General features: G+C 41.4%; 1 protein-coding gene across 1 annotated transcript; it reads left to right on the forward strand.

The window, feature by feature from the left end:
- The first annotated feature begins 28,749 nt into the window (after positions 1-28,749).
- On the forward strand, positions 28,750-46,953 carry LOC148025613 (uncharacterized). The gene is made up of 3 exons (XM_087692824.1): positions 28,750-29,289; positions 45,555-45,684; positions 46,542-46,953. Exons 1-3 carry the CDS (start codon positions 28,843-28,845, stop codon positions 46,760-46,762), a joined length of 798 nt encoding a protein of 265 aa, XP_087548950.1. The 5' UTR covers positions 28,750-28,842; the 3' UTR covers positions 46,763-46,953.
- The last annotated feature ends 13,995 nt before the right edge of the window (positions 46,954-60,948 follow it).

Raw genomic sequence — 60,948 nt, forward strand, 5'->3', positions numbered from 1 at the left:
CTCTTCTTCCCTTTCACATAGAGGAGTTGTTCATCTCCTCTTGGGGTGCTTGTTTCTCCCTTGCTCTTGATATTCTTTTCCTCTTCTAGGAGAAAGTCTTTGATATCCACAAGCTTCGGCTTTGGCATGTTGATTAATGTGGTAGACACATTATCAAACTCAGGTGGAAGACTCTTGAGAAGCACTCCAATGCAAATGTCTTCATCCATCTTCAGGTTGATTCCTACAAGTTGTGTCAACAAGCTTTCCATATAATTCAAATGAGTTTCAAGTGAGGTACTACTTTTCATGCCAAGCCTAAAAAATTCAATCAGTAAGCCATATTTGGAGGATTTTGAGTGAGCTCCAAACAGGGTTTCTAATCAATCCCATGTTGCTTGAGAGGCTTCACAATCATCAACATGATGAATGTAGCTGTCATCAAGTTCAAGCTTGATAATAGCTTAAGCCTTATCATCATTTTTATCCCTTATGACTGAAAGTGTAGTTTCCCTTGGTTTCTTCTCTTGACCACTTGCGATTGACCACAAGCCTTTCTTCATCAAGATCAATTTGATCCTAGTTTGTCATGTCTAGAATCCGACACTATTGAATCAAACTGTTGGTCACAAGTCCTTCCCCATGTTGAGGTTGCAAGATCAATAGCAAATTAGCTCCAAACATTTCAGATTTCAGCAGCAGAAGAGTTGAGCACAAGTGCCAAGAAGCACTAGGTGATTAGTATCAACAGATACTAGGTGACTAGTATGCCCTTTGAACTTGAAATCTTCAAAGAGATTTGAGGTCTTCAAGATCTTGCAGGTCCGATTCTTCCCCTCCTTGATTTGATGTTGGAGTAGCACAAAAACTCGGATTTGATTAGAGGCAAAGGTGCTTGTGTCAGATGACACAATGACAAGAGTCACTAGATTAGTGTCAAGAGACACTATGCTTGTCTATGCTTCAATCTTGCCAAAAAAATCACCAAGATCTCCCCTCCTAATGATTTGTTGTGAGAATGTATGCCAAATCCAATGATATTTGAGTAGTAACACTATGGCTTGAGTGGTAGGAGAGAAAATGAAGAAGAGATAAAGCTTTTGAAAGATTGTCTATGGTGGATTTTAGGGTTTCAGAGACAAGCGTATGATTTTTTGTTTGTAACAACGTGTAGATGTGATCATTCCGCACAATATTTGTGATGCCAGGAGGCATATTCCACGGTGGATTCCGTGAGGTTTTACGGTGGATTCCGTAAACTTAGATGACCGGGGCTCATACGCAAAGAGGATTCTTTGTGCGAGAAGTTGATGGGGACGCCTGTCCTTTTCGGGCGTTTCATTAATTTAGTGTGTACATGGGTGATTCCATAGCGGGTGATTCCGCAAAATGCATATTAAATTAATAAACGTTTATGAGTTTAGAGTGCGCACTCGTAATAAATTAAGGTTAGGATTTATTTCTAACCAGTTGATTTATTTATGTAGCTGAAGACTGCTAGGTATTCACTTTTGTCGGTTTAATTGTGTTATTTTACTAACGATTGTGAATGCTTCAGTTGATGTGTAGAGATAGCAGCAGTGGCGGAGGAAAGCATTGGAGTCTAGCGGGTTTCCGATCTTTGGACTATATTTTGATAGGCGCCACGCCTATATTTTGATTATGTCTATAGAGACATCGATTATTTATTATTATTTTGTATGCGCTTATGCGCTTGGATATGTTATTTTTATTTGGACATTGAGATTGGGCGTGCCAGACTCTTTGGGCACCGTCCATTAGCTTTATTTTCCTATTTTTGGTAGAAAGCAAACTCAAAAGCTAAAAGCTTGTCATATTTTTGTAATTGGGCTATTTTTGAGCAAAAAGATTGGAAATATATATTAAATACATGCTTTGTGAAGCGCTCACACAAGGCATGGGGGAGATTCAACCCAATTTGTCTCTTGTCTCATGTCGTGCTTGTTTTTACATTGGTTTTTGTGCTAAAAAGTAGAGTGCTTTGTTCTTGGGGACCTTTGGGAATTCACTACGTGAGCTACCTGCGTCCGATCTGCGCACCAGTGGTATCAGAGCGGAGCAGAGATCAAGGGCTTCCAATCGCTACCAATCTCGGGCGAAGGCGGAGCTCCAGGAACAAACGGCCTCTACAGTCAATCTCGTCGCGAACCGTCGATACAGGCAGACTTCTGGCGATCAAGAACCCCTGTTTCCACTCTCAGATCGCGAAGGACCACTCTCTGTCGGCGGAGGACCACTCCCTCATCTTCATGAACAAGTCGTGATAAACCAATAAGAGCCATATCTACTTCTTCATTAAAAAAGCTTAGTTTTAAGCTTAAGAAGCTTATTAGCTTCAAAACGTCGAATCGAGGCAAGAGGAGGAGCATCCCGAAAATCGCGCGGAATCAAAAACGGCCCCCCCCCCCACGATCAGAAAAAAACGGCGCCTTCTTAAGCTTATTAGCTTAAGCTTAATTTATTAAGCTTAAGTCATCAAGCTACTCTGCAAGTTCTACTGGGCAGACAAGTCTGCAAACTCTCGGTCACGCACTCCAGAAGTCAAGTTCAGCAAGTCACTTGGAATCAAGTCCTGCAAATCGGCTAAGTCCAGCAAGTCAACAACCCTGCAAGTCTGCTAAGTCTGCAACTCTGCAAGTCAGACTAAATCAGAACTGATTAACGCTCGAAACTCCTAGAAGACTTGTTCGTTTGCAAAAACTCAGAACTGGAAAGTTGTTCGCAGCAAGCTATTTTACCTATCTGCAAGTTCGTTGAAGTACTTTCAGCAAACGGAGACAGAAATATTTCAGAATTTCTGAAAATTGAAGAAGAAAATACCCAAAAATACATAGCCTTGTAACCCCAAATTTGAGCTACGCTCATCCCGCTAACTGATTTTGAGTGAGAAAGGTTTGTTGAGTTTTACAGGATGACTACCCCACATATGGATGATCCTATGGCTGAAGACGACCTACCCGAGCCTACCATGGAGCAAAAGCTGGATCTTATCATGTTACAATTGGACGAAGAGCGAAGAGCTAGGCAAGCCTTGCAAGCGCAATTGACAAAGCTACAAGGAGCGTCCACTGATAAAGAAGAACCTCAAGCTGAAGATTTGATACGCCGTACCATCGACGCCACTCTTGAAGCACAAACCATTCGCAAAGAATCCTCTTTGCGTATGAGCCCCGGTCATCTAAGTTTACGGAATCCACCGTAAAACCTCACGGAATCCACCGTGGAATATGCCTCCTGGCATCATATAAATCCTAACCTTAATTTATTACGAGTGCGCACTCTAAACTCATAAACGTTTATTAATTTAATATGCATTTTGCGGAATCACCCGCTATGGAATCACCCATGTACACACTAAATTAATGAAACGCCCGAAAAGGACAGGCGTCCCCATCAACTTCTCGCACAAAGAATCCTCTTTGCGTATGAGCCCCGGTCATCTAAGTTTACGGAATCCACCGTAAAACCTCACGGAATCCACCGTGGAACCACCGTAAAACCTCACGGAATCCACCGTGGAATATGCCTCCTGGCATCATGCGCAAATCGGACGCAGGTAGCTCACGTAGTGAATTCCCAAAGGTCCCCAAGAACAAAGCACTCTACTTTTTAGCACAAAAACCAATGTAAAAACAAGCACGACATGAGACAAGAGACAAATTGGGTTCAATCTCCCCCATGCCTTGTGTGAGCGCTTCACAAAGCATGTATTTAATGTATATTTCTAATCTTTATGCTCAAAAATAGCCCAATTACAAAAATATGACAAGCTTTTAGCTTTTGAGTTTGCTTTCTACCAAAAATAGGAAAATAAAGCTAATGGACGGTGCCCATAGTGTCTGGCACGCCCGATCTCAATGTCCAAATAAAAATAACATATCCAGGCGCATAAGCGCATACAAAATAATAATAAATAATCGATGTCTCTATAGACATAATCAAAATATAGGCATGGCGCCTATCAAAATATAGTCCAAAGATCGGAAACCCGCTAGACTCCAATGCTTTCCTCCGCCACTGCTGCTATCTCTACACATCAACTGAAGCATTCACAATCGTTAGTAAAATAACACAATTAAACCGACAAAAGTGAATACCTAGCAGTCTTCAGCTACATAAATAAATCAACTGGTTAGAAATAAATCCTAACCTTAATTTATTACGAGTGCGCACTCTAAACTCATAAACGTTTATTAATTTAATATGCATTTTGCGGAATCACCCGCTATGGAATCACCCATGTACACACTAAATTAATGAAACGCCCGAAAAGGACAGGCGTCCCCATCAACTTCTCGCATAAAGAATCCTCTTTGCGTATGAGCCCCGGTCATCTAAGTTTACGGATTCCACCGTAAAACCTTACGGAATCCACCGTGGAATATGCCTCCTGGCATTACGGAATCCACCGTAAAACCTCACGGAATCCACCATGGAATATGCCTCCTGGCATCATACCCCCGGGGTGATGCCAGGAGGCATATTCCACGGTGGATTCCGTGAGGTTTTACGGTGGATTCCGTAAACTTAGATGACCGGGGCTCATACGCAAAGAGGATTCTTTGTGCGAGAAGTTGATGGGGACGCCTGTCCTTTTCGGGCGTTTCATTAATTTAGTGTGTACATGGGTGATTCCATAGCGGGTGATTCCGCAAAATGCATATTAAATTAATAAACGTTTATGAGTTTAGAGTGCGCACTCGTAATAAATTAAGGTTAGGATTTATTTCTAACCAGTTGATTTATTTATGTAGCCGAAGACTGCTAGGTATTCACTTTTGTCGGTTTAATTGTGTTATTTTACTAACGATTGTGAATGCTTCAGTTGATGTGTAGAGATAGCAGCAGTGGCGGAGGAAAGCATTGGAGTCTAGCGGGTTTCCGATCTTTGGACTATATTTTGATAGGCGCCACGCCTATATTTTGATTATGTCTATAGAGACATCGATTATTTATTATTATTTTGTATGCGCTTATGCGCCTGGATATGTTATTTTTATTTGGACATTGAGATTGGGCGTGCCAGACTCTTTGGGCACCGTCCATTAGCTTTATTTTCCTATTTTTGGTAGAAAGCAAACTCAAAAGCTAAAAGCTTGTCATATTTTTGTAATTGGGCTATTTTTGAGCAAAAAGATTGGAAATATATATTAAATACATGCTTTGTGAAGCGTTCACACAAGGCATGGGGGAGATTCAACCCAATTTGTCTCTTGTCTCATGTCGTGCTTGTTTTTACATTGGTTTTTGTGCTAAAAAGTAGAGTGCTTTGTTCTTGGGGACCTTTGGGAATTCACTACGTGAGCTACCTGCGTCCGATCTGCGCACCAATTTGATGGGGAGAAGGCTCATGTGGTAAGCTTCAAAAGCCCTATCTTCATAGGGTAAGTCGTAGACTATGAGAGCTGCATTAAGCGTAGGATCAATAACAACATAGGTTTTGACAGCAACATCAAATTTTTGAAATGGTGGAGCTAGGGTTCGCCAATGTCGGGCTGTGATGCGATAGAGAGTTGCGTGAGGAGTAGACACAAGTTTCCACATGAACATGGGAAAGTGGAGGGAGCCAGAAATTCAAATTAGAATGACCTAGTCAGTGGCCTAATGACTAATTAGCTTGAAACCGGCTCTGATACCATGTTAAAATATTGAGGATGCGTGCTAAGGTGGATCACGGATGAGCAAATAGACAATCATAATGAGGCATAAGTAATGACAAAGAAGAACAATTGATATTATCCAAGCATAATGCAAGTACAACTGAATGATAATGATTGATGAAATGAGTGTGGGGATGAGTTCCTTTTATAGGCTTACAGTAGGTGGTATTGGTAGGTGGAAAAAGGTGGAAAGTGACCATGGTATTCACCAACTATGATTTTAATAAACCATGCATACATGGCCTAGTCTAAGGCTTTATTTTGCAATGTGTTTCTTTGCCTTGTTGTTCCTTACAAAGAGGCTATAATGGATGTGATTGCACATTTCTCAACATACATAATTGATAATAGCATGGACAGAGATAGGTGTCAACCCAAAATAAAAGTTTGATCAGCCCACTAGGCATCAATTGCATACATATAGCATGAAGAGAGCATGTACATATCACACTGAGTCCCATTATCTCATTGTCACAAGCTCAAGCTCAATTGCATAAGCTAGATACTTTGTAGTACATCCAAGTGTCAAATGTGGCTCAATACATAAAACCAAATAGCTCCCTTTGAAACAAAAGTCAAATACCAAATGAGCAATGCAAGCTCAATGTATTAAGTACATGACATTCGAGCATCCGAGGACATAAAGCATAAGCCAGAAGCATTAAGCCCAATATATTATTCAAGCTTGTAATGGCAATGATGAAAGCAATTAAAGAATAAAACCAAGTTGCCAAAGCATCCAATGTGGCTCAAAATGGAGCCTCAAATGTCATCATGGACATATCCAACCCCATATATTAGTACCAAGTCTATACATTCACATATGTTGTACTCGAGAAGCATGTAAGCCTTCAATGCATAAGGCTTTTCAAGTGAAATACTTGCTACCCAATGTATATACTATTAGGGGTAAAGGTGACTATGCCTAGCTGCACGTGTATTTCTACACTAATAGTACCCACACATGCACACTACTGTAGGTAACGGGTGCCCATCATTGTCACTTCATTCTTTATTCTTTTAGTGACATTTGGATAAATGAAAGGCTAGACACACATTGTGATTGTTGGAGTTCTCACATCTTGAGTCTCTCTCTTGCTCCATCTGCCATAGCTCACACCTCTCTTGTTGGAGCAAGAGAGACTCTATCTTTTTCTCTCTTGCTCCATCCACCATAGCTTACACCTCTTTTGCTTCCGCTTATTTGTGCTTCAACTTGGACTTCTCCCTTCAACTGGTATCAAAGGCTTCCTCTTCTATGAGCTTGAGCTCAATCCAACATTCCTTTGGCTCTCATTCAAGTTATGTACAACAGGGTTTCACTATTGGCAGCCATAGCTTCACCTCTCAAGGTTCATATTGAGCTCTCATTGCTCTAGGACTTCTCAAGACCTATTGGGGCTAGCTAAGGGCATTCTTGATAGCCTACATTGAGCTTGTTTTGGGAAGTATTCAGCTCAATATTCATGGCTGGTAATACAAAAATGTTTTTTCAATTGTGGCCATTTTCAAGGTCTTGTGCTTGCTCAACCAATCCATGACATTGGACAAAGGCTTTGGCATTGTTTGCCACTCCTCCCGGCAATGACCATTAACATTGAGTGTTGGTTTTGAGTCATTGAGCTTGAGCTATTAACTATGCAAATAGGGCAGGATGCTATCAGAAAATAGGGGCAACCATGACTTCAATCTTTGGAGCTCATATATGCTTCCTGGGATGCCTGTATACTTATGTTTTCTTATCAGATACTTGGGGGATCATATGTTATTGGTTTGAGATGCTATTGGATTGATTTGAGCACTCTTTTAGCTCAGTTTTCTCATAGATATCATTGATGTCATAATAGGGTTGAATGGTATTTGTCTAGGGAATGTCATGCAATTGGCTTATGTGATGCTCTCGAGATGCTCATTTGATGTTGGGCACTTGGGGAATGTTTGGCCAATCTATTGTAATGCTTTTGGACTTATTTGAGCCCATATTTGGCTCAGTTTTACTATCATTTTTATAGTTGTAATAAGCAAGGTTGAATGCTATTTTATCAATGAAAGCATATGCATATTGCTTTGTCGATGCTTCCCAGCTACTTGGGATGATCATTGATGTCTATCATGCAGCTGATGCCACATGCTTGGCCATGCTCCCGGAATGCATTTGGGCTTTGATTGAGCTCACTTTTGCTCAATCTTCACTATCATTTTACTATTATACATACAATGGACGCTAAGCTTTTAACAAGTCTATGTCTAATGCTCTTTCATGCTATTTGAGTAGTCTATTGGATGTATTGGTGCATGACATTGAAGCTGTGTGCTTGGTTATGCTATTGAATGCATTTGAGCTTTGATTTGAGCTTAGGACATTTGATATTGGTTGTCAATTACTTCATTGGATGCTTTAGAGGTCTAAGAACTTACGGGCTTGAAACTTTTATTGGGTCTTATGGTCTGGGCTATGTACTTGATGTATCTTGGATGCCACTCACATGAGGATTTGAGCTTTGTTTGCTCATCCAGCATTTGATTTTTATTCTAGTGGGAGGTGCTTGCTTGACACTTTGGATGTTACATTGAGCTTTTGATTTCATTTGCAGTTGAGCTTGAGCTACTTCAACTTTTGCTCATGTGGTACAGGTTGTTTTGTATCAATAATTACCCCTATTTGGCATTGATTTCTTATTGCTGTACCTCATTTTCAGCATGTTTTAATTGTAGATTGTTGTATTATATATGCACTTATTTATTTGTAGTATCTTTCACCACTTGACTATAAGTGTTTTGAGTCATGTGATCATCATTTGTATGGCATGTAGACATATAGTACGCATAAGAAGTTTGGCCTGTGCATGGGTGAGCCTTTGGCTCTTGTTCATTATTCTGATGTTAATGGACCTATGCCATGTTAGTCATTAGGAGGCGCGAAGTGCTTTGTCACATTCATTGATGATAAATCACATAAGATCTAGACATATCCCATAAATTTAAACTCTGATGTTTTGGCTACTTTTCAGTGTTGGCTTGCATTGGTTGAGAATCAGTTTGGGTATAGGTTGAAATGCCTATGATCAAAAAATGGGGGTGAGTATGTCTCTAAATCCTTTGAGCAAATTTTTAATGAGAGGGGTATTAAGCGTCAATTGATTGCCCTTGTACACCCCACCCTAGAATAGTATGGCTGAGCACATGAACATGACAATATAGGAAAGGGTCCATAGTATACTTAGAAGATAGGCTTACCATAGCAATTTTGGGCTAAGGCAGTGACTACTGTCGTACACTTGATCAATTGATTCCCTTGCAATACTATTAACTTTTAGACTATAAAGGAGGTGTGGCCTAGAAAACCTCCCTCGTATCCTCATTTGCATGTCTTTGATTGTAAAGCTTTCTACAATGTACCCAAGGACAAGTGCACGAAGTTGGATCCTAAGTCCGTGAAATACATCTTTCTTGGTTATGGGGATGCATGTGAGATGGGCTATTGGATATGGGATCCATAGGCTCGAAAAGTCATTCGTAGCCATAATACAGTTTTCCATGAGGAAAAGATGCAACTTGAGTGGATAGTCGAGATACGTAGGAATATATTCCAAGAGGAGCCTCTTGCTCCCCTACAGCCGACTAGACAACTTGGAGCAATAGCTAATGCTACAATTCCCATGACCATGATGCTAGATAGAATGTGCAAGCTCCTCAGCCTCTGCCTTGTGATGCTCTATTAGAGCACATGGCCTCTTGAGTGGTTTGAGCCCTCTTCATTGATTATGTGATGGTGACAGATGCAAGTGAGCCTCTCACTTATGATGAGGCCATGTGCCATAGTGATAGTCGCTCTTGGGAGAGGTCATACAGTTAGAGTTTGACTCTTGACAAAAGAATTGTATGTGGGAGTTGGTTCCTTTGCCTAGTGGAAAGCATGCATTGCCATGCAAGTGGATATACAAGTCGAATAAGAGCATCCTTGGACACCCCAAGTCTACCTATAAGGCCAGAGTGGTTGCTAAGCATTTTAAATAGGAGCATAGTGTTGACTTCAAGGAAGCCTTTTCTCCTGTAGTCAAGATGACTACCCTATGCCCGGTACTAGCATTAGTTGCTCAGTTAGACTTGAACCTTTATGAGATGGATGTTAAGACAACTTTTCTTATATGGGGACTTTGCATGCAGAGAATTATATGCAATAGCCTAAGGGCTTTGAGGAAAAAGGTAGTAGTGTGTAGATTGAGAAAGGACCTTTATAGCCTTAAGCAGGCACCTAGGGAATGGTACCACAAGTTTGATGTTTTTATGCATTCATAAGGCTATACACACAGTGATATAGATTTGTATTTATACATGAAGAAGGCTTGTGATGGTAGCCTTTTGATTTTTGCACTCTATATGGATGACATGTTGATTGTTGGGAGAGCTCTTGATGAGCTGGATGCTCTAAAAAGTTAGCTCAAGAAGAGCTTTGAGATGAAATACATGGGATATGCCTCACATATTCTTGGGATGCACATTTTACACGTGATCAATCTTAGGGACTCCCTTACTTGTCACAGAAGGAGTATATCCAAAAGGTCCTTGAGCGGTTTTATATGCAAGATGTTAAGCATATTGGCTATTATTTGCCTTCTCATGTGAAGAAGTATATCCATAAGGTATTTGAGTAATTTCATATTAAGCATATTGGCTATCCTTTGCCTTCTCATGTGAAGGTGAGCCAAGCCGATTGTGTACAATCTGTTGTCTACAGTCTGATGAGTAGAAGGCCAAGATGGCCAAGTCCCTTTATACATTTGTAGTGGGCACTTTGATGTATGCCATGATAGCTACTTGTCTTGACATATCTTTTATAGTGAAAGTTGTGGCATGTTATATGGCTACACCTGGTAGGTGGCATTAGGATGCTGTCAAGGGTATCATGAGGTACGTGAACGACACAATAGATATGTGCATATGTTATGGTGGCTAGAATACAGGAGTCGTGGGGTACATTCACTCTGATTATTCAAGACATGCAGACAATAGGAAATCCACCTATGTCTGTGTATTTACCTTTGCTAGGGGTGATGTTTCTTAGATGTCCAGGGTACAGAAATGCACGGCCCTCTTCACTGTATAGAGGCCGAGTATATTGCAATCACTAAGGCTTGCAAGGAAGCTCTCTAGTTAGGCCATCTAGTGGGAGACCTTGGTATGACTGGTGTGGTCCCTAAACTACATTCATATTTTATGAGTGTTATCCAATTAGCCAAGAATCCGGTCTTCCATGAAGATGAAGCACATTGAGGTGCAGTACCACTTTCATTAGAGAGGTCATTGAGGACAAGTCTGTTGACCTTGTCAAGATCTTAACTAGCCAAAATCCTGCAGATTTTCTTACAGAAAGTCTCTCAATAGAGTGTTTTATTCTCCTTAGCAAGTTGATGGGTGTTAGATGAGACGACCTCTATTCCTCCTCATGTTGTACTCTATGTATACATTGTACTTTGTCATTTTTAAATTATTTCCTCATCACTTGAGGCACGTTCGCCTTTAAGTGGAAGGTTGTTGGGGATAAAGGCACGTGTGCTGCCTAGCTGCCCGTATATTACTACACTAATAGTACTTGCACTTGCACACTGCAGGTGGCGATGGGCATCCATCACTGTCACTTCATTCTTTATTGTTTCAGTGATATTTGAATAAAGGGAAGGCCGATCACACATTGTGACTATTGGAGTTTCCACATCTTGACTCTCTCTCTCTCTCTCTCTCTCTCTCTCTCTCTCTCTCTCTCTCTCTCTCTCTCTCTCTCTCTCTCTCTCTCTCTCTCTCTCTCTCTCTCTCTCTCTCTCTCTCTCTCTCTCTCTCTCTCAATCCATCCGATATAGCTCACACCTCTCTTGCTTCTGCTTGCTCGTGCTTGCACTTGGGCTTCTCCCTTCATATACAACAAAGAACCCTACTTCAAACTGAGCAAAGAAAGCTCAAACCTATCCAAAAACATCTGAAGACATGTACCAAGCATCCTCACATCAATGCATATGTGTATAAGCATCAGTGAAGCTCAAACAATGAGGTAATGGCTATCCTTGTTTATATTGTAGCAAACTATCATATGAAAGAAGAGAAGGATCGAAGCTTGCTTGGAAGAGCTATGGTGGGAGAGAGAGAGAGAGAGAGAGAGAGAGAGAGAGAGAGAGAGAGAGAGAGCAAATGGGAACTCCAATAGTCACAATGTGTGGTCGGGTCTTCCTTTATTCAAACTGACACTAAAAGAATAAAGAATAAAGTGGTGAAGGGCATGTGCCACCTAGAGTGTGCAGTGGTGGGTACTGCTAGTGTAGTAATACACAGGCGGCTAAGTAGAGGTGTCTGTATCCCCAATAACCTCTCACTTAAAGGTGAATCTGCCCCAGTGAGGAGTGAAAAGAAAAAGAAAAGACAATACAATGTACACATGTACAATAGGATGACGAAAATGGTCATCTCACCCAATGCCCATCAATCTCCTTAGGAAGGCAAAGCGCTCAATAGTGAGGCTTTTCGTGAGCAGACCAGCAAGATTTTCGTCAGTGGAGATCTTGACAAAGTCAACAGACTTGTCCTCCATGACCCCACATATGAAGTGATACCTCATCTCAGTGTGTTTTGTCTTCGCATGGAAGATCGAATTCTTAGCTAGCTGAATAGCACTCGTAAAATCCGAATGTAGCATAGGTATAGAATCAATCCCAAGGTCATGAACCAAACAACCCCAACCATATGGCCTCCTTGCAAGCCTAAGTGGCTGCAACATACTTGGCTTTAGTGGTAGAGAGAGCCGTACACTTTTGAACCCTGGACATCTGTATAACCCACAACTCATGTATCCTGGCTGCCATAGCAAATACACATGTCTGCTGTGCCTTTTAGGTATCTCATGATACCCTTCACTCCATCCCAATGTTTCTTGCCAAGTGTAGCCATATAGCATGCCACAACACCAACTGCAAAGACAATATCTGGTCAAGTGGCTATCACGGCATACATCAAACTGCCCACGACTAAAGCATAAGGGATCTTGGCCATCTCAGTCCTCTACTCATCTGTTTGTGCACAATCGACTTGTGAGACCTTCACATAAGAAGGTAATGGACAACTGATAGGCTTCACGTCCTGCATGTGGAAACACTCAAGGACTTTATGAATATACTTCCTTTGTGAGAGATAGAGTAATCCCTGATGCCTATCACGCTTAATGCACATACCAAGAATGTGAGAGACCTGTGCCATATTCTTCATCTCAAAGCTCTTATTCAGCTGAGATTTAAGAGCATCTAGCTCATCCTGAGATTTCCCTACTATCAGCATATCATCCACATAAAGTATCAAAATAAACAATGAGCCATCCAGGCTTTTTTCATGTAAAGACATGGATCCATAGCACTCCTGTTGTAGCCCTGTGACTACATAAAGCATCAAACTTATGATACCACTCCCTAGGTGTCTACTTCAAGCCATAAAGACTTTTCTTTAACTTGCACACTAGGTGCTCCCTACCATGTTATGCAAAGCCCTTGGGTTGCTCCATGTAAATCTCATCATGCAAATTTCCATGCAAGAATGCAGTCTTGACATCCATCTGGTACATGTCCAAGTCAAGTTGTGCGACTAAGGCCAATGCGCCTAAGGTCAAAACCAAGCAGTCATCTTGACCACAGGAGAAAAGACTTCATCAAAGTCAACTCCATGCTCCTGCTTAAAACTCTTACCAACAAGTCTTGCCTTATAAGCCGGCTGGGGCTGCCCAGGGATACTTTTCAGCTTGTACACCCATTTGCATGGCAAAGGCTTCTTGCTGTTAGGCAATGCAACCAAATCCCAAGTCATATTCTTATGTAGGGAGTTCCTCTCAAACTATATAGCCCTCTCCCAGGAGTGACTGTCACCCCTGCGCATAGTCTCATCATAGGTGAGAGGCTGTCATCCATCTGTAACCAAGACATAATGCATTGAGAGCTCAAATCTATTAGGTGGACATCTAGCTCTAGTAGACCGTCTCACTACAGGCTCTACTGCATGTCTAGCATCCTATCCAACTAGCTATGGAGGAGCACGTGGCTCCTCCTAAAATATAACCTACGTATCTCTACCACCTTCTCAGGCTGCCTATGCGTCTTGTCTTCATGGAAGACTACATCATGGTTGCGGATGTCTTTTCGCGCTTGTGGATCCCAGAGGTGGTAACCATCTCGCGTGCATCTCCATAGCCAAGAAAAATGCATTTAACACTCTTAGGATCCAACTTAGTCCGCTTGTCCTTGGGCACGCACATGGCAAAATGTCTCACATCCAAAGACATGTAGATGTGCATAAGATGGCGGAGGTTTCCCAATCCATACCTCCTTTGCAACCTAGAAATCCAAACTACTAGAAGGTGATCTATTGATGACATGCACAGTTGTACTGACTGCCTCAGCCCAAAAGCTCTGTGGTAGGCCTGTATGGCTAAGCATACTGCGTACACGCTCTTGGATGGTTCTATTCATGTGCTCAGCCAAACCATTTTGAGGTGGGGTATAGGGGGCAGTCAACTCATGCTTAATACCCCTCTCATCACATAGCTGCTCAAAGGCAAGTGACACATATTCTCCCCCATTGTTAGTCCTAAGGCATTTGAGTCTATGCCCAATCTGGTTCTCAACCAATGCAAGCCATCTCTGAAACATAGCCAAGACATTTCACTTAAGCTTAATGGGGTAAGCCCAGACTTTAAGCAAAAAATTGTCGATGAACATCACAAAATACTTTGCACCACCCATAGACTGACAAGGCATGGGCCCACAGACATTTGAATGCACCAATGCAAGGGGCTTACTCATGCGTATCCTACTAGACTTCTTATGCGTATTCCTAGTCCGTCTGCCATAAAAGCAATACTCACATGAATTAAAACATGCATAGTCAAGGGGTGGTAAGTATTGTAAAAACCAGAAAGCATATTCATTCCCTTCAAGAACATATGGCCCAAATGGGCATGTCAAAGAGATACATGTGGGATGGAACTGACTGACAAAACATGGTCAGCAGAGAACCCATCAACTACAAGAGGATAGAGGCTGCCAGCCTTAGCACCTCTAGCAAAAGCACAAGTCTGCCACACGAGTGATCTTTCAGGTAGAATCCCCAAATGAAACATGAAATCTAGCATCATCAAGCTGCCCTGTAGGCACAAGATTGCATGTAAGTGCAGGTACATGATGTACATCCTATAACAAAAAAGTACTGCCAGTAGAGAACTGCAGCCATACATCCCCAATGCCAACAATAGCAAGTGACCTGTCATTACCTAAGCAAACTGAACTAGAGACAGTGCGGTAGGAGTGAAACCATTCACGGCATGGTGTAACATGAAATGAAGCACCAAAATCCAAAAGCCAACACTTTACATACATAGAGTGAACCTCGGTCAACAGTGTAGCATCACAAGAACTAGTTGCAAGTATGTACTCCCCATTGGAGTAATCACTTTGCATGACATTTATCTCCTCGATTTTCACATTGGGTTTCACAGGCATAATGTTATGATTAGAGGACTTTTCCCATACTTTGTCTTTCCCCTTCTCTTTGCGCTTCTCATTGCACAACTCATGACACTGTGGGTGTATATGACCCTTCTTACCACAATGATGACATGTCACATTAGCATTTCTCCCACAAGATTTGCTACGTGACTTACCACGCGACTTAGACTTAGACTTCTGCGAGTTTCTACCACAACCATTCCCACGGTCATTCTTTCCATTACTATCTCTACCTCTAACAGTCAAAGCATACGACACACGAGAGGCATCCAAGTTCTTACAGTTGATCCCTTCTTGCTGCAAAACAGCACTCTCTACATCAGGCAAGTTCAAAATAGTAGTAGGAGTACATAAGGTAGTGCGGAATACATCCCATGACTCACTCAAAGTCCCAAGCAGAAACAATGGAGTAACCTCATCATTAAAGGTAATGCCTTGCAAAGTCAAGTTCTTGAGAATAGCATGGAACTGGCTCAAATGAGCAAACATTGTCATATTCTCCTTCATGCATAGGTCCATAAGTTGCTTCAGCCAATACATCTAACTTGTTGGACGTTTCTTGTCATAGAGGTTCTTAATTTTATCCCAAAGCTGCCAAGCACTCTGTGCTTCCTCAACCACATTGTAATGCACCTGTTCAGAGAGAGATAATATGAGGGTGGACTTGCATAAATCATCAAGCTCATCCCATTTGTCATCAGTCATAGTTTTAGGCTACTCGCCATGCATTCTTAGTGGCTTTATATGAGATTTCTACACCAATACCTGCCAAACTTGGCTCTTCTAGTAGGCATAATTCGTACCATCAAGCTTAATGATATTGAAGATAGCACTATCAGTAGAAGAAGATGTCATACTGCAGTCCAAAACGGTGCAGACATTTCAAAATTGCTTGTTGTTTTCTACTATAAACAATCAAAATACCACCAAAACCAAGGCAAAAATGACACAAACTGATAGCTAATCATGTTGCCCACCAAGTACCATCAAAAGTACATAAAATTAGGATGATTCATCGTGAAAATTCCATGTCAATCCATGCATAACTGCTTGCTGTAATAAATTACAGCGAGGTATAATGAGAGCAAATTGTAGGAAAAATGAATGCACCAAGTCAACCAGTGATTGTCAAAGCATAACCAACATCAAGTGAGCATAAATCAGCATGTGACAATTATACATACATTGAGGAAACACCCAAGCATGTCAAATGAATCCATTAGTAAGCCGACACACCCCCTATGTAATATGGCAAAGTGTACACAACACTGGCAAGACCTAACACAGAGAGGTGTATGCTCTCAGGGAGTGCAAAGCCCAAATCAGCCCAAGTACATCTGTGAGGACCACGACATATCAATCATGCAACATCCAAGTGAATATCCCAGTCTCAAGTATCCGAATGCTCAAGTAGTATAAACCGCCTACTCAATGTCTATCAAGCATATCAAGACACTCCCACTAGCACAAAAGCCGTAAATATCAAGCAAACAAGCTCAACAAGGGCATATGATAGCACCAATGCCAAAAGATCCAAGATCAAGCATCAATAAGACCTCATGAGCATATAGGCCATGTAGCATCTATACATATAATCCATAAACCTTAAGTACATCCAAACTATAACTATGGCAAGCTGAGAAATATCCAAAGTAAGCTCCAAGCAATCAAATGTCGAGCCAAAGCAAGGCTCGGTAGCATCCAACTCCAAACAATGTAACGGACATGTAGTAGTGGCATAGGCTGAGCATGTTAAGATCGGTTTGACATAAGTAAAGTACACACCATAAGTACATCAAAGATGAAGATCCAAATGCTATGCAATGCGAGCTCAAGCTCAACCAATGATTCGAGAGAAAATCCAAGCTCTATGTTGATCCCCGAGAGTCACTACATCAATGTATGCATCCAAGACATGGCCCGAATGCAATAGGCATATCCAAACATAAGTAAAATAGATATAGCCCTGAATATTCCAATAGCAAATAGACGTCCAAAATTGAGCAAACAGTGGCTCAATCCAAGCTCAAAACCATAGGCATACTTTCCCATATGTATAGGTACCAACCAGGCATCAAATGACTATGTAGCATGAGCATAAAGTGTAATGATAGAGGGCTGCCTTGATTTGGGCTGCATGTGGACTATGTAAAGTAGTCAATGACTAAGTAAATTCAGTCCCAAAAGCATCTCACATCATGGGTATACATTCCCCTAGCATTCGGGGCGCATTTGGGACTAATCAAGCAACCAATGTTAATGCCAACCAAGCATAAACATAAAGTGTTGAAGTAACACTATTTGTGGCTACCTGTGGATTGTGGAAAATAGTCTTGGATTGAGGTATATTAGTCCACAATTCAATGCCAATGATAACCACCAATGTCAAGCATCAAGGGGGTGTTCCCAAGTGCCAAATGATGCGTTTTCAAGCTGCTAATGAGTGCCAAGGGAGGGCTGAAGTAAAAAATGAAATTTTTGCAGGTCTTCAAGCTAGCCCAAATTGATCTGGGGCTTGGGGAAGGGCTGGGCAAGGTCAAGGCAAGGTTGCAGGAGTGGTCAAGGACCCCCAGGAGCTCCCTCTTGAAGGGCAAAGTCATCAATAGAGAGTAGGCATCACAAGAAGCAAGAGGACATGGCTACCCTGCTTTAAAAAACATGTGGACTTAAGTAAAATAACAAAAAAGAGCTCCAATACCTCTAAAGAAATGCCCTGAAGGTTCCCAAATGGGTGGGTAGATGCTTGGGAAGCCCGCAGGGAGTGACAGGAGCTCAGGAGAGTCGGCTATCGTTGTTGGGAAGGAGACCTGATGAGTGTAGGTAATCAATAGGAAGCTGAAGGAGTCTCAAACTAAGTCGGAATGCTCGAGTAACCATGCTTTGACACCAGTTGAAAGGAGAGAAGGATTGAAGCTTGCTTGGAAGAGCTATGGTGGGAGAGCAAGAGCAAGAAAGAGAGAGAGACCAAATGGGAACTCCAATAGTCACAATGTATGACCGGCCTTCCTTTATTCAAATTGTTACTAAAAGAATAAAGAATAAAGTGACGGTGATGAGAGCTCTCCACCTGGAGTGTGCAATGGTAGGTACTGTCAGTGTAGTAATACATAGGCAGCTAGGCACATGCACCTTTATCCCTAACATCATAAACTATAAGACAATGGTTGATCTTGGGAGCCTCCAATAATGCCTAAACTCTAGCCCTGAGTGCCAAGTATAATGCCAAGTGAATGTCCAAAAGTGCTTGGGAGCTCGAGATGATGGTCATGCTAATTAAGAATAGGGACATGAAAACATACACAAATCACACAGATTTGTTGGTCATTTCTGCTAGTCTTACTGTTCCTTACTAAGGCCTAGGCAATGGCAAATAAGGTGTCTTTAATCCTTGCAACAAGTCTTAATGGGTTGAAACAACTGGGAAAGCAACACGAGCAACATTTTGTACCTTGGGAAGAAGAATACTGAATTGCCATGGAACCTTCAAGTTGAAGCTTTGTCTTAGGATGAAGCAAACTAAGGGGAAGGGCTCCTCAATCTTGGTTGTGATACCAGTTGAAGGGAGTGAGTTTGGAGTAGAAGCAAGAGCTATGGTGGAAGGAGCAAGAGCAAGAGCAAGAGAGGGAGACACACACACAAGATGTGGGAACTCCAACATTCACAATGTGTGACCAGCCTTCCCTTTTTCAAATGTCACTAAAAGAATAAAGAATGAAGTGATAGTGATGGGCACCAGCCACCTACAGTGTACAAAGTGTGCGAGTATTGTTAGTGTAACTAATATACACAAGTGGCTAGGCACATGTGCCTTTACACCCAACAGGACTTTGTGCTCATTAACATGGACTAGGATAAAGCATATGATAGGGTAAGTTGGCCCTTCATCCTAGGGGTACTAGTGGTCATGAAAATTGAACCCATGTTTATCAACATGATTGTATCCTTATTTAGTAATACCTCAACTGTAATTAATATTAATGGCTCCTTGTCATAGCCATTTGAGATCAAGAGGTCGATAAGGCAGGTTTGCCCCCTCGCCCCCCCTCCTCTTTGCCTTAATCATTGATCCACTCATATGCAATATAGATCTTTGTACATAGAGAGGCTCTATCAATGACCTCCCCTTGGTTAGCATGCAATGGTTCAGTTTTTTACAAACAATAACACCTCCGTTGTGGGAGCCAAGCATCAATCGACTTGCTCTAGGTTTATGAGGAGTTCTCAGCACTATTTGCCTCCAAGATAAAGCCATAATAAAATAGAGCTTCTATTTCTATCTTTGCAATGGGATGAATTAATTAGGCTTCAAGGTTATTAAAGTAGGCAAATTGACGATCATCTATAACATCATAACCAGGAGGCATATTTCACGGTGGATTCCGTGCCACGGTGGATTCCGTAAACTTTGATGACCGAGGCTCATACACAAAGAGGATTCTTTGTGTGAGAAGTTGATGGGGACGCCTGTCCTTTTCGGGCATTTCATTAATTTAGTGTGTACATGGGTGATTCCATAGCGGGTGATTCCGCAAAATACATATTAAATTAATAAACGTTTATGAGTTTAGAGTACGCACTCGTAATAAATTAAGGTTAGGATTTATTTCTAACCAGTTGATTTATTTATATAGCTAAAGACTGCTAGGTATTCACTTTTGTCAGTTTAATTGTATTATTTTACTAACGATTGTGAATGCTTCAGTTGATGTGTAGAGATAGCAGCAGTGGCGGAGGAAAGCATTGGAGTTTAGCGAGTATTTGACCTATGGATTATATTTTGATAGGCGCCACACCTATATTTTGTTATGTCTATTGAGGCATCGATTATTTATCATTATTTTGTATGCTCCGCGTGCTAGACTCTTTGGGCACCGTCCATTAGCTTTATCTCCTATTTTTGTAAAAGCAAACTCAAAAGCTAAAAGCTTGTCATATTTTTGTAAATTGGGCTATTATTGAGCATGAAGATGGAAATATACATAAAATACATGCTTTGTGAAGCGCTCACAGAAGGCATGGGGAGAGATTGAACCCAATTGGTCTCTTGCTCTTATTGTTCATGCTTTTTACATTGTAATTTGTGCAAAAAGGTAGAGTTCATTGTTCTTGGGGACCTTCCGAGATTCACTACGTGAGCATACAGCGACCGATCTGCGCACCAGTGGTATCAGAGCGGAGCTAAGATCAAGAGCTTCCAATCGCTACCCATCTCATGCGAAGGCGGAGCTCCTGGAATGATCGGGCTCTACAGTCAATCTCGTCGCGAACCGTCGATACAGGCAGACTTCTGGCGATCAAGAACCCCTGTTTCTGTCATCAGATCGCGAAGGACCAGGCAATACAGGCGGAGGACCACTCCTTTATCTCCATCAACAAGTCATGAGGAAACAGTGAGAAACTCCATACCTTGTTTAATCTTCAAGCTTATAAGCTTTAAAAGAAGCTTAATAGCTTCAAAATAAAAATAAAAATCGTCAACGAGGTATCAGAGGGGCTGCCGAATTTTTCACTGCTTGGAAAAAACGCCCCCCCCCCCCCCACGAAATCCGTCGATTAAGCTTCTTAAGCTTAATCCATTAAGCTAAATCAATCAAGCAACACAAGTCATCTCCTGCAAGTCAACAACTCCAGGTCCCGCACCTCAGAGATCAAGTTCTGCAAATCATCTGTGATCACATAAGGCTGCAACTCTGCAAGTCAGACTAGTCAATTGGAGTCAAAACTGACTTGTGGTCAAAACTCCTAGAAGGGCTGTTCCTGCGCAGAAACTCCGAACTGCAAAGTTGTTCGTTGGAAGGTATTCTACCCATACCCAGGTTTGCTGAAGCATTTTCAGCATACGAAGAAGGAAAAATCGTAGATTTTTTGAAGATTGAGAAAGAAATACCCAAAAACACATAAGCCTTGTAACCCCGAATTTGAACTACGCTTATCCCGCTAACCTGATTTTGAGTGAGAAAGGTCTTTTGAGTTTTACAGGATGATGGAACCACATATGGATGATCGCTGAAGACGACCTACCTGAGCCTACGATGGAGCGAAAGCTGGACTTAATCATGATGCAATTGGAAGAAGAACGAAGGGCTAGGCAAGCATTGCAAGCACAACTGGCTAAATTACAAAGAGTGTCTACCGACAAAGAAGAACCTCAAGCTGAAGATTTGATTCGACATACCATCAACGCCACTCTTGAAGCTCAAACCATTCGCAAGGAATCAAAGATAAGTAAACGAAGTTTCAATTTTCGCACTTTCAATGGCATACGAGAAGGAAAGACTGTTCTAGCATTCATTAGTCAGTTTGATGACTATTTCCATGGGGAAACTTATCCAGAAAAAGATAAAATCAAGTGTGTTACTAATCATTTGGTAGACAGAGCATCACTTTGGTGGACTGTAGTACGCAAGAGCATAGAATGTCATGCTACTTGGGAAGATTTCAAGAAGAAGTTCATGCAGAATTTCCTTCCACCGCAATTTCATGAGAAGGCTATCAAGCAATGGGATCTACTCCAGCAATGGGATCATGAGCCTATTCCTCAGTATACAGAGCGTTTTTGGAATGCACTCCTCCAGCTACGCATGCTTGAAGACGTACCAGAGGCGACACATAAGCGGAAGGATATGTCTGGACTTCTTGGACATTACTACGCTGAAGTGAACATGTTCAAGCCTGCTACCCTTGAAGACGCCATTTCACTAGCTCACGACACTGAAGATAAGCTACACGGTAGAGACAAACGACCACAACAATTCCAAGCCAATGGTAATTATGGATCTAAACAATTCAATTCCAATTTTAGAAGATTTAATCCAAGTCATTTCTCTTCATCATCTTTCCGTAAGAATTGGGCTAAACCACCTACATTACTATCCAATGTCAATCCAAATCCTAAGCCTATTCCACAGCCAAATCCAAATGTACCTAGACTTCCCGCCATTGCAAATAATGTAACCAAAGCCAAGCCAATAGTATGCTATAAATGCCACCAGCCTGGACATCTCGCAGCAAATTGTCATTCAAAGAAGCCACCAGCTCATATTAGCTATCTTGGAGCCATGGACGAAGACGAACATGAGGATATGCCTGATTTCACTGAAGATGAGGACGACACCACTACTACTTCCGATACTTTACCAGGTATGCCTACTCCACATTCATTATTGACTATGAAATGTTTGGTGCATGGAAAGGAAAAGACTATTTTGCATGATGACGGTAGTACTCATGATTTTATTTCAGCAAAATTGGTAAAGGAATTGAAATTACAGACTGTACCTACGCATTATCGCATAAAAGCTGCATTTTTAGGCACTGGGTATAATGGTACACAAGAAGTGCAAGATTTAGAGATTCAAATTGGTTCATACATTGAAAGAAGAAATTTCTTAGTTGTTCCATTACAGTCGAGTGACATTATTCTAGGTATGCCTTGGCGACACCAGCATAACCCAGATATAAATTATTCCACACACACAATGAATATTAATTTTCAAGGAAAATCTATTATATTATATGGTATGCATGCATCTAATGTTTTTCCACTGCTTTCGCATATTCAAGCTAAACGTGCATTACGCAAGAGTAGTAAATCCTATCTCATTTGGGTGAATGAATTGCAAGTAAAGGAAAATCATATGCATCCTAGGCATAAGAAATTTCTTGCATATTTTAAGGATTGTTTTGCAGAAGACCTACCACCAGGTTTACCTCCTTCATGTCCAGAAGACCATAAGATAGATTTGATCCCTAGCACACAACCACCTTGCAAAGCACCATATAGGCACAACCAGATAGAGCAAAAAGAAATCCAGAGTCAAGTTGAGGAATTACTAAATAGAGGTTTGATTCAACCTAGCAGTTCTCCATTCGGTGTACCTGTATTGTTAGTCAAGAAAAAGAATAATACCTATTGTATGTGCATTGACTACCGAGCTTTAAATAAGATCACTGTAAAGAATAGGTATCCTATTCCTAGAGTTGATGACCTTATGGACAAACTGCAAGGATCTTCTATATTTAGTAAAATTGACCTTAAGTCTGGTTATCATCAGGTGAGGCTAGATAAGTCTGACATATTCAAGACTGCATTCAGAACACAATTTGGTCATTACGAATTTTTAGTCATGCCATTTGGATTGACTAATGCACCTGCTACCTTTAGTAGAATGATGAACCGTATCTTTTTGAAATATCAGTATTGTGTAATTGTTTTCTTTGATGATATTTTGGTGTTTAGTCAAAATGAGAAAGAACATTATGAGCATTTGTCATTAGTTTTTCAATTATTGAAAGAAAATCAACTGTATGCAAATCCTGAAAAGAGTGATTTCTTTAACACAGAAATTGAGTATTTAGGTCATATTGTATCATCTGAAGGAATTAAAGTTGATCCTAAGAAAATTGATACAATATTGAATTGGCTTGTCCCTAAAAACGTGCATGAGTTACGCTCATTCCTTGGTCTTGCTAGTTTCTATATGAAGTTTGTACGTAATTTTTCATTACTTGCTTTACCATTAACCAAACTTCTGAAGAAAGGAATTGTCAATGGACCGAAAATCAAAAGAAATCCTTTGACTTACTGAAACATGCATTAACCAATGCCCCTGTTCTACAGTTGCCTGACTTTAATAGACCATTCTTTCTAGTAGTGACTGATGCTAGTGGATCAGGAATATGAGCCGTACTTATGCAAGACAATCATCCTATAGCATATTCTAGTTGTAAGCTGAAACCCTCTGAGCTGAAATATTCCACATATGACAAAGAACTATTAGCAATTGTACAAGCATTAAGACAGTGGAAACACTACTTAATGGGTTCAGAATTTATGATAAAGATCGATCAGCAAAGTATTAGACATTTACTTAGCCAACCTCAAATCTCTGACCGTCATATCAAATGGGCTTCCTTCATTCAAAGTTTTCATCCTATCATTCAGTACCAACCTGGAAAAGAAAACGTAGTGGCTGATGCATTGAGTAGAAGACCTGCCATTCATAATATTTCTATCATATCTTTTGATTCTTTGATTGCTATGAAAGATACATATCACCAGGATATTACTTTTCATTCTGATTGGAATAAATTAGTTCAAAATAATTTCATTCCTGTTGATTCATTGTCCTATAATGATGGATTTATGTTTTATGAAAAGAGATTGTGTGTTACAATTCCATTCCGATCTTTTGTTTTGAATGAAATTCATTGTCCCCCATATCAAGGTCATAGAGGTATCATATCTACATTACGTATGTTAACTGAAGATTTTTATTGGCCGCATATGGATGCAGATGTATCTAACTTTGTTTCTGAATGTTTGATTTGTCAAAGAGTTAAGAGACATCATGGTAAACAACATGGATTATTTATGCCTTTGTCTATTCCATCTAAACCTTGGGAACAAATTTCTACGGATTTCATTACTGGTTTACCAAATACTAAATCTAACCATGATATGATTTGGACAGTTGTAGATAGATTTAGTAAACAAGCATATTTCATTCCATGTAAGAAAACTTTAACAACATCACAAGCAGCACAATTGTTTTTGAAAACTGTTTTTACTAACCATGGATTGCCAAAAGTTATCATTTCAGATCGTGATTCTAGATTTTGTAACAATTTTTGGATTACACTGTTTGCTAATCTAGGCACAAAGATTGATTTCTCATCTGCATTTCATCCAGAAACTAATGGACAAACAAAAGCCACAAACAACACCATTCTAGATCTTTTACGTGCATATACTATCTCTAAACCTCAGACATGGGACACTCATTTGCATTTATTACAGTTTGCATATAATAATACACCGCACACATCTACAAAGAAAGCACCGTTTGAAGTCATTTATGGATATAGATTATCTACACCTGTTGGATCTTTGTCTAATAGATTTCAGAGTGCTGATGATATTGCTAGTATGCATAACAGTATTTTTGATGAGGTTAAATATATGATTGCTAAAGCCTAGCAATCATATACCAAACAAGCCAATAAGAAAAGACAAGCTATGAATTTCAAAGTTGATGATTATGTTTGGCTGAGAATAGAAAAACATAGACTGCAAAGTGTAGATAGACATCCAGTTGTCAAATTAGCTCCCAGATTTTATGGACCATTTAGAATCATTCATAAAATTAATGATAATGCATTCAAGTTAGAATTACCATCTCATTGGAAAATTCACAATACATTTCACATTAGTTTATTGAGATCATTTAGAGGCCAATTACCTGTCCACCCTGTTTATGAAAACCCACCTTTATTAGAGGAAGAGACTGAAATACTTGAACCAGAAGCTATCATAGACACTGACTTTATGACCACTAGAACTGGCCGAAGGTATTCTAGATATCTAGTTAAATTTAAGAACCATCCTGTTGAGGAAGCACAAAGGATGCACGCTAGAGACTTAAATGCTTTCTCCACTCTCTTAGCTCCACATTGAGCTAATAGCAATTGAGGTCAATTGCTATCCCACCCTGGGGGTATGATGCCAAGAGGCATATTTCATGGTGGATTTCGTGCCATGGTGGATTCCGTAAAGTTTGATGACCGGGGCTCATACACAAAGAGGATTCTTTGTGCAAGAAGTTGATGGGGACGCCTGTCCTTTTCGGGCGTTTCATTAATTTAGTGTGTACATGGGTGATTCCATAGCGGGTGATTCTGCAAAATACATATTAAATTAATAAACGTTTATGAGTTTAGAGTGCGCACTCGTAATAAATTAAGGTTAGGATTTATTTCTAACTAGTTGATTTATTTATGTAGCTGAAGACTGCTAGGTATTCACTTTTGTCAGTTTAATTGTATTATTTTACCAACAATTGTGAATGCTTCAGTTGATGTGTAGAGATAGCAGCAGTGGCGAAGGAAAGCATTGGAGTTTAGCGAGTATTTGACCTATGGATTATATTTTGATAGGCGCCACGCCTATATTTTGTTATGTCTATTGAGGCATCGATTATTTATCATTATTTTGTATGCGCCTATGTGCACGGATATGTTATTTCTATTTGGACATTGTGTTGGGCGTGCCAGACTCTTTGGGCACCATCCATTAGCTTTATATCCTATTTTTGTAAAAGCAAACTCAAAAGCTAAAAGCTTGTCATATTTTTGTAAATTGGGCTATTATTGAGCATGAAGATGGAAATATACATAAAATACATGCTTTGTGAAGCGCTCACAGAAGGCATGGGGGGGGATTGAACCCAATTGGTCTCTTGCTCTTGTCGTTCGTGCTTTTTACATTGTAATTTGTGCAAAAAGGTAGAGTTCATTGTTCTTGGGGACCTTCCGGGATTCACTACGTAAGCATATAGCGACCGATCTGCGCACCAGCTTCCTACTCCCCTTCAGCCAAATGGCCTAGGCCAAGATCAAGAAGATCATTAGGGACTTTTTGTGGTCGCACTTGGGCAAGAGGATACAACTACCCATAGGATAGGAAACTATCATTGAAGACAAAAAGAACATTGGAGTAGGGATCAAGAGGGTGTGGGGTGCTATCCCTTTCTATAGGCTCAACATCATGAGATGGCGGCTGGTGATGAAGACATTGCTCTTGCGTGATTGGCGAAGAAAGTGAATCTCACTCCCCTCTATGTGCTTTGTGGAAGAGTAAAAGAAACTGAGAAACATCTCTTTTGGGAATGTCTCCATGTTTCCTTGTCTAGAAAGTGGTCAAGAGATGGCTGAAAATTGCTAATCTGTTTGACAACTTTAGCATGGTGTTACTTTCTTTGCTGACCACTCCACCTTGGATGACGTCAATTGGAAACTTGTTTGCCTTGTATCTATAGTGACCTTGAGGTTGCTATGGAATAGGAGGAATAAACTCATTTTAGAATCTAGAGTTGCAAGCGAGATGCCCTCACAGACCACCTGAAAGTAGAATGTCTAATTGTACTTAAGCCCCTTAGATCCAAGCACTAGATCATTAAGCTATTTTGTAAAAAGCTAGGCAATATGGCTTAAGGCCTGGCACATCTTATGATGATGTAATCTGTTACTTTTATGATATCAATATAAACTACATTATAAAAAAAAGTTGATGGTAGAAACTTTGCTAGGCATGGGCATTAGCCTCCTTTAGTTCTTAGTTAGGGTAGCATTATGTTAGGACATGTAAAGCAATGTAGACTTTTGATATTCAAACAACTTGATTGCTCATTTCTACTCTCTCTATAATGGAATTGGATGCCATCTTAGCAAAAATGTTGTCCCAAGGAGAATGCATGCCTCAATTTAATTCGTGCTACATTCATTTCTAATCTCAACTTCTATACCATTGGAAAGAGCATTTGATAAGAGGAAGAAACTTGCTCACTTGTGCATATCCATTTCTCATGATCTCCATTGATGAGGATTTGGCTATGCTTTAGTACCTTAGCTAGTAGTAATAATGAATGCTATATTAGCTAAGACTATGCATGTGTGCATTTGGGTGCACACATAAGTGTAATATGGACGTGCTATCGAGGTTTGGGTTATTGCATTAGACTATGACCAAATAACAAGATTATGTTACCATTGGCAACAAAAAATTGCATCCAACTTTACAACTTGTAAACATAAATTTTTATGTGTGAAGTGTATCATTGGTTCTTTTTAATGAGCAAAAGGAAGAGATCGTTGCTCACAAAAATGCAAAGTGAGCAATAGGAGGCTTGCAATAACATCATTCACACAAGATGTGATCAATGGGTGTGATTGAGGCCGACTAAGTAGATATCATAGATTTGGATTCAATACTGATCTAGTTTTTCCTACAAAACAAAAAAAACCATGAATAAATAGTTCAATTGCAAATCTGGGGACAATCTCGTTAAAAACAGGGCCGTACGCATAAAGAAAAACACAGGTTGCTCAATATGAAAAAGAAGTTCTTGAGCCTTTTTCTTTCAATGAAACAAAGTGAGATCAGGAAAAAGGAAGGATAGAAAATTGAGTAAATAGAATGGCAGGGTGAGGGCTATGCACCCATGTTTATAGCAATCTCTATACCAACTCTTGGCAGCCAACAACCGATAATCTTTGTTTTTTTAGGTGCTGAATAACAAATCTTGACTTTGGAGTCAAAGCTCCTTTTTTCAAGACATTTCCAAACCAACAAGATAGGTGCATGATCGATGTAGCCAGCCTAGTTGATTTTCCATCTTGTGCCTTGCTAGCTAGGCCAGCCTGTTGCCATTTCCTACACTTTTTATCATCCTTGAAAGCATGCAACTGGAGGCAAACCTATTGTTCCACAATAATACTGCAGAGCTTGACTTGCCAATGCACAGAACAGAAAGAAAAAGGGCATCGAATTTTTCTAATGATCCTATTGGGTCATCCTAACCATTCCCCTCACCAATTTGGTCGTTGGAAACCGGGTCTAGAGGGGAGAGATTTAGATCCAGCGGTGTTTCAATGCCAGATCGTCATCCCCAACAAAAATTAACCAATTCTTCTGTCTTGTGCATACTATCTTGACATGATCTGTCATAAATATAGCCTACTAGACCTTCCCTTAATACTTCATTCAAATGTTCTTAGGCAAGCCCTTGTGATTACAAAGAATTAAGGCTCCAAGTTTTTGGGCTTTTGAAATAATGAGGAAGCGGCAGCGTAACTAATGCTGTGGGACGACGATGTGGGGGTCTCGAGTCGTCAGACTCTCTGCGGCTGCTGCTCACAGAAGAGGGACGTGCTTGCTGTTGCGAGGCACCAGTGAGAGCAGCAGCAGAAGCTTCTCCGAGGCCGCCGCTCTTGTGGAGGTCCAAGAGCCCCTGCCGGACCTGCCGGTCCCTGACCCCAAGCTCACAGAGATCATCAGAGCAGTCCCCAGAGAGAGAGATGGAAGGCTCAACTCAAAGAAGGAGAGGAAGGCAGGCAGAGTTCCGGGTGTTGTCTACAGCCAGGAGGAAGGACACCTGGGTGGCGACAAGGAGCTCATCTCGGTTGAGACCAAGCAAATCTCCAGATTGTTGAAGAGAATAGGATACAGCTTCTTCCTGTCTCGGACCTTTGAATTGGAGATCCGGCCATCCATGGACTCAGAGGATATCATCTCTAGAGAAAGGGTCATTCCTCGTTGGGTATGGTCCCTATCTTTGTCTTGGCATAACGGAACTTTTATCGATCATCCACTTATTGGCCATTGCACACGTTTTATTGATTGCCTAATAGGGTAAACAAGCTGTTTTATTTCCATTCGAGAGATGCTCGTCGAATGCAGCACTATGTCATTGTTCACAAAGGCAATTGCAGTCAATGTGTGGACGTGTGACCCCTCCATTTCTACACGAGTTGCTTCATCGCATGTTAGGGATTGTGCCAGTCTTTTTCAAGATGCAGTCTATGTGGTTCACTGGTTGCTGATACATCAAGAAGATTCCTCTTGTGCATAGCATGCTGTGATGCATGAATCTGAACCACTGCAGTTGTTTGCTTGGAGAATTTGGTTGATCTGTGCCTCCCCACATGTTTGCTTCTGATGTACTCTTTCTTAGAATAGTCAGTTCCAAATCTGCCAGACCCACTATACACACTGCAATATCCACACATATTTTGCCCTATTCACCTATATCAAGAGTGTTTTTTTCTCACCCAGAGAGTAATCAATTTCTGTCACTCCTTTAGCTGCTGCTGTCTCTCCTACCTTCATAACCAGTTTTTCATTATCCTTTGAGAACCTTATCAGTGAAGAAACAGAATAAGAAAATTGAGAAAAACCTATTTCTGGTTCTTTCATTGCCCCCTGTTTTATTTCCCAGAATTTTGGCATCCCCTACTTTGTGCTTATTATATTCTATTAATTTTGTGCATTGATTTGAATGTTGACAAAACTTAACATACTTCCTGCAAGCTATTGTAGTGTGAATCTGGTATGATATTCTATATCGAGTTTTGTGCATGAAGGGGAAAAATACATAGTGGAAAGCATTTATTAAGATCTTACAATTTAAATTTGATGAATACTCTGTATATAGGAGTACCCATTGCATATAATTGAAGAGTAATTCAAGCCCATCCGTGTTATGTACATGTGTGGTGTGTGTACTATGTAGATATGCGCGTGCGCACGCGCGCGTGTGTAGAGATACATAATACACATACACATACATAGGATATAGATGAAAACTAATGGTAAGCATATGAGAGTCACTTAATAATCTTAATTTTTAAGACAATGGACATGACTGGTTCAAAAACACAAGATGCACGATTCACATTTCAAATTGTCGTGCAGGTTGCAACTTGCAACATTGTAAAACCACCCAAAATGACTTAAAGCTTACAATATTTAAACCAAGAGGACCCATGCCACATAAAACGTGAATCATGGAAGTAACATGTGAGAATCATGACTCACATATCAAGTTCAAGATAATGTCATGCATGAGAAAAAGACAATCCAAACTAATATAGTTTGCCACACAAGGGGCCAGGGCTAGTCATGGCAAAAAAGATGAGCATGCAATGGTATTATTTATGCCAATGGTGATACTTAGGTTTTCCTTTGGCTAATCCTATCTACATTAGACAATGAGCCAAAAGTGTAAAAAGTTGTTGGATTACTTAAAACTTACGAAGTGTTGCCTCCATCTCTAGATTGTTGTTAAGAGATTTAGTCACCTCCAAGATGGACACATTCATGGTCTAGCTAGTTTACAGCAATTTATGCAGCATTGCGTTGTGTAGGAGTATTCGGGGTAGTAATTTTGGGCAGTTGCCAGCAGTTTGGGTAATGATCTGAGCAGGTTGGACAGTTTTATTCCGATGTATATCAGATGCCAGGGTTATCTTTAGGGGAAAAGAAATACTTTGTCACCTTTGTCGATGATGCTATACAGAAGGTATGGATTTACCCTATTCGTAGTAAGGACGAAGTGCTTGACAAGCTTAAAAAATTCTTGGCATTGGTTGAAAATCAGATTGATAAGACACTTAAGTGTCTTCGCTCTGAATATGGTGGGGAATATGTGTCTAAGGCCTTTCAGGCATTTTGTGATAGCAAAGGGATAAAGAGGGAGCTCACTGCCCCTCATAATCTACTCCAAAATGGAGTTGCAGAGCATATGAATCGGACTATACATGATTAAATCCATACTATGCTATCTCATGCTGCATTACCCCTGGCTTTTGGACAGAAGTTGTTATGACATCTGTTCACTTGATTAATTGGTCACCAAAGAGGTCTTTTGGGGGGGGGGGGGGGGGAGGAGGAAATCCCTCAGGAAGCGTGGTTGGGCAAGCCACCTTCATATGCTCACCTGAAAGTGTTTGGCTACGAGGCTTTTGTGCACATTCGTAAAGAAGAACACAACAAACTTGAGGCAAAGTCTTGTAAATGCATTTTCCTAGGATATAATGACGAGGGTGAAATGGGGTATAGATTATGGGATCTGAAGAAAAGGAAAATAGTATGCAGCAACAATGTTATCTTCCGGTAAGATCACATGCATAAACAACTCGAAAAGACTGAGGATGTCCGTAGGGTTGTATTCCGGGAAGAAATACCTTTTGGACAGTAAAATGTGTCCTCTGTACAGCAGCAAATACATGTTGTAAATGAATCTGCAAATGCAAAAAATAATGCGGGAAATGATCGGCGAGCCATTGCCCATAATGATGAGCCACTGGATGTGCAAGAATAACCATGACAGCAAGTTGTTAATGCTGATTTGCAGGCTGAAATGCTAGGATAGCGAGCTGAAAATGAAAATTTACAAGCTCAATAGCCAGCAAACAATGATCATTGGGTTAGTAGATCGTCTAGGGCTACTAGACAACCTGATAGATTCGTTTGTGATGCAAACAATGTGGTTGATTGTGTCATGTTGACAGATTGTGGTAAACCATCTTGCTTCAAGGAAGCAATGGACATACAATACAACAAGAAATGGTATAAAGCCATGTTGTAAGAGATGGAATCTCTTGAGAAAAACGGCACTTGGGACTTGGTGTAGTTGTCTAAAGGGCAGAAAACATTTTCATGCAAATAGGTTTACAAGATGAAGGTTACTTTTGGTTCCTCACCAAAGTACAAAGCAAGATTGATTGTGAAGGGGTACAAGCAAGAACATGGAGTTGACTTTGATGAGATCTTCTCTCCTGTATTCAAGATGACTACATTGAGAACCATTTTGGGCTTGGTTACAGCTAAAGATATGGAGCTCATACAGATGGATGTAAAGACTGCATTCTTACATGGTGATGTGCATGAAGACATATATATGTAGTAGCCTGAAGGGTTTGTGGTAAAAGAGAAAGAGAAGATGGTATGTAAACTCAAAGGGAGTTTGGATGGGATAAAACAAGCACCAAGAGAATGGTATCATAAGTTTGATATATTTATGCAGACTCAAGGTTTTCATAGAAGTTAAGTGAATCACTGCTTGTATACCAAGAAGGCAGTAGATAATAGCCTGATTATCTTGGTTCTGTATGTTGATGACATGCTGATTGTTGGCAGGGATACTCATGTCTTGGACTCATTGAAGCAAAGTCTTCATAGCAACTTTGACATGAAGGATCTTGGTGATGCAAATCACATTCTTGGCATACGAATACTTAGAGATAGGTCAAAAGGATTACTCTATCTATCTCAGCAAGAGTATATCTCCAAGGTTTTATAGTGTTTCAATATGGAGGGGGGGAAAACAATTGGGGTTCCATTACCTCCATATGTGAAACTCAGTGTAGAGGACAGCCCTATATTTGATGATGAGAAGGTTGAAATGGCCAAGATACCATATGCTTCAGTTGTTGGCAGTTTGATGTATGCTATGGTTGCTACATGTCTTGACATTGCCTTTGCAGTGGGAGTGGTTAAGAGATACATGGCAAACCTTGGTAAAAAGCATTGGGAAGCAATGAAAGTTATTATGAGATACCTCAAAGGGACAAAGGATTTATGCATTTTCTTTGGAAAGCAGAAGGTACCTGTCGTTGGCTTTATGGATGTAGAGCATGCTGGTTATGCAGACTGCAGAAAGTCCACTTCTGGGTATGCGTTTATCTTCACAGGAGGAGCAGTCTCTTGGATCTCCAAGCTACAAGAGCGTTTTACATTGTCTACTACAGAGGCAGAGTATGTGGCTGCCACTGAGGCATGCAAGGAGGCTTTATGGCTTTTACGTCTGGTGGGAGATCTTGGCGTTATAGAGTTACCTGTTCTCCATTGTGATAGTCAGAGTGCTATCATGCTAGCACAAAATCCCGTCTTTCATGCAAAGACGAAGCACATATAGGTGAAGTATCACTTCATTAGAGATGTACTTGACAATAAGAGCATTGAGCTTGTCAAAGTGCATACAGATGATAATCTTGCAGACCTTCTCATGAAGGATCTTCTAGTAGAGTGGTTTGCTCATTGCCGAGAGATGATGGGAGTTGGATAGGTATATGTATTTCAGCTTTGTACATACCTAGACTTAGCTGATTCTTTTTTTCTCTTAAGGCACATTGCCTTTAGGTGAGAGGTTGTTGGAAATAAAGAGCCATCGTGCCTTTTATATGTGCATGGGTGTGAACACACCCTTAGCACATTTGTACTTTTATATATATCTATCTAAAACCTAAAGAGGTACACACAAAAAAATTGTATCCAAGAACATCGTGCATTTCTCTCTCTGACTCTGACTCTCTACTCTTGCTCACGTTTTGCTCTCTCTGCCTGACATTTTTATCATAGGACATTGCATCGCCACTGCACATTGCTCATTTCAAAGTGGATGAAGTGGATGAAGCACCCCGTTAGAAAAGCAAGGTAGAAGTCATCGCCATGATAGTATCGAGAGAGATGCTGCACGATCCGCCTCGGGAGGGAAAATCGCCATGCTAGAAGAAGAGCAAGTACTCCTAGGATGGCGAAACCATGAAAGGAATGGTGCGCATCCCCATGTCTCTAGCCCAGGTAGGACCAAAGCAATCTGCAAGTTAGCCCTACATTGAAAGACAAAACCCTGCATAAGAGATGAGAATCTGCAAACACAGAGGTTAGGGGTGAGATGCTCCAAAGCAAAACATAACAGAAAGACAATCTAACTCAAAATAAATGCAATGATGTGTATGTGTGTGAGTAAATGCAGCGGAAGACAAAAGAATGGAAAAGCGAAGGGCAATGAATCCTATGGGCCCGACCTAAGAGTGTGAAAAATGAACGCTAGACTAACCTAGGGTATCTGAAAGGTTCTAGAGACATGCTAGTCTAAGAAGATGGCCACCATCGCGTATGTCAAGTAGCAGGGATCTACGAAGGGAATGCCTGATGAGGTGGAGAGGGAGGTGAGATGGATGCATGAAGTGCAACGGGATTGGATCTTGCAGACCAATCAGCCAGTCCCTCAAGGGTAGTGAAAGAGATGGGCTGCTGAGGCTGTACTCGAGCCATATGTCCAGCAGCAGCAACGGGTGCCCAAGGAGCAAATGAAGTAGGAGTGGAAGATATACCTCCACTGGACTGTGCAGTCGCAGTGGTCTGTTGAGGCTTTTTAGGTGGAAGACCTTGGGCCTTGGAGCGACACTCCTTGTCCACATGGCCTGCTCTCTGCTAGTGTGTGCAAAATCAATTTTTCTTAGGGAGTTGCTGCCAGATAGATCTAGATTCTTTGGTTTCCTCTGAGGAAGAGGAGTCACCCTTTGATTGGCTTGCCTTCGCATATTGCGAGTTCTTACCACTGGTGGTTTTTCCTCCCGAAGAAGAGGCAACCAACTCCGTCTGCTCTGAATAAGGCTATGATGAGGATTTCTTGTGGACTTGATCATGCAGCCTTGCGTAACGCAAAAATTGACACAACAACTCGTAGAAGGTTGGCAATCGAGGTTGGGAGATGATATGTTGAATGAAATTGAAGTACGTTTCAAGCAACTTATTCAAGAAGAATGTAACCTGATCATCATCTAACTTTGGAGAGCCAATAGTGGCGAACTCGGCAAGTAACCGTCTATATTCGGCCAGCTTGACGTTGAGATCATCCCCTTCCTTAATAGAGAACCCTTGAAGCTCAAAGTCGAGATTGATGCGCCGAATACGATCACGAGCCGCATAGTGGTCGAGAAGGTAACTCTAACGCTCTGACACGAGCAGGAAGTGCTGCAATTGAGAGTGAAACTCAAGAAGCAACCCTTGCATGAGCTCAACATTGGCTGTGGCATTATGGGCTCTCCATTGACAGATGTAGTCAGGGTGAGCTAGCCGAGGGTTCGGCATAGGCTCCAGACCAATGACGAGGTCCCAAAGACCTTGAGACTCAAGCACTTGTTGCGTGAAATTAGACCAAGTGGTGAAATTTCACCCACTAAAACGTGTCTTATCTGTGAAGGCATTCTTGGCCATTGCAATAGGTGTGGTAGCACTTGGAGATGGATAGTGTGAAAAAGTGTAGTGTGGGTAGGATGGGGGAGTGGAGTACACTTGGGAATGGACCCTAGAGTGCCCACTGGGCATGTGGGTAGTGTGCAAGGTGAATCCATAGGTAGGGATGGGTTGACTAGGCATTGGCATGGTAGCCACATGAGGAACCTAAGGAGGTGGGATGGGAACACGGGGAGTAGAAGATGGGAATCCCTACGAAGGTGTAACCCAAGGAGAGTGTGAAGATGCACCATAAGTGGAGGATGGAAACCCTTGCGTTTGAGTGGTCATGTGAGTTGTGAAGCTGGGGATAGTGAGGGGGAGGCCCATCATAGTCGACCCAAGAGTTATGGGTGTGCTCATTTGTTGAAAGGTGAGAGGCACTGTGTTAAAGGGTGTCATTCCCCCTAGCGAAGTACCATGGTGCAAAGAGGTAGAGAATGGGGTGGAGAAGGAAAAGGTGCTAGGAGCGGAGATGGAAGATCCAAACCCTAGGGTCTGTGATGCAGATGTGGATCGTAATCCAAGGTTTTGGAAAGATGATGATGTTAGCCTGCTCTTCTTCAGTCTCAGTCCGTCATCTCCTGGTTGTGAGCTCCTGTCAGAGTCTGACAGGAGACAGAAGAGCTCTGTCAGGACATTTTTGTGGCTGCCCTAGTCAGCATGCAGTCCTGGGTTTGTTACAGCCCAAACTGGGCTGTTTTTGTCCAGACTGCCCATTTTTCTGGGCAGTCGGCCAGATCTGGCCAAAGTCGGCCAGATCTGGCTGGTCGGCCAAATCTAGCCAGGTCGGCCAGTTTGGCTGGTCGGCCAGTTTGCTGGCCTGGGGGCTATTTATAGCAGCCCCCCCAGTCAGTCCAGCATTGTTCTCTGCAGGTACAGCACTGCTCCCTCCGTCTCCGTCTCCGGCATTGGTGCTGCCACTGCGTCCAGTCTGTCCTGGTTCCCTCACTGATGCTCCGGGCTGCGTACAGGGACTGTTCTGTCCATTCCAGTGTATTCAGCATTCATCTCAGTCAGTGCAGACTTTCTTCCTTCATTCTCTGCTTTCTCTCTCCTCTCCTCCGTGTTCGTGTTCTTCTTCCGTTGCGCACTCTCACATGGTATCATCGCCTGATTGAGAGCACGGAGGACACACCTTCAGGAGAGAAATACCTTACTGCTGCTGCCAACAGATCAACCACAGCTAGGTGACTTCATCAGGAGGCTGTACAGCCTGCGTTTGCTGCCCACGCTGACTGCAGAGGCTGCCACGTCATCCAGCGACGCAGCAACCCTGCGTTTTCCACCAGGCGGCCTCTCCTGCTGCTGCGCGACCTCCCTACAGGCTGCGTTTTGCTGTTCTGTAGGTCGCTTCCACCTCAGGCGGCTCTTTTCCTGCTGGAGACCTCTGTCCGGGCTGTTTCCTGGTGCTGGTGGTCTCTTCTCTGGTGTTCGACATCAGTATTCTTGCGTTTTGCAGATCCAGGTGTTTGTAGCACTCTCTGCCTGTGTCTTGGTGGTTGGTGACCACATTGCTGGTCCTATTTCGACAACGGCACAACTTTCTTTGGTATTTTGTAGATTGGAAGATGTCTTACCAGTTTTCAGGCTTTGAAGACTCAGAGGATGAGCTTCTCTCTCATCATTCCTCTGAGCGGAGGCGGGATTATCGTGAAGTTCGACATTGGGAAGAACCTCCTCGTACTCGTCCTTCTTCAGTCCATGCATCTCAGAGGGTTCCATCTACTGCGAAGGTTTCTTCAGTGAAGACTGCTTCAGATGTGCGGATGCCTTCCTTGATTCCCTCTATACAGGTGCCGATTCTCCCTTCCTTTCCGAAGGAAGATAAGTTGGATGGTTCCAACTACTCCCTATGGTCCTGCAAGGTGGCTTGCATCCTTGATACCTTTGACCTTTGGGAGCTTGTTTCTTCTACCATCGTCCGACCCCCCGTGGATTCGTCCGATGGCACTTCTATGGACCGTGCAGCCTTATGGGATAGGCTCAACTCTCGAGCCCGTTCCTTTCTTTTTATGAGTCTACATGATTCTGTTCTTGTCCATGTTCACAGGTTACAGACCGCGGCGGAAGTGTGGACAAAGCTTGCGTCTTTGTATCAGCACAAGACATTTGCTCACAAGATTTCCCTGGAGAAGAAGTTGCGGATGCTCAGTCTTGATGGTTCTTCTTCCATGAAGGAGCACATCACGAAGATGGAGGATATGCGAGGCGAGCTAGCCTCTCTTGGTCGTCTGATATCGTCTGAGGATATGGCGATGATTCTGTTGACTCAGCTGCCATCACCCTGTTATGATGTCTTCTACACCAGCCTCATCACTTTGAGGACCCGTGAGACACTCCTATGGGAGGAGCTTTCCCCACTTGTCTTGGAGCATGACGAGTGACTCAAAGAGGTGGGAGCCAGTGGCTCCACCAAGGCATTTACGGCCGGCACAGGTGGCGGCAAGAAGAAGAAACAAAAGAAGGAGAAGGCCAAGGACAAGAAGGAGGACAAGAAGGATGCGAAGGAGAAGAAGCCCAAATGTCCCCATTGTGGGAAGGGCACTCATCCCGAGGAAAAGTGTTGGCAGAAGTATCCCCATTTGAAGCCTAAGGAGAAGGACTCGAAGGCGGCCCCAGCCACAACAGAATCTGCGTTTGTGCATCTCTTTGTTGAGGAAGACACTGCCCTAGCTTCTACCACTCAGGAGAAGCCTTGGCTCGTCGACAGTGGAGCATCTTCACATATGACCTTCCGTCAGGATTGGCTTCAGGATCTTCGTTCCAGAGGGGGTACAGTCACCATTGGTGACAATTCTACAGTTCCTGTTTGAGGCGTGGGGACTTTACCTATGTTTTCTGATAGGCGGTCTTCCTCCGCCAAAGTTCTCTATGTCCCTGATTTGGGTTTTAACCTATTAGCTGTGCATGGCCTTACTCAGTTAGGTACCCGAGTCATTTTTACACAGGATGCAGTCACAGTGGAGGATGCTTCTACAGGTGATGCTCTTTGGACAGGTACATAGGAGGGTGGGCTTTATACGCTCATAGCCTTGGCTGCGCGGACTTCCCATGAGCTTGGGCTGCTTTGGCATGCTCGGTATGGTCATTTGAACCTCGATTCTCTTCGCCGGGCTTCTAGGAGGAAGATGGTGGAGGGACTTCCTGATTTCCCTCCTCTTCACACATTGTGCCCTAGCTGCTTGCGGGGCAAGCAGCACCGGCAGCCTCACCCGCAGGTTGCTTCTAGGCGGGCTACTTCTCCGCTTGAGTTGGTTCATACCGACCTTTGCGGACCGATGGGCACGGCCTCCCTTGGGAAGGCCAAGTATTTGATGCTGATTGTGGACGACTTTAGTCGTTATGTGTGGCCTTATTTCTTGGAGTACAAGAGCGAGGCGTACTCCCGTTTTTGTGAGTGGCAGGTGTTTGTGGAGACCCAAACAACTTCCAAGGTTCGTAGTGTTCGAGCTGATCACGGTGGCGAGTTCACTTCTCACCTTTTCTCTCAGTTTTGCAGGGATCATGGTATTCAGGTGGAGTATTCCCATCCGAACACACCATCAGAGAATGGTGTGGTGGAGCGTGCGAATCGGACCATGATTGAGATGGCCCGATCTATGCTGGAGCATAGGAGTCTTCCTCATTTCCTTTGGGGTGAGGCGGTGGCTACAGCGGTGCATATTCGCAACCGCTCTCCGACTTCGGCGTTACAGGACATGACTCCGTATGAGGCTTTCTTTGGGAAGAAGCCTTCTGTGTCCCATTTTCTCATCTTTGGGTGTGATGCTTTTGTCCATGTGGACAAGAAGAAGAGGAAGACGAAGTTCGACTCTAAGTCGCGAAAGCTTATCTTCGTTGGTTATAGTACGACCACGAAGGGATATCGGCTCTATGACTCGACGACGCGGACGATTGAGGTGAGCAGGGATGTGATCTTTGATGAGGCTTCGGCCTCTGAGGATCCGATTGATGGTTCTATTATAGATGGTTCTTCATCCTCGACGGACCCCCCCGACCCCCCCCCACCTTCTCTCCCTTCCCTTCCTTCCAGGATGCCCCTTAGCACCCCCCCCATTCCTCCTCCTTCGGCTTCCCTTTCCCCTTTGGTGGATGTGCCTTCGTCTTCTACGAGCTCTTCTACCGCCACTTCGGGATCTTCACGGGATATACAGCCTTCTTCAGATGCGGAGGATCTACCTTCACTCGGTGATGGGGAGTCCCTCTTCGATATGGGTGCTTTACAGGTTCTGGAGGCCCCCCGGTCTCCCTCACAGCAGCAGGAGTCTCTCAGGATTCCTTTATGGTATCGCCGGCTCATGCAGGATTCAGGTGTTACTCACTTTCGTGCTTCTTCTTTAGGTCCACGTCGATCAGCACGTTTACAGGCCCAGCGGGACAGTTCACTATGTGTGAACTATGCTCTTATGTCACAGATTCTTCAGGATTCCGAGCCTTCCACTGTGGAGGAGGCTCTTGCACAGGATATTTGGAGACAGGCTATGCAGGCCGAGCTGGATTCCATCGAGCGAAACCATACGTGGGAGCTTGTTCCGCGTCCCGCGAAACGGAAGGTGATTGGTGTGAAATGGGTCTTTAAGACCAAATATATTGCAGATGGCTCCTTGGACAAGCATAAAGCTAGGCTTGTTGCCAAGGGTTTTGCTCAGCGTGCAGGGTTGGATTACTTTGAGACTTGTGCTCCTACAGCCAGGATGTCTACCATCCGAGTTCTTTTGGCTCTTGCTGCTCACCACCGTTGGCCTGTCTATCAGATGGACGTCAAGTCTGCTTTTCTGAATGGCGTTCTTGAGGAGGAGATTTATGTTTCATAGCCTCTTGGTTTTCTTGTGCAGGGGAAGGAGGATCATGTCTACAGGCTGCGGAAGGTTCTTTATGGCCTAAAGCAGGCTCCTCGTGCTTGGTACCAGCGGATTGACCGCTTCTTTATACAGAGTGGCTTTGCGCGCTCCGCTTATGATCCCAACCTCTACTTACGGGTTGTGGATTCTCTTTCGGTGTTCCTTATCTTGTATGTGGATGATCTTATCATTACAGGGAGCGACACTCAGCAGGTGGAGCATACACGGTCCATTCTTCAGCAGGAGTTTGACATGACGGATCTAGGGATCCTTCACTTCTTTCTAGGTTTGGAGATCTATCAGATGGCACAGGGCATTTTTATCTCGCAGCACAGGTACATCTCTGAGCTTCTTTCAGAGTTTGATATGGCTGAGAGTCGGCCTATCTCATGCCCCATGGACCCTGAGTCCAAGCTTTTGACAGTTGGAGTTCCTCTTATCGATCCCACCCGTTACAGGTGCCTTGTCGGCTCTCTTATCTGGCTGCTTCACACTCGGCCGGATATCTCTTTTGTGGTGGCTTTATTGTCTTCTTTTATGCAGACTCCTACCCAGGATCACTGGCAGGCGGCCTTGCGGGTTCTTCGCTATTTACAGGGGACTCGATCCTTCGGGATCATGTATGGAGATGGGATTACCCTTTCTGGATGGAGTGATTCTGATTGGGCAGGTGATGTGGATTCGCGACGATCCACTACAGGTTATGCTTTCACCCTTGGATCTGGTGCTGTCTCTTGGAGCAGCAAGAAGCAGCCTACTGTGGCACTTTTTTCTACAGAGGCTGAGTATAGGGCCCTTTGTTCGACCGCTATGGAGGCAGTTTGGCTTCGTCGCTTACTCGCGGAGATTGGCTTTTCCCAGACCGGACCTACGGAGCTGCGCGTGGATAACCAGAGTGCTCTTGCTCTGGCCAAGAACCCGGTGTTTCATGCTCGCACGAAGCACATTGAGGTTCAATATCACTATGTTCGAGAGCGGATCGTGGATTCGGAGCTGGTGGTGGTCTATTGTCCTATGGCGGCCAATGCAGCTGATCTCTTTACAAAGCCATTGCCTCAGGCTTCTTTGCTTCATCACATGCGGTTCTTGGGTCTTCAGACTCTCCTAGGAGTTGAGAGGGGGTGTTAGCCTGCTCTTCTTCAGTCTCAGTCTGTCATCTCCTGGTTGTGAGCTCCTGTCAGAGTCTGACAGGAGACACAGGAGCTCTGTCAGGACATTTTTGTGGCTGCCCTAGTCAGCATGCAGTCCTGGGTTTGTTACAGCCCAAACTGGGCTGTTTTTGTCCAGACTGCCCATTTTTCTGGCCAAAGTCGGCCAGATCTGGCTGGTCGGCCAAATCTGGCCAGGTCGGCCAGTTTGGCTGGTCGGCCAGTTTGCTGGCCTGGGGGACTATTTATAGCAGCCCCCCCAGTCAGTCCAGCATTGTTCTCTGCAGGTACAGCACTGCTCCCTCCGTCTCCGTCTCCGTCTCCGGCATTGGTGCTGCCACTGCGTCCAATCTGTCCTGGTTCCCTCACTGACGCTCCGGGCTGTGTGCAGGGACTGTTCTGTCCATTCCAGTGTATTCAGCATTCATCTCAGTCAGTGCAGACTTTCTTCCTTCATTCTCTTCTTTCTCTCTCCTCTCCTCCGTGTTCGTGTTCTTCCGTTGCGCACTCTCACAGATGAGAGGTGTGATATAGAAGAGGGTGGGATGGAAGGAAAGTGAGAAGTGTGTGTGACATGCTCAAATGAAATAGAAGTTGTAGATGTACTTGCATTCCGTCTGCTTCGTGAGCCCCCTCTATTAAAGTCCACATATGTAAAGCCATTCGGATCCTGTACCTCAAAAGAAGAAACAGGCTAGGGTTTTGATTTATGCAACACAAAAGAATTGTACAAACCTGACATTGGACCTGGTTGAGATCATAAAGATGGATCACCAGATGTTCTGAATGCCGTATATGTCCTCCATGATTGGAGAGGTGGCTAGCCTCACCAACCAGTCCTTATGTGGTAGCAAAATTGGTAGGAGGGGTGTAAACATCACTGTACTTGTTGCGATAGTACTCCTCTAAGTCCTCCTCTGTCATGTTAGTGAAATTTGGATTAGGAGTAGAAGAAGAAGGGGAAGGTGGAGTGTCGTCCTCCTCACCAAGTCCATAATGTCGTCTCAGGGCCTCCAATGATGGAGAAGCTTGATAGGACATCATAGGAACTGGAGAAGAAGGTGTTTGGTACATTGTGATTCGGTTACGAGTCGTATTGTGTGCCTTGCACAAAAACTAGCTCTCCACAATATCCATAGGATACTCTTTACAAGAGCACTAGCTCTGACACCATGTGAAGAAAATTGCTACGATTTGCACTCAGGACACACAGAGTGTACGACTATGACAGAAACACAAAGAGATAGACACAGACACAAAGGGCAAAACTCAAACCCTAAACGCAAAACTCAAAACTCAAACATAGTAACTCAAACACAAACAGAAGAAGGGAGAGAGAGAACACAACTCTGAAGTGAATGAATGCTGTAAATGAAAGTAAGAGTGTACAATGTGGTAAAGGGCAAAGCAATGTCAGAGTGTGACATCCACTAGAGACGGATCTGGAGTGCTGAAACCACCAGTCGGAGCTGTAGGAGTGCTGAATAGTGAATGGTAGGAGGCCGATCACCAAAACGCAGCAGTCTGGAGGCTGGAAATTGGTAAATGCAGCAGTGTACCATCGGTCGGACGTTGGAAACTGTGCACAGGCGTTGTAGACAGCAGGGCGACAGTTGGAGAAGGTGTGTTGGAGAGTGACAATGCCTCATCATAGGCCTTTTTACTTTTTGTATCTACTATCGTTGTATCCACTTAGCACTATGATTATGTACTAGACTCTAGTTGTAATGCATGTTGTGCGTAGCGGTTGTGACCATGAGGATCGCCCCCATGTTTTCATCTTATTTTGTAATGACATGGTTATTTTCACTTTAAATATGTGTTCTATTGTTTAATGATTTATAGTTTTAAAACAAATCAAGTTATTATTTTTGTACTAATATCGTATTGTACCTTATTAAATCATGAGGTACCATTTAGTATTGTATTTTACCATACCGTACCATATTGTTCATTCTGTACTTCATAACTACGGTGGGTAGGTAGAAGATGGGGTGGAAAAAGAGAGAGTGCTAGGAGCGAAGATGGAGGATTCAACTCCTAGGTGGTGGATGCGGAAGTGGAGTATAATCCTAGGTTTTGGAATGAAGAAGAGAGGATATTGAAGCGTGCATTGAAAAAGGTGGGATGGGAGGGATTTGAGAAGAGTGGTTTACATGTTCAAATGAAAAAGAGGATGCAGATATACTTGATGAAGGTTGTTTGCTTCAAGAATCCTCTCTATTGAAGTTCACATACAAAGAATCATCCGAATCATGCACTCTAAAAGGAGAAACATGAGAGGGTTTTGATTCATACGACCGAAAAGGATTGTACGAATGTGGCATTGGGCTTGGCTTTGAAGTGTGCATTGGAAAGGTGGGATGGGAGGGATTTGAGAAAAGTAGTTTACATGTTCAAATGAAAAAGGAGATCTAGATATTCTTGATGAAGGATGTTTGCTTCAAGAGTCCTCTTTGTTGAAGTTTACATACAAAAAATCATCCAAATCATGCACACTAAAAGGAGAAACAAAGAGGGTTTTGATTCATATGACCAAAAGGGATTGTACGAGCATGGCTTGGCTGAGATGAGGAAGAGGGATCGCCAATCGTCCCAAATGTCATATGTTCTTCATGATTGGAGAGGTGGCTAGCCTCACCACCAGAGGGTGTAGCAAAGCTGGTAGGAGGGGTGTAAGCTCGACTATATGTGATGTGCAAGTGCTCTTCAAACTACTCCTCTATCATGAGACTGAAATATGGAATACGAAAAAAAACAAAGAAGATGAAGATGGAGGTGGGGTGCCGTCTTCCTCATCGAGTCCATAATGCCTCCTCAGGGTCTCTAAGGATGGAGAAGCTTGATAAGTCATCATGGGGTCTCGAGAAGGTGTCTGAGACATTGTGAGCATGGTCACAACTGATGAGGGACTGGGATGGTGATAGGAATGGGGACGTGACAGGAACTGTGAGCATGGAGAAGCTTGATAAGTCATCATGGGGTCTCGAGAAGGTGTTTGAGACATTGTGAGCATGGTCACAGCTGATGAGGGACTGGGACGGTGATAGGAATGGGGATGTGACAGGAACGGTCGAAAATAGGGAACAAGGGATTGGGATGGCATTAAAAACATTCAAAATATACTAAAAAAGTAACAAATTTTTAAACTTTACCTTTATCCTAAATGTGCATGATCAAAGTTGCGCACAAAAGTGTGACTTAAGACTAATTTATGCAAATAACTGTTAACAGTGAACATGACATAAATAGCCCGGGGACCAATCCCCAAGGCAAGTGCGACGTTAAGTGTTGGAGTGTAATGTCCACCTGAGACGGATCTTGAGTGTTGTAACCATGAGTCAGAGTAGTCCGGGGTTGTAGAAGACCAAAACACGGATCATCAGAAGCAATAGGATGCTCGATGATAGTAGTGAAGGTGCTTGAGGATGCTGGCGATGGTTGTAGAGACAATCACTTGATTGTGGAGGGCCTGTCACCAAGTATTAGGAGTGCAAACACAATCTAGATAGGTAGGGGAAGGTGTTGGTGATGGCTGAATGCTCCAAACACAGCAATAGGGAGGGTGTTAGGCTGCAGGGCAGTAGTAGGAGAGCAGTTGCCAAGTGCTAGGCTGATGAAGACGATGTGGCAGTAATCGCGGAGGTTGGACAGCCAGTGGTGGAAGGTTGATGGTTGAAATCTGCACTGAAGAGTGAGAGGGGTGTCCTTGATCCATCACATTCCATAGGTGTGGCTAGACATGTAACATTTGTTGGAGCCACTTTTTGCAGTAATGTGGCTACATCTTTCCCTCTTCCTACCTTTTTATTCTACTTGTGACGTATCCTTCTAGACCTTTTCCTGCAGAAAATTGTATAGTTCAAGTGACCTGAGCATTGAAAAACTCTGTGCATGTATTTTAATTAAGATGTATGTAGGTTTTGTTGAAAGTCATGCAGGTGTCTGATGTGTAATTGAGTGGCATTGGCTGTGTTGGCTGCTGACACATCTGTTCCTGGCTGTACCAGGTCCACTTGCATGCAGGAACTGATGCTATTCTAAATGCAACCTTTCTTCGGGCTCCTCCTGAAGCAGTAATAAAAGTTGATGTCCCACTGCTATATATTGGAGAAGATGCATGCATTGGCATACGCAAAGGTTTGCACGTCTGTCTCAGTGGAGTGCACTTAATGTCAAAATATGTCAATATACTCGAAAAAAATCAGGATTCCTGTTTTGAGGCTGTCTGCTACTCCCTAACTGTGATATGGTTGTGAGTTTAATAAGATTGAGCTTCATTTGCTTTACTGCTCTGTGCTGAGAATTAGATCCGAGGTAGAATGAGGAATTTGTATGCACTCATACACCGGACTAAAAAGAGGCATGCTAATCATCTAATCATCATTTACATGTTGGCAACTGCTTATATTCTTAGTTTCATTATGAGAAGTTTCTTGGTAATTCTGGTGAGGAATCCTGATGTTCAAGAATGGTCATTAAAACATAAAATTAACAGCTTGCAGTCTATCACTCATGCATGGCACCTGTTTAAGCTAACTCATGCACATGGTCTTACCAGACAACCTCTTGGTCTTGAACAATAGTCTGAGCTTGGAATGGACTTGGTTCTGATATGAAAATGTATTTCTGCACAGCAAGGTGGATCACTCTCTTATGTAGCAACATGTATGGGAGTGTATGTAGCAATACATGCAAGAGTGGAGGAGTTAGAAACATATCCATTGGGTGCACTGTATGAAATGACCCAACGCAAATTATCAACTCTCTAAGGGTCGCAAACGAGTACTAATAGTGCTAACTCACCAAATAAGGCAATAGAGGCTGTGGGAGGTCTGATTTTATGGATTCCAGTGGCTAGAGTTTTAACCAGTGAAAGTGTGGGAGGATAAGTTTCAGGAATATTTGCTGCATGTCTTGTACTTGTAGCAAGGTTTGATTGTTGATTCTGACAGTTCTACATCTGATTTTGGAAGTCCTGTCTCTGTGATTTACAGGTGGATATCTAAATACTATGAAAAGGACTGTAAAGTTCAGATGCCCAGCAGATCTTATCCCCCCATATGTGGAAGTCAATCTTAGTAACTTAGACATAAAGGATAAAGTCCTTATGCGAGACTTGAAGGTTCATCCTTCAATCAGACTTGCAGTTAAAGATTGGAGTTTGCCTGTATGTAAAGTCATGGGAACTCGTAAATCAGATTCAGCACGTCCCTGATAACTTGTATTAGACAGGATTGGTTGTGAAAAGATTACTACTCGTTGATGGTTTGGGGGTTCTGGAAATAATGTGAAGGTAGTGGCTTCGTTTTTGATACTGACACAACTTGTTTTCGGTCAACCTATGCTACTAATGTTTGAAGCCCTCTTATAGTGCTTGTCTTTTTCTAATGCGAGTGGTTGCACTCATCTTAGCTGTCCAATGGAGTTTGTTTCTCTTAGTTAGTGCTTGAGGTTTTTACATGCCGAGAAGTCTTCATTGCTTATTGTGAAGAGGTTAGTATGGTTTTGGAATAAGTATAGTGGAATTTTGTTGTGCCCTTGTTTCCACAATCAACTATTTCGTTTTAGTAGGTTAATAAAAGCTTGAAATATATATAGAAGCTTGCAATATATACAAGAGTGTAAAAATTGTCCAATCAGTGATCAACTAAATAAATTTGGGGCTACGAAAGGTGGACTCTCTCCTAGTCCCCCGTGTGTCCTCAGAACCATGGAGTTTGTCTCATTTTCCTGGAGGATGGCTCCTTCTTGGGCATATCCCTCCACCTTGACCAAGTTGGGAGCATTTGAATTTCTTTAAGCTCTTGAAAACTCTCATTTTTCATAGTGTATTTGTTGGTTATTTTATGAGAATGCGAGTTTGTGAGATCAACTCTATCCTTCATAATGTAAGAGGATCTTCTTCCACTTTTGGTGGTCAAAAGCTATCTATAGTACTAACAAGTGTGCCTATCAAGTGCATGTAAGGATTACCCTTATGTCTTTTGGAGATGTTCTATTTTGACATGATAGAAGGTTGCGTACTTGAATTACCACTTTGTTATAGCATCTTAGTTGTAATGTAGAAGTATATGACTAAATGGGAGAGAGAGCACAAGATGTGGACATGCATGTGTGTGTGTGTGCATAGACAGACCCCCAATTCTAGAAAGTTGACTTAAAATTTGTGGCAAGCTTGTTGGGGGCTCTTACCATCACTAGATTATATGCCCTCTTAGGCAATGCTAAGAAACTAAATGAGTTGGGTTTTACAAATGGGCTTGATTCTTTATGCACTAATTGCCTCTTGTTACTTGGAGAAATGTATAAATCAAAGGGACAATTTCAAATATGGCACCTTGTTTGTACTCCCAATGGCTGCGTTCAACTAGCTTCTATAGTTTAGCATGAGTTCGAAATTGTGTTTCAGTTGATCTATCTGAACCTACTACTAGTGGCATGTACATATGCAAGATCCTTGTGGAGGGAAATGATGCGTCATAGACTTGTGTCAAAATGAAGACCAAGGAAAATGAGATGATGAGAAAAACGACAAATACAAGATTAGAGAATTCTTCACTTCTAGTAGGGAGCAAGTCAATGCCTATGGTCTCAAACTTGGTACTTGTCACTTGTGTAGATACAAGGTCCTTGTGGAGGGTAACAAAGTGAACGATTGTTCATAGAAATGTAATGAGAATGAGGACAATATTAAGATGAAACATAAAAAGGAAAGGAACAAAAATAAGTTCCATAGATTTCTTAACTTCTACACAGGAGCAAGTCAATGCCTTAGCCATGAGGTGAATTCCCCTTCAAATTTGATGCCATCTCCTAGAAAGCCATCTCTTCTTTAGAAATCCTACTTCACCCAATCTTAAGCTTTTTTGAATTCAATAGGATGACTAAACATTGGTCAGTGTGAAAATTTGCTAGATCTACTGCTATTATAGCATGCCATAGAATATCTTGAAATTTCATGAGTCTTGAATGATTGCCTTTTGACTAGAATTGATCTAGTTGTGTTTTGACACATTGTTATCACTCAAGTAAGCAAGAAGAATTTTTTCTTGAAATTTCATGAGTTTGGAATGATTGCCTTTTGACTAGAATTGATCTAGTTCTTGTTGTTGTGTTTTGACACATTGTTATTACTCAAGTAAGCAATAAGAAAATTATCTTAACTATCAAAGTTTGGAATTTGCGAAATCTATTGAAGGGTTTGAGAAAAAAGGATCTAGTCACCACCAATAGTAAATAAAAATAGATGAAGATTCCATTCTCTTTTTAGGCATGTATGCAAATCTTGTTTAGAGAGCATTAAAAGCCTTCAACACCTTTGAGAAAAACGTAAGTAGAGAATTTTCGTTATATGTAGTGATACCTCCACAAGTCACTTCAAAGTTATCCATCACTTTATAAATGTATGTTTAAGTGTTGCTATGCTTTTACTTATTTTGCTACAAATATATAATAAGTTTTATTTCATTTTTTTGGCTAACACCTACCTCATGGCTTTGAGTACATTAGATGAGCCATTTTATTTAATGTGACATAGGCATTCTATCACATGTGTACCCCACTATACACCACAAGGAATGACTATGGTCGAAGTATTTCTTTTCATTGCCTTGCAAAAATGTGTGCTCTTGTACATTAACAAAACATTAGCCTATCCCTCAATTGACTTAAGGTTTGTAGGCTGTTTCTTGTCTTATAGGTACCCTTTACATTACAACTTAAGGTTCAAGAACATATTAACATATGCTTATTGACCAAAACACATGCATCTTTCTACTTCAAGCATGCTTGATTGATTATTTTGAAGGAGCATAATGAACGTTCGATTATGCAAACTAGCCAAGGAGAGTTACAAGATTTGCATGAATCACTCTGCCATATCTACAAAGTGAAAAAACATAGGTTTTCCTTCCTCTTGGGCAAGCAAACTTTCCAAGTTTGAGGATTTCTAGTCAATTCCAACCTTCATAACAGTTTCTAACAAATGTGTAACTTATGTGTATGCACCACCCATTAATGTCTTCATTTTGGCAAGAGACTGGCTCTATTTAACAGGTCCAATCTTGTTGACAACACATTGTTTTAGAATAGTTTTTACCTTGCATTCAACCAATCAATTAACTGAGTAGTTCTAATGAAGCTAAAAAAAGAACTTGGCTATGTATGGGTGGTTGCATGACAATGTGAATGAAAAACTAGGGTATACTTTGCGTACATTTACATATGTTGAATTAGTTGCAAACATTTTAATACACTTTATACTTAAGTAGACTACTTGGTAGACATGCCACTTCCATACATTATTTTTCGTTGGTATGGATGTATAGGATAAAAACACCCAAGTTAGAGCATAGAAGTAGCGCTTAGGGAAATATAGAACAAGGCCATCAAGAACAAAAAGAAGCACTATCCTTGATACACAATTGGGCCAACAAGTAGCACTAATATCTTAGGAACAACTAGGAAGTCGTGACTCTTTATTTTGCCATGCCCCTTTTGTAGATGTACATGTAATGCCATTTGAGGCTCATTGATATGAAGGCTACATGGTCGGTCCTACATACTTTCAACACCCTTCCATAATACTATTCAAATGTGTATTTTTAATTGTTGTGCCCTCATGGCCTTTTTTAACTTCTTGCCTCTCATCCTTCTCTTTGCTTCATTCTCTCCTTTTTTTTGAGTTCCCTTGCATGATTCTATCTTGTCCATCTCTTCTTCCTTTGCTTTTGTAAGGTCATCCCTTCTAACATTCTTGGCTTGTGAATGGCAAAAGGGTGGAAAGGTGATATATTTGTCATGCTCTCGAATGTCTTATGCCATTCTTGGTAATTATCTATGTAAAAAACAAGTTTGAACTCATGCTCAATCAATTCCTTGCAGACTTTTATGTTATTCGGCTATAAGAGAAGCCCTCAAGAAAGGATATACACAACTATAATTTTACAAGTGTTGGAAGAGATGCATGGAACTTCCTCGTGCAAAGATTAGTATTGGATTCTTTGGGATCCACTCAGAGATGCAGAATATGTTTTTTGATTTTATAAAAAATTAGTTAATGCTGATAAATGCATTTTTCACTTTTTGTGTCATTATAAGAGACAAATATTAAAGTAACCTAGTTTTCATTCATATCTATTGATCTCCATCTATGTTAAATGCTCAAATACAATTTATTGGAATGCAATATTGTGATTAACAAATGCAAACTAGCATCATGCTTGTGAGAATCAGCTTGACTAGGTTACTCACATAGAAAAGGCCTTGTTACTTTGTCCTTATTTAACAAAATCAACACAATTTTGATTTAGGTCATGTAACTTGGCCTCCTCCATCTTCAAACCTCACAAAGGAGACATAGATAGATTACCCTTGATTTGTTACTAATAAGAATGAGGATGCTGTAAAATACTATGTGGACATACTTCAAACATTAGGCCTTAAACAAAAGGAAATGCTATTTTTAAATCTTTTATAGTAATGGATGAACAAGAAGATACTGTATGTGGTCAAATGTGATAATTCACTCTCTTCTATCTGGCTTATTTTTATCTACATTTGTAGGAAATAAATAAAAAATTAATTATGTGCAATATGGGGACCATTAGGCTCATGCTTTCAGATAGGTGTTCTGGAGTTGAATAGCAACACATACATTTTTTTGACACCAAATTTTGAGACTTGAATTTCCATTGAAAATTTTGAGGTTCCTACAATTTCCTATCTTTGATATCGGAGCTATCATTATTGTTGCACACCCTTACTTTTGGCCTCCTTTTTCTTCCTTTTTTATGTCTAATAAATTTTTGGTCCCCTTTTTCATTCATCCATTAATTGATGCAGTATAGAAGTCAAATATATTCAAATTGAGTGATTCAATTATTATGCTTCCATCATGAAAAATTCATCACCAAATCAAGCAAGAGAAAATATGAGGCATACAATATTGTTGGAGAGGATGCATATAAAATTTCAAAATTGGATAATATTAAAAAGAGTATTTTAGTATTCAACATGTGTAAAGGACTTGTGTTTAAATCCCTTGATGAAGACTTGCATGATACAATCTCATAGGGATGTTTACACTTATGGTTGTGATCCATTACTAGAAACAATGTTGAGTTTTTGTTGTCTCTTGTAGATGTATTTCCATCAATGCATGTTGGATGTACCTTTGATGCTTCACTCTACTAACTCATGTAGAAATATTTCCTAAACCTCTAGCCATTTTTGAATAGCTTAAGGCTAGTTGGAAGAACTTTGACTGGGTGAAAGATAGATAATGATGGCCTTGGCGGGGTCTCCTTTTATAGTTTGTGAAGGTGGTTAGGTCAGCTTATGAAACCTACCATATTATGAACCTTTTCTAGTCAGCAAGGGAATATTCATTTTATTGTCGGACCTAGAGTGTTGCCCCTTGACCCTCGTCAAAAGAGGGTGGGGGGTGGGTCCTCGCCCTCTTGAGATTCCCTAGCCAAGGGACATTTCGATAACACTTAGACCCTGAAAGTAGGGGTCCCTAATAAACCTACATCTTGCAACTTGATGAAATGTGCCTTGAGTTGCTGTGAACCTAACTATTCCTATCTAACCCAACAACTAAGTGCACAAAGGCCACCTTTTTGCCATCCAATCAGATAGACCTCATATGGCATACAAGTAAGGATCCAACCAGCGTTGGAGCTTACACATGTGTTCTCCTAATGAGAGCCTTACAACTTTGATTATCATGGATAATTGGTGTCACATTTTGAGGGTGGTAAATTGGGCATATCTAATACTATCTTCAAGAACAAAATGCAATAAGAGAAGAAAGTACCTAGTTGAATTTTAAGGTTGGCTTTCTAAGAAAATCTCAAGGTTTAATGTGATTCTTTTGCATCCTTCATATATGCTTAATGTGGTAATGAAAATGTTTCATATATATCGTATTTTTTAATGGATTAATATTATGGACCGATTTCCTTAAAACATTATTAATAGTTTTATGCTCAAGAAGGTTCACACCCCATTGTGTTGAAACACTATTAGATTTGGTAGTGCCTTGTGTTGAAACACTACATACTGCAAAGGTACATTGTTTCATGAAGCTTTGCTATCGATTTCCTTCGAGTTCAAATGAAGAATATCTACTTATGGTCTGTGGTGAGATTCGGGGAGCTACTCATCATGCATCATCATGTTTCTGTAGCCCTATCTTTCTCTTTTACCACCTCACAATCTTCCAATTATGTTATCACCTTGTTCAATAAACTAACACTCTGAGTTCGTGGTTTATCCATAACATCCCCTGCCTATCATCTTACATGCATTTTTCAATCCTATTCTTCTTGAAAATTTCATATCACTTTTTGTGTAAGCAGTTCCAAGTGCTTACTAGCACCACTGATCTTAGTAGTGTTCATCCACCTTTCCATTACTATCTAGCTAGTTGAAACTTGTGGTTAGCTTGAATGGAATCAAACAAGGTAAACATCTACTTGCAAGTGCAACATGGATAACAATCAGGGATCACTGTTGACACTAACTTGTATTACTTTTTAAGACCATACATTCCAATATAATATAATTTTGAAGAACATGCTCAATTATATATGTTGTACATATGCTTGCTCACATAGGCAATATGTTTATACACTTGCTCGATTGATTGGTTTGATCCTCACTCTCTTTCTCACGCGCACATGTTATTAAATGTGTAATCCATTTTTTGAAGTACTTGGGCACGTGAAATATTTCCACAAGCTTGATGAGTTTTGAAGCTATGATAGCTTTCATTGTTATTCCAAAGTTGTCCTTTACGTTGGTGTTCATCTCGGGGGGTTCACCTTATAGAACAAGTAAGATACCACACAAGTTCAAAAGAAATCAGATTATATTTAGTAAAATTTACAAGATGATATTCATAAAAGGATTACAATTAAAAAAAATCTATAAGTTTAGTAAAGTAAAAGGGGTCATTTTAAGACCTTATAGTATGTAAAGAAATGATATTTCTTAATATCTTTTGAATGCGTGTTATATAGATGATTTATTATAGGTGGATCCCTTGAGGTGTTCCTTAGCCACCTTTTGATGTTCCTCCATACCGATGACACATGAATGCATATTGGGGATAAAGGCACCCCTACCTAGCTGCCCGTGTGTTACTACATTGGTAATACTCGCACCTGCACACTACAGGCGACAGGCGTCCATCACTGTCACTTTATTCTTTATTCTTTCAATGACATTTGAATAAAGGGAGGATCTATCACACATTGTGACTGTTGGAGTTCCCACATTGTGTGTGTCTCTCTCTCTCTCTCTCTTATTGTTGCTCCTTCTACTATAGCTCTTGCTCTTGCTTGTGCTTCCACTTCAGGGTTCACATTCCTTCAAATGGTATCAAATCCTTCTTCTTCACGAGCTCAATCTTGGTTTGGCACACTCTCAGCTTCCATTCGAATACCTACAACAATTATCTCTTTGTTGGTAGCCACAGTCACTCCATTCGAGCTTACTATTGGTTGCATTCTTCTTGGGCACTCTTTGAGCCTTCTTGAGCAAGTTGGAGTAGCCCCCCATAGCCCTCACCTTATTGGTGGAACATCACATTGTGTGAAACATACCCTTTTATTAGCACCTGCTCATGCTTTTCATCTCCTACATCATATCTTCTTCATTAGGCAACTATACAAGCACTTATACACTTGGTTTTGATGCTTGGCATTGATCCTTCCACTCTTGCATTTGATTTGAGTGCTAAAATTTAGTTTTGGAGAGTTATAACAGTCCATAGACTGTCATAAAACATGGCAACACTTATCTTTGTTGATGTCTACACTCATTACCATTGGTTGGATGATGCTCCATTGATGCTTATATGTTCAAGGATGCTATGTCATTGATTGGAGTTGATTTTGGATTGCTTCAACCACTTCATTTACTTTTTTTTGGTTGAGGTTTTTTGGCTGAAAATTTAGGACTTCACTCTATTTGATGCTTCTATGGTTAGCCCTGTTGGTCTTATGATGCTCGGTTATGTTGGGGTGATGTCTACATGTATGGGAATGCTATACCCGTGTTATGGGTTGAATTTGGAGCTAATTTTGGTATTGAAATAGCTTGGTTTGATAGTGTATTCACTGCTATAGACAACATGTCTGAACCTCTTTTAATAGGGATTTTATATGCCTATTGCTTTTGGTTATGATTCGGATGTTCTATATGCACTATTGATGTGTACCATTGATGCTACTACATTGGTATATCATATGCCCATGATTTGAGATGGCTTTGAGCTTGATTTGAGGACCAATTTACTCAGTTTTGACAGTGAATTTATTGAAGTAATAACTAAGGTTAAAGCTTATTGGGTCAGTGTATCCTCTACCTATTGGTCATGGGTGCTTTCTCGGTGACTCATATGACTATACATATGTATATGGAGGTTGGCACATATCTTGTATTGCTCCGGAATGCCTTTTGAGATTCAATCGAGCTTTGCCTTGGTCGGCATTTGATTGACATTGGTCTATAGTGGCATGCTTTGTGATAGCCATTATGCCTATGGTCTATGCTTGATCCTTTGGTACATGCTTTGATGCATATGTCAGAAATGCATGCTGCTTACATTGTCTGTGTTTGATTGCCACTTGGAGCTTCACTTGGGTGTCCATTTGCATACTTTGGAGATCTAGGATACTGCTTTGGGTTGTTAGAGTTTTCATTTTAATTGTTACTTGATGTACTAGATGTTAAGGTGATGCTTTACCGATTCCTTGCTCTGGATGCTCCGTTGATATACAGTCTTGGCTCCATGATGCTTTATGTATTCACATGCTATCTTTGAGCTTGGTTGCTTGATTGGCATCGATCTTTTTTCCAGTGGGAGCTTCATGCTATCTTTGGATATTGCAGAGTTTGTGGTTTATACAGTTGAGTTTTTTGAGTAGATGAGATTGGGATCTCTTACATGCTATGCTCTTGATAGATACTTGTCTCTGCATTGGATGATTTTGGGCTGATTTGATCCATCTTCTCTTTGAGCATACACTGATCTTTGTTAGGTTTTATCAAATAGGCATACACCTAGCTTGGCTTACTCTTTGAGTTCTTTATGCCAAGGTTTGTATAATTGGGTGTTTGAATCATGCTTCTTGGTTGCTAGAGTGTTTATTACATGCCCGCTTCATGTAGGATCTGACTTGGCAATCATACTTGACTTTGGATCACTGTTAGCTCATTGTTTGCTCTCTTTTTCTCACTACTGTGATTTATTACAACAAGCTATCTTATGTGGACTATGATGTATTTACTGAGCTTAATCATGTCATTTTGATGTACTTTTGATACTATTTGGTGGACAACTGGTCATTTTAGCAGTTTCTCTTATTAGCAAGCTGTTTTCTCCATAGTTTGCCTTTGTTTGACTCATTATGGCTGGTCATCTCAAAGATACAGCTTTGTTTAACATTGCCAAGTTGAATGGCAACAACTATTGCTACTGGAAGTCTCAAATATGGTAGGTTTTGGTGCAAAGATTGCAGATTAAGCCACTAAGGAACAAAGGTATTAAACCCGAGAACATGGATGATGATGATCGGGCTGATGTAGATGCAATATGCAAGTCCAGTATCATTTTATGACTCTCTGAATAGGTCCATAATAATGTTGAAGATGAAGATCAGAGTGCATGGAATCCATGGGAAAAGATTAAGGAACTTTATGTAAAGCAGAGCCTTGCTTTGCAGATGTATTGGCTTAAACAATTGATGGATCTACATGAAGGAGGGGACCCCATTGTCTGCTCTCTTTAGCCAGTTTCATTCTATCATGAAGAATGTGCTTCAACAGGGTATTGAGTTTCAAGATAATCTGTATCCTTTGTTTTTGCTTGACACTTTACCTGAGTCTTGGGATGTATTTTGCACTGCGATCTATACCAAAAAACGTGATGGGCTGAAATTGAAAGATGTAGAGAGTGCTCTTTTGACTGAAGAAATTAACAGGAAAAACAATGCTTCTTCTCGCAGTTCACATGCTTAATCCATTAGAGGTGATAGAAGTGGCAAGAAAGATAATGATCGTCATGGGAAGGATTCTCAGTAGTTCCGGTCTAAGTCATGTGGATGTAGCAAGTCCCGGGGATGTAAGTCTGGTCTTACATGCCATTATTGTGGGAAAGCAAGACACATATGGCTGAAGTGCCATAAGATGCGCGATGACAAGCACAAAGAAGAGGGGAAAGGAAAAGTGCAAGAGAAATCCTCTAATGGTAGCATTATACCTGCAAAGTCTAGCATAAAGATTGAGGAGATAAATGTCATGCAGCCTAAGGAGTTCGATCGTGACTATATCTTAGCAGTCTCTTCATGTGATGCCTCTCATTTGATTGAGACTCAGTCTACGCATGTATAGTGTCGGCTCTTGGATTCGGGTGCATCTTTTCATGTGACCCCCTACCATGAGTGGTTTCATACTTATCGATGTGTATCTAGTAATGTGCGCTTAAGTGATGATTGGTCTCTTGCTATTGTTGGCATTGGTGATGTATGTGTCTACACTTTTCCTTTGGGAGCACTTTTGTTTTGCATAATGTACGTTATGTACCCGTCCTGATTAAAAGCTTTATGTTAGTTGGGTAGCTTGATGATGCAGGTTATCATATATGCTTTGGTGATTCTACATGGAAGATAACTCGTGGCAGGCTTGTTTTTGCAAGAGGTGCCAAGTCTAGAAACCTCTACCCCTTGGTTGTATCTAGTACTATTGACCATGTTTTATCAGTGGGTTCTATCCCACATATCTCTCTTTAGCATGCTCGTCTTGGGCATATGTTGCTTAAGGGAATGAAAATGCTTAGTCCTTTGCAGTATCTTTTGCCTTTTAACTACTCGCATTTTGAGTCATGTGATCATTGTTTATATGGCAGGCAGACTAGGAATTCACATAAAAAGTTTGGTATTCCATGCATGGGTGAGCCTTTGGCTCTTGTGCATTCAAATGTATGTGGACCATGCCCTGCCAGCCAACATTAGGGGGGTGCAAAGTACTTTGTCACATTTATTGATGATTATTCATGTAAGGTTTGGGCTTATCCCATAAAGCAAAAAAGTGATATCTTGGCAGCCTTTCAGTGTTGGCTTGCTTTAGCAGAGAACCAATCTGGGCACAGGTTGAAATGCCTAAGGATTGATAAACGGGGGTGAGTACGTTTGACGTGCCTTTGAGTAGTTTTGTGATGAGCGGGGTATTAAGCATCAGTTGACCGCTCCTTACATCCCTCCCCAGAATGGTATGGTTGAGCATATAAATAGGACTATCTAGGAGAGGGTCCACAATTTGCTTAGCCAAGTAGGCTTACCACAACATTTTTGGGTTGAGGTAGTCTCTACTGCTATGCATCTCATTAACAGGTTACCTTGTAGTGGTATTGACTTCCAGGTTGCAGAGAAGATATGGATAGGAAAGCCTCCCTCATATGCTCATTCACATGTCTTTGGATGTGAGGTCTTCTATCATGTACCCAAGGACAAACGCAATAAGTTGGATCCTAAAAGTGTGAAATGCATTTTCCTTGGCTATGGAGATGCATGTGAGATGGGATATCATCTTTGGGATGATTCGCAAGTGCGAAAAGTGATTCGTAGCCATGTTGTTGTATTCCATGAGGACAAACTGCATATGCAGCCTGAGTAAGTTGTTGAGATATGCATGGTTATCTTTCAGGAGGAGCCCCCTACTCTTGCATAGCTAGCTAGACAGCGTACACCATCATCCGATCTTCATGGCCAAGATGCTAGACATGATGTTGGACAGGCATCACAGCTTGCATTGAGATGTTCTACTAGAGATAGACGACCTCTTGACCATTATGAGCCCTCCATAAATTATGTCTTGGTTATAGATGCAGGAGAGTCTCTCATCTATGATGAGGCTATGCGTAGGGGTGACCACCTCTTCTAGGAGAGGGCTACGCAGTCTGAGGTTGACTCATTGCATAAGAATCATACGTGAGACTTGGTTTCCCTACCTAGAGGCAAGAGGGATTTGCCTTTCAAGTGGGTGTACAAGTTGAAAAGTACCCTTGGACACCCTAGGCCAGCATACAAGGCTAGATTGGCAGTAAAGGGTTTTAAGTAAGAGTATGGTGTTGACTTGGATGAGGTCTTCTCTCCTGTGGTTAAGATGAATACCCTACACTTAGTCTTGGCTTTGGCTACACAATTAACTTGGACTTGTATCAATTGGATGTCAAGATGATTTTCTTACATGGGGACTTGCATGATGAGATATACATGGAATAGCCTAAGGGATTTGCAGAACCTGGTAGGGAGTATTGGAACATGCCATAATAAGTTGAAGGAAGTTGAGAGAGGATGGTGCTTAATGCATTCCTTGAAGGTTGAAGCTATGGTGAGAGAGAGAGAGAGAGAGAGAGAGAGAGAGAGAGAGAGAGAGAGAGAGAGAGAGATGTGTGGAAACTCCAACAGTCACAATGTGTGATCGGCCTTCCCTTTATTCAAATGTCATTGAAAGAATAAAGAATGAAGTAACAATGACAGGCATCCACCACTTGCAGTGTACATGTGTGTGGTTACTGTCAATAAAGTAATACATAGGTGGCTAGACACAAGTGTCTTTACCCCCAACAAATTGCGGCACTTGAGAAGGCATTATTGGATGTTGGTTTGCATGGTGGAAATGTAAAGATTGAAGAGGATGAGAACATGTCAAAGGATGGTAGAGATATGCCAAAGAAACTTTCCATTGGAGGTGAGAAAGCATGAAGATGGAACTCACATGACTATCATGGCTTTGAAATAGCATTGGATGAGTTTAAAAAGTCAATGGTTAGTGCATGGATAGATCATCACATTAACCGCTCACTTAATTAAAAGTGTGGCACTAATTTGGCATCCTTTCTTATGCTTTGACAACACATTATATATAATCACACCCCTTGGTTTGCTAAGGAATATGGTAGTCTATCAATATGGTCAACTCAAGGTATGGAGAAAACCCATTATCAAGCTCGTACCAACTATTTCAACCAAACACAGTGAAGGAGTAGAGAAAGCTAATAGTTTAGAAGAATTACATCAATGGACCTATGTCGATGGAGCTAATAGAAAAGAAGTACTAAAAACATCTAAAATTAACAAAGCAATGCAACATTTGGAGAGACAAAGATAAGCTCATACACACTAAAATAAATACAAGGGGAGTTTAGGAGAAATCTTGACACAAAGAAACGTTTATGAAGTCTTGGAATGATCTTTTTACACAATAAAAATATATCTTTTTTTTTTGGAAAACCACTATTTTTGAGTAAATTGATAATACAATCAGTGCTCAAAGCTCACTCCTTTATTCTTGGCATCTTTGAAGATGGCTTAGCTTCATCTTGTAATTGTTGATATAGTTTTTTAAAAGATTGTTGATTAATTTTTGAAATTGATCTAGTTCTAAGTAGGTGCCTTTTACCATATTCTATAAGCATATTTGGATCCTTGATCTTGCTCATTAGGCCAAATGATGCATACATGAAGTGGTATTTACCACATCATACATGGATACCAAGGACCTTGGCCAAACATTCATAGAGTTTCATGTTTCTCCAAAAACATTTTCTTCTTTGTGTTCCACCTAATAGGATACCCTCCAAGATATCCTGACAGGGTCTTCAATGTAAAAATAGGGAGCTCTGCATTGTCCCTCGAGAACTTGTGATGGAAAATAACAAACTTTGGAAAGGTGAGGTCTTTGATATAATTTCCCAATGCAGAGTCCTTGCGAAACCTCCCTTTTGTTTGTTTCCTGCATGACCAATGAACCTATCCTCATACATGACAATATGAAAAATAGTAAACATACCCAATGAATTATTGTGAAACTCTTATGGGAATCATTATAGTATCCAAATGAGCATAGCCCATGAAACTAATCTTTTGATCTTCACCTGAAGCCAACAACTTCTCACTCTATATCTGAATGCTTGATTAGTTGATTTGGAAAGACTTAAGAGAGTCAAGTCCTTGTTTGATCTACCCAAGTGAGATACGATTTTTTTTTTTTGTATTGCTTCGAACTCTTCCTCAGAAAGTAAGGGATGACTCATATCAAAGTGTATCCTTGTATACCATGGTCAAAGTCTTTGCTGTGGAGTAGTATTCCATTTTCTTGACATTTGAATCCACAAGAAGATACTTATCCCAATCTAGAACAATAAAATTAGAATATATTTAAATATTCTATGCAATAATGGCTAAGTAGTAGTCCTCCCTAATGTTAAAAAGGTTTTGGATATTAGATATGAGAACATATTACCTTTCACCAATATGAAAGGTGGGGAGTAGAGCTGTAGGAACATCACCATCATCCTCAGCATTTTGCTCATCATCGGAAGAACCCACC

This window comes from Lygodium microphyllum, chromosome 14, assembly GCF_053477565.2.
Source record: "Lygodium microphyllum isolate KBCC chromosome 14, Lygodium_microphyllum_v1.1.10, whole genome shotgun sequence".
NCBI lineage: Eukaryota > Viridiplantae > Streptophyta > Polypodiopsida > Schizaeales > Lygodiaceae > Lygodium > Lygodium microphyllum.

Coding starts and splice junctions, on each gene's coding strand:
- LOC148025613 (XM_087692824.1), top strand. CDS start 28,843: ATGTGGGGGTCTCGAGTCGTCAGACTCTCTGCGGCTGCTGCTCACAGA. Junction 29,290..45,554: donor AAAGGGTCATTCCTCGTTGG/GTATGGTCCCTA, acceptor TGGCTGTACCAG/GTCCACTTGCATGCAGGAAC. Junction 45,685..46,541: donor ATGCATTGGCATACGCAAAG/GTTTGCACGTCT, acceptor TGTGATTTACAG/GTGGATATCTAAATACTATG.